At 34.6% G+C, this 72,089-nt stretch overlaps 1 long non-coding RNA gene across 4 annotated transcripts; it reads left to right on the forward strand.

Annotated features, from left to right (window-relative positions):
- Nucleotides 1-14,460: 14,460 nt before the first annotated feature.
- Nucleotides 14,461-47,362, forward strand: LOC145679803 (uncharacterized). 4 transcript variants are annotated; one of them, XR_014130557.1, is made up of 6 exons: nt 14,461-14,563; nt 21,054-21,126; nt 21,869-21,943; nt 22,762-22,840; nt 29,965-30,122; nt 45,555-47,362. It is a non-coding gene; the product is annotated as an uncharacterized LOC145679803 (long non-coding RNA). The 4 variants fall into 4 exon arrangements; XR_014130555.1 differs by having other exon boundaries at nt 29,988-30,122; XR_014130556.1 differs by lacking the exon at nt 29,965-30,122.
- Nucleotides 47,363-72,089: the final 24,727 nt, after the last annotated feature.

Here is a 72,089-nt window from a genome sequence, read left to right on the forward strand (position 1 = left end):
TAGTCGTACATTGTAACTGACATTTATATTCGAAAGTGCCGAAGAAGGCGTTTTAAAGATGGAGCAGACAATTGCTGATCAGTAGTTAATGACACGTTTAAGGAAAAAGAAATGAAATAACGGAAATGTCGTATATTGTTAGGCAATTTAAAATCAAAAGTGATTTTATTGAATAGGGCGAATTGGATGTTTAAAAACTCAAGATCCTTATATCTTACATTTTTAGGAATAAAATGAATTATCGGAATTGTTGTAATTTGTGAGATATTTACAATTGATAAGTGAGTCGCTTCGAATGTTCGGAATCTCTTGCAGACTCGTGGTGATCCTTTGTTGAAGACCTATGTTTGATTACAAAGGACTGAATTGTAAATAACCTGATATATACAAGTGAAATATTGCTTCATTTGCTAAGGCGAAAAGAACGTTTTGAAGATGAAGCAATTCTTGGTGATCGTTATTTGTGTTGGTCTTGATGGCTATTAGTTGAGTGTATATATATATATATATATATATATATATATATATATATATATATATATATATATATATATATATACATATATATATATAGGTAAAATGAAACATTGGAAATGACGTAATTTGTCACATATTAACAATTTTTAAGTGCCTCCATTTACTAACTCGAAAGAAAAGTCTGGAAGGTGAATAAAATAAAATAACAGAAATGTCGTAATTTGTAAGATATTATCAATCGAATTTCGATTAAAATATTTAACACCAAAGGAGTATTCGGTAGGCGAAATAGACTCTTGCTGACATTTAGAAATAAAATGAAAATCGGAATTGTCGTTAATTCACAGATATATATATATATATATATATATAGAGAGAGTTGGTAAGTGAGTGTATTGAGTAAGACGTAATGAGTGTTTGAGTGCTGATGCGGACTGTTGCAGACCTCTAGTTGATATATTTAAGAATAAAATGAATTAACGAAATTCTAGTAAATTGTCAGATGTTTATAATTGTTAAGTGAATCCATTTAATAAGAAGAAAGGGATGTTCGGAAGTTTCAGCAAGCTCTTGCTGATCGTTGGTTGACGACATATTTAAGAATGAGAAGAAAAAAACGGAAATGTAAATATTTGGATATTTAAATTGGAAATGTGTTATTCAGTAGAGAAAAAGGTTGGAAGACGATAAGGACTTTCATCATCTTTAGTTAATGAGATTTTAAGTATAAAGAAACAGAAGGGAATTATCGTAAATTGTCTGTCATTTACGGTCTAACAGTCATTCCATTCACAAGATTTGAAAAATAACAAATCAACTTGGCGAAAGAAGTATATAGATGATGAAGCAAATTCTCGCTGATCGTTAGTTAATTACATATTTAAGAAAAAATGAAAACGAAATTATCTTAATATGTGAGATATTTACAATTGAAATTTGAGCCTATTCAATAGAGCGAAAGGACTTTTTGGAAAGCTCTTGCTCCTATCGACATAAATAAGAAAGAAATGAAAGAACGGAATTGTCGTAAATTATCATATATTTAGTCTTGAATAGTGAATCCATTCTTTAAGGTGAAAGGAGCTTTGCAAGATTAACCAGACTCTTCCTGATCGATAGTTACTAACAAATTTCTCAATAAAATGAAAGAAAGGAATTATCGTAATCAGATATTTAAAACTAAAAGGTGACTTCATTCAGTAGAACGGAAGGAGTGTTTGGAAGATTTATAGGACTTGTTGATCCTTAGTTACGGACGTTATTAAGTTTAAAATTAGAGTATGGATTTCACGTACATTGTCAGATATTTACCTTTGAAAAGTACCATTTAGCACGCCGAAAGGAGTGTGTGGTAAATGAAGAAACCTCTCGCTGATCGTTAGGTAATTCCAGGTTAAAGAACCAATGAAAGAATGCAAATATCGTAATTATCGGATATTTACAATTGAAAAGTGTTTCCTTTTAGTAAAACGAAGGGAGTGTTTCGAAGAAGAATCACGCTCATGTTGAACGCTAGTTACTGACAGATTTGAGAAAATGAACCGAATTCTCAAAATTTGTCATATATTTGTAATTGAAGTGAGATTAAAATATATGAGGCCAGTGGAGCTTTTGGAATCTGAAGTAGGATCTTTCTGATATTAGGAATAAAATAAAACAACGAAATTTTTGTAAATTGTCATATCTACAATTGATGAGCCCATTTTGTAGAGCGTAAGGAGAGTTTGGAAGTTGATCAGCCTGTTGCCGAATCGTAGTTGATGTCATATTTATGAATAATTTGAGAGGACGAATTTATGTTTGAAATTCAATATTTAAATTTGAAAAGAGAGTCCATTTAGCAGGGGGAAAGGAGTGTCTGAGAGCTAATTCAGGGTTTTGCTGGTCGTTAGTAAATTATATGTTTAACAAGAAAATCAATGTACGCAATGTCTTAATTTGTCTGATATTTACAATTACAGGCTAGGCCATTCTGTATAGCGAATACAGTGTCCGTATTATACGCAGGGTTTAGCATATCTTTAGTTACTTATATATTTAACAATAAAATGAAAGAACGGATTTGTCATAAATTCTCTGATATATGCAAGTGAAAAATTAGTTCATTCGCTAGGGAGAAAAGAATGTATGAAGATGAAGCAAACTGTTGATGACCGTTATATGCCGACATGATGGAATAATTTAATTGTAATAGAGAGGCAGATATTTACAATTGAAAAGTAAATTGACTCAGCATGGCGAAAGGTGTGTTTGGAAGATGTAGAAGACTCTTCTGATCGGTAGTGATCTACATATTTAAGAATGAAATTAAACAACGGACTTGACGTAAGTTGAGGGATATTTGCAATTCAAAAGTGTGGGCATTCTGTCTGGCGATGAGTGTTTCAATTATAATGCAGTGTTGCTAATCGTAAGTATAAAAATTTAAAGAATAAAATATGTAAAATATGCGGAAGGAGTATCCCGATGATGAAGCATACTCTCGTTGATCGTTAGTTAATTACATATATAAGAATAAAATGAAAGAACGGAATTTTCGTAATGTGTCATATTTATTCAGTTGAGTAGTGTCTATTCAGTAGGGTGAAAGGAATGTTCTAAACATGAAATAGTTTCTTGGACATGATTACATACTGGCGTATATATGGATAAATTCAAAGAAAGGATTTGTCGTAAATTGTCAAATATTTACAATTGAAAACTTATACCAATTCGTAAGGCGAAAAAAGTACTTCGAAGCTGAAGTAAACTCTAGCTGATCAGTAGTTAACGACATATTTAAGAACGAAACAAAAAAAGAGAAATGAAATTGTCGTAAATTTTGAGATGTTTACTATATAAAAGTGAGGCAATTCTATACGGTGAAGGGTAATGTTTCAATGATGATTTTTAGTTACTGATCACTAATATATGTAGATTACTAAAATATGTAGATCACTAATTTTTAGTTACTGATATTATTAATAATAAAATGAAAGAACGGATTTCCAATTGAAAAGTGATTCCATTAAATAGGGTGAAAAGAGTGTTTGCTGGCCGATATTAACTCTTGCTGATCCTTTGTTACTGACTTATTTAAGATAAAATGCAAGAGTGGAAAAATCATACATTGTAATAAATTTAGTTTCAGAAATTGGTGTAGGGAGCGTTTCAATCATAAAGCAGAAACTTTGTGGTCCATAATTACTGACATATTTAAGATTTAAATAGAAGAGCGGAATTGTCGTACATAGTTATGTTCATTTTATCATTGAAAGGTGAGCATATATAGCAGGAAGAAAGGAGCGTTTGGAGTTGAAATAGACTTTACAAATCGTTAGTAGAACACATAATTAATAGAACTTAAACGATGGAATTATATTCAACAGTCAGATATATACATTTCTCACATAGTCAGTTCACATTTTCATTGAAAAGTGAGCATATTTAGCAGAATAAAAGGACTGTTTGGAGTTGAAGCAGTCTTTGCAGATCGTTAGTTGAACACATAATTAAGAGAAATTAAAGGATGGAATTACAGCAAACAGTCTGATGTTTAAAATTGAAAAATGAGTCCATTCAATAGAATGAATGGTGTGTTTAGAAGCTGAGATAGACTATTTCTGATCCTTAGTGGCCGACATATTTAAGAATAGAATTGCAGGCTCTTGATAGTTAGTTACTAACATATTTAAGAACAAAATAAAAATACTGAATTATCGTAATATGTGAAATATCCACAATTGATATGTGTGTCTATTCAGAAGGGGAAAAGGACTTTTGCAGATCGTTAGTTGAAGACATATTTAAGAAGAAAATTAAATATGGCAATTCGCGTAAGTTGAGAGATATTTACAATTAAAAACGAGTTTATTCAGTAAGGCAGAAAGAGTGTTATAAAGAGACGTAAGTTATTGTTGATCGTTGGTTGAGAACTGATAAAAGAACAAAATGAAAGAATGGAAATGCTTTAAATTGTGAGATATTCAACATAGAAATGTGAGTCCGTTCATTAGAGTGAAAAAAGTGTTTCGAAGATGAAGCAAGCTCTTGCTAATCGTTATTTGCCAAAATATTGAATAAAGAAATGGGTTAAAGGAATTGTCGTTATTTTCGGGTATCAACAATTAGTAATGGATTCCGTTCAGTAAGGCGAAAGTGGTGTTTGGAAGATGAAGGTTAGTTGCCCACAGATATAAGAATGAAATTGAGGAAAATTGTCACATATTTACAATTGAAAGTGAGTTTATACAGTAAGGTGAAAGGATTGTTGGATGAGTAAGGAAACTAATGCTAATCGTTTGCTTATGACATGTTTACGAATAAAAGGAAAGAACGCATTTGTCGTGAATTGTCATATAATTCCAACTGAAAAGTGAGTGTTTTCAGTATGGCAAAATAATTGTTTTGAACTTAAACCCATGTCTTGGTGATCGTTGGCTAGAGTCATATTTTTGATTAAATGAGAGAAAAAAATTCTTTTAAATTTTCAGATATTTAACATTGGAAAGTTACTCCTTTAATTAGCTTAAAAAGAGTGACTAGTAAATGAAGGGAACTATTAGTTAATATATACTTAAGAATAAATTTTGAGGACGGAATTGTCGTAAATTATCATATACTTACAATTCAATATTGAGGCCAATCAGTATGGTAAAGGGAAGGTTTCTATGATGAGGCAGACTCTACCTAATCGTTACTTACTAATATGTAGAATAAAGTGTAATAACGGAAAGCTTTTTTTAATATATTAAAGTAGGACGGCTATTTGAGATGGACGAAAGGTGTCTGCTAGTATATAAAGTCTCTTGATGTGCGTTAGTTACTGAACTGTTTTAAAATAAAATAAAATAATGATTTATCGAAAATTGACAGATATTTACATTTGAAAAATGGACTCACAGGAGTAGAAAGCTGTGTTTAGAAGTTGAGGCAGTCGATAGTAATTGACATTTAAGATACGATAAATGAATCCCGCCTGATTTCTGCGAAGTTTTGTGTAATTATTTCATTCGAATTTTGTAGCCAGCGTAATTTTGCCTGTTTTCTCTTCTCTGCTAGTTTTATGCATTCCTGGTCGAACCATGGTTTGTTCCTACGAATTTCAGCGTGTCCCACTTTTCGTTTTGCGGAAATTTTAATGCTATCTCTAATTTCAATCCAGGTATCCTCAACACTAGTTCACTCCGAATCTTGTAACCCCGAGAATCTATTAGACTACAATCTGGTATTTCTCTCTTACCTGGCTCTCTTCTAATTTCCTTAACTTGAATCTACCTTTATTCAACGATAACCTTTCTCGTTTTATCACTGCTACCAGGTAGTCGTCAGTGTCACAACTACCCCTCTAAACGACCTGACATCAATTATGCTAGACTAACTTCTTCTATATACTAAAACGTGATCAATTTCATTATGTGTTTTCTCGTCTGGTAATGTTCAAGTGTATTTATGAATGTCGCGAAGTGGGAATTTTGTACTCTTCACGATTAGATTTTTGGATGTTGCAAAGTTCACGAGTCTAATACGGTTGTCATTACTTTCCTTCGCATCGAAATCCCCTAATAGAATATTATATGGTATCGCGGGAGTTCGTCTAATATCCGTTCCACTTCTTCATAAAAAATGTCTTTTACATCGTCATCCTTATCTTCAGTGGGGGCATGTACGTTTAAAACAATAATATCACACCACCGTCTCTTAAGAGTAATAAAAGAAAGTCTGTCAGTAACAAATTCAACCGGCTTAATTGCTGGTAATATATGTTTATGATTTTTATTTCCTACCGCATAAAAGAACGTATAATATCCGGAATTCTCAGATCCATTTCCATCCTACCTAACTTCCCAAACTCCTAATACGTCCATCCTGTATTTCTCCAACTCACTCGTTACGGATTTTAAGGCGACTGCCCTATTCCATGTTCCAAATCTCATGTCTATTTTCTTTTGCTGAAGTCGTGCCAAGTAATCAGTCCTTGTCCGTTGGTTTTGTGGATATTTATGAACAAGTGCTTTTTTTTACAGGATGATGTTGTTAGCCCTACCCAAACCCCCAAGCTGGAGGACCACTCATAGTCGGCTGTCCGCGACTGTTTATTCAGTATATTCGCAGCTAACCTCTATATCTAGAGGCCTTCTCCTCGATCCGCAACCTGACAGGAAACCACGTTAACAAGGGTTTTGTTTTTTGATTTTCTTAAGTACGGTATTTACTAACGACCAGCAAGACTCTGATTAAGCTATCATACGATCCTTTAGCCTTGTTAATTGGACTCTCATTTCAATTGTACATATCGAACGACTTACTAAGATTTTGTTCTTTAATTTTATTCTTAAATACGTCTTCAACTAAGGATCGGCTACAGTCTTCATCATCATCCAAGCTATCCTTTAGCCCAAATGAATGGACTCCCTTATCCATTGCAGATATCTTACGATTTTCGTGAATTTCGTTCTTTGCACTTGAATTGGTAATATCATACAAATTAGCACAATTTTTTATCTTTTAAGTGCTTTATTATTATTATTTTAAAATAGAATATTTTTTATCTATGAATTGGAACATATTTTATATTTTTTTACAGACTCATAAACAGCAAATTCTGAACAGTTAGTTATAAAAGAAAAACTTCTTCTAATAAGTTTCCCGCAGGTAATGTACGTAAACTGGAAGCCACATTTCCTCGCTGAACTATGCTGATACGTTGTATCAAAAAAGTAGTAGCCCGCTTGTGAGCAGTAAGGGTGCAATACGTTGGCCTACTTCTTTGATGAAACTGAGCCCATCGAGGCCCTAAATGCCGCTCGATTTAATGGCTACAGGCACGAACATGCACCTATCGAGCAGATCTTTATAATTTCTTCTTTTCTCGCATTCTCTGCGGGCCGCAATAGCTACTTCTCGAGATGAAGAAAGAGTGAGATGGCGAAAGTATCAGAGCAGGTGAAATCCCAGAGAAGAATCCTTCCTCTCTTTCATGGTAACAGTGTCGTGCCATCTGGTCTTTTGCCATCACATCTGTTACACCCCACAGGTTCACGAACAGATGGAACTTCCGCCGATGTGAGTGCTTCCCAGATAATGTCATTCAGTTTCGAATGTTTCACATGTCTTCCGGAGTTACTTATACAAGATAGACCGTGTAGACCATTCTGCTTGACTGATATACCACATTTAGAGCAGTTGTGTGATTCACAGGTGTCTACTCCTAGGCGAAGTGCAACTGCAATACGAAAACTTTCGTTTGGAAGGTGCAGTCCTAGGGTGTGTGAAAGTAATGCCTGTAGCCAAACACCTGAAATTGCTGATGACGAGGCGAGAAGTCTAGCCTTATCCTCTTGAGTGCTTCTTGTAATAACACTGATTGATGTAATTTGATGATTGGCTTGTCCCAAATTGGTTGCGAACTTCTGCCAAATTCCCACAATTAATTCTTTCTTATTACATAGGGCTGTAATAATCAATCGACAAGCGCGTGCTTATCCAACAAACTCTCCTTTAGCTTTAATAAACAAAAACACTTGGCAAATGTAATTATCTGACAAATTATTACACTTCCTTTCTATTTTATTTTTAAATATGTAATTAAATATAGTTCAGCGAGAGTCTCCTGCATCCTCTAAATATTCCTTCCGGCTTACTATATTGGCTCATTTTTTATTGTAAATAACACAATATACGACAAAATCGTCCTTTGATTTTCATCTTAAATCTGTCAGTAAGTAACGACCAGTAGGAGTTTACTTTCGAATCCAAACACTCCTTTCACCCTACTGAATGCAGTCACTTTTCAATTGACAAATTACGACAATTCCATTCCTTGATTTCCTTCTTAAATGTGTCATTCACCAACGACCAGCAAATCCTTGATTCAGCTATCAGACACAATTTGCCCTGTTGAATTTACTCACATTTCATTTGCTAGTGAGGAAATTACATTGTGAGTTAGTTATTTAAACACACCTTTTATGCTATGGAATAGACTCAAATTTCAATTGTAAATATCTCAGAAATTCCATTTCCGTTCTTCCATTTTATTCTTAAATATGTAGTTAACTAACGATTAACGAAGGTCTTCATCCTCTAAACAATCCTTTCGACCTGCTAGATACACTCAGTTATCAAATGTACATATCTGGCAAAATATGACAAATCCATTTTCCCATTTTAAACAAATGTTTTTGTTACTAAGGATCAACAGGAGTCTGTTTTATTTCCAAAAGCTCCTTTCGTTTACTGAATTAATTCACTTTTCAATTGTAAATATCTGACCACGACAGCTCCGTTCCTTCATTTTATTTAAAAATATGTCAGTAACTAACGACTAGGAAGAGTCTGCTTCGTCTTTTGAAACTATATTCACTTTTTAGTTGTAACTAACTCACATTTTGCGACAGCTCAGTTGATATATTTTAAACTAAAATATGTCAGTAAATAACGATTAACCTGGTGGATCTACCAAAAATTCGTTTCGCCTTATTAAATGGCTTCACTTACCAATTGTTAATAAATGACAAATTACAATAATTCTCTTCTTTTATGGTATCTAAAATATGTTAATTACTATCGACTACCTCAGCTTCTAAACACTGCTTTCTGCTGCAATGAGTCCACTTTTCAAATGTAAATATCTGACAATTTTCGATAAATCAATATTTTATTTTATTCTAAAACAGTTCGGTAATTAACGAACTTCAAGAGACTGGTTATAAATTAGCAGACACCTTTCGTCCACTTCAATTAGCCGTCCTACTCTAAGATATCAAAAAAAACTTCCGTTCTTTCATTTTATTCTAAAAAATATCAGTAACTTACGATTAGGAAGAGTCTGCTTCATCATTGAAACCTTCTCTTTACCATACTGATTAGCCTCAATATTAAATTGTAAATATCTGATAATTTGCGACAATTCCGTTCTTACAATTGATTCATATATATATATAATTAACCTAACAGTTGCCTTCACCTACTAGACACTCTTTTCAAGCTAATTAAAGGAGTGACTTTTCAATGTTAAAAATCTGAAAATTTAAGAGAATTCCTTTCTTTCATTTAATCAAGAATATTACCCTAACCAACGATCACCAAGAGATGGGTTTAAGTTCCAAACTCTTCTTTTGACATACTGAATAGAATCACTTTACTGTTGTAAATATATGACAATTCACGACAAATGCGTTATCTCAGTTTATTCGTAAACATATAAGCAAAATATAAGCATTACTTTCCTTACTCTTGCACAATCCTTTCGCCTTACTGTATGGACTCAATTTCAAATGTAAATATTTGACAATTATCCTCAATTTAATTCTTTCATTTCATTCTTATATCTATAGGCAACTCACCTTCATCTTCCAAACTCTGCCTTCGCCTTACTGAACGGAATCTATGCTGGGTATCTCACAATTTACAGCATTTGCATTCTTTCATTTTAAGTTTTCAACCAACGATCAGCAATAACTTACTTCTGATTCTAAACACTCATTGCGCCTTAATGTATAAACTTGTTTCTTAATTGTAAGTATCTGACAATTTACGGGAATTGCTATCTTTAATCTACTTTTTAAGTATGTCTTCAACTAACGATCTGCAGAAGTCTACTATACTTCCCAAACCCTCCAACCACCGTGCTTAATAGACACACTATCTATACGTAAATTTTGACATTGTACGACAAATACGTTATTTCATTTGAAAGTTAGATATGTTGATAGCGAACGAAAGGCAACTGTCTGTTTCAGCTACCATACACTCCTTTCCCCCTACTTAACAGACATACATATCAATTGTGAATATTTCACATTTTACAATAATTCCGTATTTTTATTTTATTGTTAAATATGTTAGTAACTAGCTATCAAGAGCATTTTTCATCTTACAGAAACTAACCAATTGTAAATATATGACAGTTTACGACAATTCTATTCTTTATTTTATTCTTAAATATGTCTTAAACTAAGGATCAGCAATATTCCACTTCAGCTTCTAAACAAACCTTTCAATCTACTGAATGGACTCATTTTTGAAATTATATTTCTGACTGCTGAATATAATTCCATCGTTTAAGTTCTTTTAATTATGTGTTCCACTAACGATCTGCAAAGTCTGTTTCAACTCCAAACACTCCTTTCTTCCTGCCAAATATGCTCAATTTTTAATGAAAATATGAACATGACTATGTACGACAATACCGTTCAATTTAAAACTTAAATATGTCAGTAATTATGGACCACAAAGTTTCTGCTTTATGATCGATACGCTTCCTATACCAATTTTTGAAACTAAATTTATTACAATTAATGATTCTTCCACTCTTGCATTTTATCTTAAATATGTCAGTAACAAACGATCAGCAAGAGTTAATATCGGCCAGCAAAAACTAATTTCACCCTATTTAATGGAATCACTTTTCAATTGGAATTCCGTTCTTTCATTTTATTATTAATAATATCAGTAACTAAAAATTAGTGATCTACATATATTAACGATCAGTAACTAAAGATCATCATTGAAACATTCCCCTTCACCATATAGAATCGTCTCACTTTTATATAGTAAATATCTCAAAACTTACGACAATTTTATTTCTCTTTTTTTGTTTCGTTCTTAAATATGTTGTTAATTACTGATCAGCTAGAGTTTACTTCAGCTTCGAAGTACTTTTTTCGCCTTACGAATTGGTATAAGTTTTCAATTGTAAATATTTGACAATTTACGACAAATCCTTTCTTTGAATTTATCCATATATACGCCAGTATGTAATCATGTCCAAGAAACTATTTCATCTTTAGAACATTCCTTTCACCCTACTGAATAGACACTATTCAACTGAATAAATATGGCATATTACGAAAATTCCGTTCTTTCATTTTATTCTTATATATGTAATTAACTAACGATCAACGAGAGTATGTTTCATCATCGGGATACTCCGTCCGCATATTTTACATATTTTATTCTTTAAATTTTTATAACTACGATTAGCAACACTGCATTATAATTGAAACATTCATCGCCAGACAGAACGGCCACACTTTTGAATTGCAAATATCCCTCAACTTACGACAAGTCCATTGTTTAATTTCATTCTTAAATATGTAGATCACAGTAGGATTGTGCCCTTATGTCTGGAGATGCCAGTATGTCTGGAGAAGTTTTTTTATTCTTGGGATAGGTATACAGGTATATACGGGCTTACAATCCTTTTTATATGCTTAGAGGGACTTTTTTACCTGTTTGTGGACCGATAATGACGTAATTTTACCCATAATTCACCTGATTTTCATTAAATAAACACAATTTATTTTTTATTTTCCCTATTTATTTTAATTAGGCATTAGAAACCCCTATTTATTTTTGTTAGTCAACAGAAAACCCTGTTTATTTTTTTACCAGCCCTGTTATTTTTTATTAGTCAACAGAAAGTCCGGTTTGTTTTTTAACACTGATCCATGCTTATATTTATTACGCATTAGAGAGCTCTATTTAATTTTATTAAGCAATAAGAAGTCTTATTTATTTTTTAACAGTGCTCAGAAGCACTGACTGTTTTTTATTTAATTTATCACGTATGTGTGACCTTTGCGCTGGCGCCATTACCGTCGCGAGTTTTCACCAGCCCGCTTTGAATATTCGCCGCACGGCACCAGCACTGCACCGAACGGTAGCTTTTGATAGCGCCATTATTGTTTGACCGTGATGCGAGTTTTCTTTATACTTTCCGCCCATCCGCTTTCTATATTCGCCGAACGGCATCCACGCTGCACCGAACGTTACCTTTTGCTGGCACCATTACTGTTTGACCGTGGTGCGAGTTTTTTTATACTTTTCCGCCCATCTACTTTTTTGTATACCTGTTATTTATCATTTGCACAACAACGGACGCTAATGGTATTTTTCCCGCTTCGGTTAGCTTTAAGGACTATACGTAACGCACGTATGCTATTTGGAACTATGTATTGATTTACATTGACTTAATATTTGGATTGTCTTATTATTATTATTATTATTATTATTATTATTATTATTATTATTATTATTATTATTATTATTATTATTATTATTATTATTATTATTATTATTATTATTGGTAACGATCCTAGCATTAAATTATATAAAAATAACTTTTCGTTGTCATGGCTGCGTTTTGAAATCACAACCGCTGCATTACTGATCCATCTTCTTACCATTTAGCTGACGAATAAAACTGTTTCTTTGGCACCAGTGAAAGGACCTGTAACGCTATCTATTTGGTATGTCTGTGTATGCTTTACTATCACAGGTCCCTCTAACGGTAAAAGCTTGAACTACGTGGTCATTTGTTAAGTTTGAATAAACGAAATTTAGTTTTAATGGCCGTATATGATTTGATGTTATGAACTACAGAAAATGCACTTGCATTATTGATTGATGCCCCTTTGTTAAAAATTGAAGAGACCATACATTTTTATTTAAAGACAGCTAAGTTGAAATTTATAAACTCCCATATGATTTTGTGTATTATGTCTAGAAAATGCACACGAATTGGTATAACTTATAATTATTTCTAGATTATATGACACTGGACGTATTTTAAATTGATTACGTGATAACATTACGCATTAATGAATAATATTGAGGTATAATACTAATATTGTGGAGGGCATATGGCATTCAGTATTGTCATGTTTTATGATATTACTAGTTAAGATTTAGATTTGGCTTTGTGGACCATGGCAAGCACACTATTACGGGAAGGGAAAAAGTAAGAGACATATAATTTAGGTACTATACAGACATTTGTCTGGAACAAGAAAAATTTATTTAGGACATAAAAGTGTTTTACATTTTGACCGAGTGCCCCACCGGGAATCCAACCCAGGACCACTTGCACCGAAGGCAAAAAACGTTAGCGAGTATCCTTCACAGTGATTAAATTATACGTCCCACTATAAAATATTTGAGCAGTTGTCCATTTGGAAAATTGAACATTATTTTTAAATAAATTAGATTACTTGAAACCCCTCGGACTGGACTTGAGCTGTGCTTATTTGAGTTTAAACAAAGACTCTATATAAGACATAGACCTATTGTAAACTTTGTGACGTAGGCTAGCGGTTAAGTTTGAATTGGATTTGAGTTTAGCGTCCAGTTGCCACCAATGCTATATGAGACGCGGACCTGGGGATTAACATAGAATATGAACTATAGGAGCTCCCGCAGGGAATCGAATTTGGGTTTCCACATTAAAGATGTATATGATTGTGAATTTAGAGCTTCTTTTAGCACCGATGCTATTTGAGACATAAACCTACAGCTTAATGTAGGCCCCGAACCATATGACCCGCAACGGGAATTGATTTCGAATCACCCATGCCAAAGGGGTGTAAGCTAATTGCTTACCAATGGAGAAGTTTGAATAGTATTGAGAATATTTTAACATTGTGACTTACAGAGAACCACATATGTTTTCACAAGGTGTACGTTTTTATCGAAAAAGATTAAATATATTTTAGTGATTGAATTATAACAATATTGAAAATTGAATTATAAACTTGGGCTATTAAAGAAGAAAATATTGTTTTATTTATTGGATATCTCCATTGAAACCAATGTTTCAAGATGAAAAGCACTCGATAACTTCGTGGACAACAGATGAAATCATATAGACTAAGAGTCACGAGTTAAAGGAAGTGAAACCAACGCTAGAGCATGTCTATTTTTATTTATGTAAATTATACTTTACTCGCTCAGACACGGAGGAAATTTTCCATTGCATACGGAAAACAAGTGAATGACCTCAGCTGTGTTGCCAATTTGCCATTTAATTGTTTGGTTTTGATGAGTGAAGACCGTAGCCTACTTAGGATGAGTAAGAAGATAGAGCTCAATAAAATATTTTATTTGGCAACGCTTGTCCACTTGATAATGAAAAAAAACATGACTGCATCATCTTCTCCCCCTCTTTGAGGGAGGGCATAATATGTATAAACTATAGTACAACGATATTCAGCCCCCTTTTGAATTAAGATTTCGTTCAGGTAACATCGGAAAAATATTTTTGCAGATTTGTAGTGTGAATAGTGGATATTGTTAATATTTTGCACGCTGATTTACGATCGTCTTGGTAAGTTTAATTTGATTTTTATTTTATATTTGAAAATATATTTAAACAATTTTGCTGCATTATTGAAATTATACGTTTTATTTGGAGTAAATTTGAATGATAATAAAATAGACGCACACATTATTTTATCTTGAACAATTATGATATTTCAATTTAGATTTTATTCATACATATTGTTGAGTGTATTGTGTTTAATAGGAAGCGGACGTTACTATTTCATACAGAGTTTAAGTTGAATTTCAGTTTAATGTACTGTTTAACATTGAGGTTCGTGAACCTTTTGCTTAACATTAAATGTGGGAAGATAGAAGTTCGCGTTGTGAATGGAACTAGGGGCAGTAAAGATGACTATAATATAATTGATTGTGAATTTAGAGCTTTTTTCACCACCAATGCTATTTGAGACATGAACTTATAGATTAATGTAGGCCTTGAACCACATAAACTGGGGGAATTGAACAGGGCCTTTCACACCACCGCCTATCCATGGAAGAGCTTTAACTAATAAGAAAATAAAATTTTAACGGTAGCTTTAGTGATATGGATTTAGATTTTAGGCTTTCCTTTTTAATTGGAAGAAAGCGGCCTAAGCCTTGACATTTGTTTGTTGTAAAAACGATGAAAACTGTGGTTAGGGTTATACACTTTTTTCAACAGGAATTGAACACGTAGCTTATAGATGACGTGTACGTATTTCAGGCAGAGTGGGGAAATATATTTACTTTTGGGCACTTTTATGAATAATATTACATATTTTATTGTTTCCTTGAGTATTAAGAGAAGAAAGCTTATTATTGAGCGGGTTACAACACAAAATGAACCACTAGTCTTAATTAAAAATGAATTTGCTTGATGAGAATGAACAATGTTTTACTGTAGATTGATTTAATACGGATAGCTTGGGAAGGCAGAATTAAAGAAAATCCATTCTTGTGATGCTACCTTATTTAAAAATGTGAAGCTATTAAATTATTGGAATACACTAGGATTTATGCAGAAATTATATTATTATGTTCATTATGTTCATTAGTATTAATTTGTGGCTATGAAACAAAACACTATTATAATTGTGAAGGAAGTTTTGGGGACATTATTTTGACTTACATAGTTAGAACAGTTAGACAAAACATGGGTCGTGAAGAACACGTTTACCGCCATCTATTAACCAAAGTAAGAACTAAGTGTAGAAAGCAGTTACATGACCTCCGTAAATTTTTTTTTAATTCAGAGATACTTACGAAACCATAAAGGATTTTACATTGTACATAGAGTGTAGTGGTAGGATTTAGTTTAAATTAATACGTTCTATTGTAATATTGCGGACAGAGCGATGGCTAATTAAATCAATTACTTTAGCAAAAAATAGGTTTCTGTGATTTTTTTTGCTAGCTATAATTTGCTTGGGTGTTCAACTCCTATGACTTTACAGATTTCAAGAACAATTTGAATTTGAGTTTTAAGTGATGATAGGCGTAGATTTGTTTTAGGAAATTTCAATTTTTATAGAATTTTGGTGAATGAAAGCATTTGTAGGATAACTTGTTTTGCTAGTTTCAGAAAATTGCTGTATATTGGACCCCGCATGTGGACAATTTTCTTTAAATGCTAGAGGAATGCGGATCATTTTTTAGTTTAATAAAAATATCAACCCGTGAACATGCTTTGCTGAATATTGCTTTTGCTTGCGAAAAACTGAGCAAGAGAGATAAGATTTTAACCTATTGTGACAATTTTATTTTGAGTTTAACGATTTGTATTAGTAGAGAACTTCTTATTAGTTAATTAATTTGTACCTTTTGTGCTTTAGTTCATTCCAAGAGCCTACTAATTATTTTCAGAAACAAAATTTCATAAGAATTGTTAAAAGTTTGATGAAATGAAAATGTGGGTGGGGAGAATGCATGGAGAAGCCTAGCTTCTTAGAGAAACTAGTAATTATTTCATGAACTGTGGAACCTCAGATTATATTTAACGAAGAATGTTTGGTATTAAGTTATAATTTTGAGAAATAAGGGAATAAAGAATGCGGTGGAAACACACTTTAAAAAGCTTGCTTCGATGTAATGAATAATAAGATGAATGGCATATTCATGGACTAAGACTTAAATTATTGCTTTAAAACAAAACCTACAGGGTTCTACAGTTTTGTATAGGATTAATGTTTATTTGTTACAGTACTTTTGTCCGTAAGAACAATTTGAACTGTTTTAGGAGCCACTTAGATTTGAAATTGTCCTAGCATTATAGTGGTTAGGATAACTTGTTTATTGGAATGCAATTGTAGGGGAGCTCCACTGGTGAACGCTTCGCCCTGCCCTAAAGTATAAATTTGAACTTTCCGTGGTAAAACCGCGAATAATACACGCTATTTTAGTATTTAATACTTTTTTTTGTAATAGTCCTGATCAATTTTACAGAACATAGGTTTTGAATGTTCGTTGAGATACCTGCTTTGAAGATGGGATTTCATTGCTAAGATCTTAACTTCCTTCTAATAAACTACTTGAACAAATACTGTTTTATTACAGGTACTTGTACAAATTATGGTTTTACTCAATTATTTGAGCACAATGAACGAACAAAATATATTTTGCCATTGCATGTTGGTAGACATTTTGTACAAATAAATAAAACTAGGTGCAAACACACTTAATATTTCTTCTATACATTGTAAAAATTAGTTGGAACGGTAAAATTATTTCTTGTTTGTCATAGAAATCAAATGTACTACCATATTGAAAGCAAAAATATAATTCGCCTAGTATACTGAAACAATTCTAAATACGGAACTTGGATACAAACACGTGCCACCTCGGAAAGCGTTAGATTGAGATCGCGTCGTCTCGTAGCATAGTAAGTAAAGCGTCGGACTCATGCACTAAGGGTCTTGCGTTCAATTTTCGGTCAGGCTGTGATAAGAATTTTTTTCTTTTTTACTTTTGTTTGCTTGCGTTATTTATAACACTTGTTAAATTTTGTATTATATATATATTATTCCGTGGATAAATAATTTCAAAGATTGAAAAAATGAGTTGATTAGGTTAGGAGATTGTAAGTTTTTTTTACGGAAGACACGAGAAAACTTATGACAGAAGTAAATCACAAGGAATTTCGGAAGAAAGTTTGCAAGATTCATAAACTTAATTGAGAATGGAATAACATAGTAAACAAACACTGTGGTTATGAGAGTGGGATTGTAGGTTATGAACGTTGAAAAAAACATGAGGGGAGTGCATCCACACTGTACGTTTGGAGCCTATAGGTATATTTCTCAAAATTACGAGAGTAGGGACTGTTTAAAGAACAGTGCTGCTAATAAGAAAAAGCAATTTACTATTGCGTTTAAAATAAATGCAAAACTTGCATACGTTGATACAATTAGGCGGAACACATTTGACTCACCACCCCTCCCTCCAGAGTAAAATCCCCATAATTAGGTGTAGTAAGTAAGACGTTTGCCTCATACACTTGCGGTCCCCCGGTTCAATCCTGAACTAAGCAATTTTACGTGCTACGCTTGTTTTCATATTCTCCTTTTCTATGAAAAGTCGTAAATTATTTATTGAATCCTATCTTTTAATCCGTCATATGTATAACGTGTTCGAACAGCGTATGTGAACACATTTTTTCATTTTTTGCGCTTCATTAGAAGCTTCGTGTTAAAATAGACTGTGAACCTACAAATAATTCCGTGACAGGGACAGCGCAAGATAAGAAAGAAAGAGTGGTGGGACGGTTTACTGAAAATGGGGTTGTGACTTGGCACTGGTTTGTTGTAAATTAGTTAAGCGAGTACAGTTACATGGATACTACACAGTACGTGGGAGGATGGCTTATAAGTATATTTGTTAAGAATATAGGAACTGTCCAACGGATTTATCCCATGAGGTTAGGCAGTAAGGTGCGACACTGTCGTAGTGTTGGAATGCATACCATTAGGGAACTAAAGGGCAATTCTTATTGCAATTGGCAAAAAAAAATTCTATATGTGTTCTTGTGTGTGTGTGTGTGTGTGTGTGTGTGTGTGTAACTGAGTGAGTGGGTGAGTTAATGAGTGAGTAAGTGAGTGAGTGAGTGAGTAACTGAGTGTGTGTGTGTGTGTAAATGAGTGACTGAGTGTGTGTGTGTGTGTGTGTGTGTGTGTGTGTGTATGTAACTGAGTGAGTGAATGAAAATTAAAAATGAAATCTTTAAGTTTTACGTCCCACGGGTATGCTGATTAGGCTAAAGGAGACGGTGATGATGAGAAATTAATGAAAATGGTGAAATGAAGAAAGTGGGAGGAAACGGGAGAACCCCGAGGAAACCCACGCATTGGTGTTTGTCCATCACATAGTTTACTTGGCAAGTGCAGGGCTCTAACCCGAGATCTCTTGCACCAGAGGTGTACGCTCTACCACTGAGCCAACGTGCCCATGAGTGAGTGAATGAGTGAGTGAGTGAGTGTATGTATGTGCGTGTGTGTGTGTGTCTGTGTGTAAGTAACTGAGTTAGTGAATTATAAAAATACTAAATAAAATTAACAGATACAAAATACATGTTTTAGACTTAGAATACAGAATAAAATAAGTTTCTTTGATTTAATCCTCATGCCACGATGTTTTGTTTATGCACAAGTTTTAACATTTTGATGCTTTTCCTAACCTTGTATAGCTTAGCTTCAGTTGACCCGTACCCTTTTATACACATTAGGCTACCCCTTCTAAACCAATATTTCTTTTATCATGGTTCCCTTATTGTTTGTTTCAGAGACTTTTTTATTGCTATTCCTTGAACTATTGGTTTTGACTTCTTATTTTATCTTACATTTTTAATACCTGATAGAATATGAAAAAATTAAGCTTTCCTTTATTGGTATTATCATTTCGCTTTTTCCACCTAGTACCATTCACACAACTATTCTTTTTCTCAGTCTTTCCTCTACTCTGTGTCCCTTTCTCTCTCTTTTCTCTCTCCTTGTTTTTCCTCTGTTTCTCCGCCTACTTTGTTTCTCTTTCTTTTCACCTACTGCCATCCACACAACTATACCTTTTCTCTCTCTCTCCCTCTCTCTCTCTCTCCCGGTTCTTCCTCTGTCTCTCTCCGCCAACTTTGTTTCTCTCTCTCTCTTTCCACCTACTGCCATCTACATAACTGTATCCTCTTTCCTCTTTCTTTCTCCCTCTTTGACAAATTAATTATGTGTCTTTTGTTTTCCTCTATTTATTTGTTTTATTACCTTCTCAACCTAACGTAACCTAACCATAGTTTACTTTGTATTTTCTATTTATCTCTTGCTTTTCTGTTTGCTTTTTTCCTTTCTTTGGATGGTAGTATTTGTTTCTCTTTGCTCTTCCTCTATTTGATTCATTAACTTCTGAATCTAAACTAACTTTGCTATGTTTTCTGCTATTTATTTTCTTCCTTTTTTACCATGTGGCTTTTTGCTCTTGTTCCTTCTCCACTGGTTGTAGTATTATTTCTTTTACTCTGTAACTATTCTCGTTTGCATTATTTATTTTTTCTCTTCATTGCTTTTTACCTCAGCCATAACAAATACCTTTTTTTCTATTTTCATAGCTGTCTTTCTCCCTGGCTGTTTGTTCTGTTTGCTATGTACGTTTTTTAATTATCTTTTGCTTTTTAACTTTTCCTTTCCCGTGGAAAGTCGTTTTTATTTGTATTCTCTTAACATTTTGTTGGCTCCCTTACTAAGCAATTTTAGTTGTTACGCTGAATCTAACTCAAGCTAGCCTTACTTTGTATTTCTATGTTTCATGTTAGTTGGAGTCTCTGTTTCGTTTTGCTTTTCCTTGGCTTTTTTTATGTAGTCCTACAAGGTTTCTATGCCTTTGTACTAAGACATCATGTTCCTGTTTGGCTGTACATATATTTTTCAGCTTGCTTCTACGAAACAACACATATTATATTAGTCCTATAATCAAACCTCCTCCTAAGGCCATTCATACTAGTCCTGGATATTTACCTATGGCTTTTACTAGACTTGTCGCTACATGTCCATACTTTAGCATACTGCTTGAAAAATTTGTATTTTATAAATAATAGATTTAATATAAGTAATTGATATGATCTTTAACACGAGAATCATCTTAATGCAGGAAAATAAATTTGTTTGAACTAATATTATCTAAGGTCAATATAAATATATACATGCTATATTCATATAAGGTAATCTATACTATATAGTGGAAGCATATATGAATCTATACTAGATATATACTTAGTGTATACATATAAGACTTTATAGTACATATTATATACATATAAGAATCTATAGTAGATACTATATTCATATAAGGTAATCTATACTATATAGTGGAAGCATATAAGATATTCTATAGTAAATACATATACATAAAAGAATCTATAGTAGATACATACATACTGCGTATATACATATAAGATTCTATAGTAGATATATACATACTGTATGCGTATAAAAACAATCTAGAGTGTTAACGAATCTAATACTAATTATGACATGTTTTAGGTTATCCATTGGTGTGGTCGATTCAAGAACGTACTACCAGAAGTATCAGAGGTTCTGAGGATTACTACCAAAGGTATTTTTTCTGGACCAGTTCGTAACAAATTACTCAAATAGAGCAACCTTGTTGCAATGTAGTAAATAATTCGTATTATTTACAATAATACTTTTAGAACTGATCCGTTGTGAACATAGTATAATTCATTTGCATTTTTTAATGGTACGCTTCAACAGAAGCTAGATGTTAATTATCTGTGTGAAAGTTTTGAAAAATCGTTGTTAACTTCAGTTGGATCGTATCTTTTATTTTTCGTTTTCATTTCTTAATGGCTTCTTTCCTCTGGAAACTCATTGAACACTGTGTGTGAAAAGATAAAGAGTTCCGAATTAATGAAAAAGCTTACTGTTAAATATGTAAATGTATTAAAATATTTATTCTCTCACATGTATAATATGTTCGAACAATATGTGAGTGTACTAAAAAGATCTCTGTTAAATTGGAAACTCTGAACAAATTTATTTGTGAACTTTCAAAAAAATTCGTTTTATTAGAAGCTAGGTGTTAGTTATTTGTTTCGAACTTGCAAAATAAATCGTTAATTTTTTATTTTTGTTCAATCAATTCAATAGCAGTTCCGTGTTAAAATTAGGAAGTTGTAAGAGCAACTACGCTGTGATAATTTTATTCGTTCCTTTGTTTCACAAACTCTGAATAATCTTTGATTGTGAATGAATAATTTTCTTTTACATTTCGTTTGTTAAAACAAACTCCTAAGGAACTTTGTTTGAAGTAGTGAAAGATTGTCTTTTTGTTTTAGGATACTCCAGCAGATCAATTGTACTTCTCTCTTTGGGATCTGAAGAAATTGGAATTAAAAACCTGGAGATATCCTGTAAGTATACAACCAATATTAATTCCACTACATATCCTGTTTCATAATACAATTTCTTGAAATAATCTTTAATTTGTTTACCAACTTATTTTATATTTTCCTTTTCTATGAAAAGTCGTTAATTATTTATTGAACCGTTTGCTGTGCAAACTCGTTGTTAAAATAGAGTGTGAACTTATAAATAATTCGTTCGTGTTATTTATAACACTCATAGTTAAAATACTTTGTGATCATATTAAAACTCCTTTGGAAACTGAACAAATTTATTTGTGATTATTTTATTCGTTTGTGTTATTTTATTTAATTGGTTCATGTGCTTATTCTGTTCAATCACTTCATTAGGAGTTCCGTGTTAATTATTTGTTTGGAAAATACTAAGTAAGCTCGTTCCTAATATTGGAAAGTTGTTGTTTGCTGTGCAAACTCGGTGTTAAAATTGATTATGAACTTACAAACATTTCTCATAGGGAGTCGTTGTTATTTTAAATTGGATCCTATCTTTTAATTGTTCGTTTTGCATCACAAACTTTGAACAAATTTATTTGTGAACTATTAAGTAATTCGTTTCCTTGGAAACTCGTTGTTAAAATAAATTGTGAACTATTAAATAATTCGTTTCCTTGGAAACTCGTTAAAATAAATTGCGATTCTATGGAGAATGTGAGTGTACTAAAAAAAATTAATGTTAAATAATTGCTCTCAAAACTGAGATTTGAGAAAAAATGATTAATAAATAGCTTACTGTGCAATAAACTTGTAACAAAATGATAAATATAAAACTGAAATTGTATACTAATAAATGTTTTTTGTTATTTCAGTGTTGACAGAGGCATACAAGTGCACCGAAAAATTAATACAACGTGTCCTGTTAAATCTGTTTGCATCTAACCAGCGGTGGTAAGTGTTAATATAAACTGTATTTGGCAAACTTTAAAATGTTTAGTTCAAAGAGTATATAAATAAAATTTTATTAACATTAAAAAATTAAAAATAATTTTAATTAATGAAACTATAATATAAAATTATATATAATTAGAGACATACCGACAAATAATTTTGACTAAACTAACTTTACATGTGTTTAAGTGCGTAATTTAATTAATGAACATATAAAATTATATTTTCGTTTGCAACTCATTTAATTTTTTAAATTACATTTTGCATTAATATTTTTATTTTGCAATAAAAGAGTTTCATGTAAACATATGATGAATTTCATTTTGCAATAAAAGTTTCATGTAAACATGTGAAAATTACATTTACACTTTTGCAATATTATTTTTATTTTGTAATCAGAGTTTCATGTAAACATAAGAAAATCGCATTTACGCTTTTACATTTTTTAATTTACACTTTGTATTTTTACGTTTGCATTTTACAATAAAATTTCATGTAATGAAACGAACATATAAAGAATTGCATTGCAAGAGTATAATGTCATTTGAAAAAAAAACATTAACGTTTACAGTTAGAATATATTTGTCAAAGTAGAAAAATAAAATTAACTGAACTTTCATTAGTAGTGCATTTTAAAAATAGTTACAACAAAACAAAATTTACAAATTGACTAATAGAAAGTCACAATAATATTTATTAAATATATTAGTTTTTTTGCTGATACACTCCATTGAATACTGTAGATCAACTCTCATATTAATTATTTTAATTGTTCTTATTTTGTTTAATTTAATATGCTTTTTCTAACTAAACGTCTTTTAAATCTAGTATTTGATTTTTTAAATAAGTATGCTTTTCCTAACCTGATTTAATTATATTAATTTTTTTGCTATTCCTATTTAATAAATTTTCTATGGTGATTGATGTTTAACTATAGTTTGTAAGTAATCGAACTTTCATTCTAACCATACGTGATTTTTAATTATAATTTGTAACTAATAGAGCTTTCATTTTAACCATACGTAATTTTTCTTAACTCTAATTGGTAACAATTAAGTATCTAAATGCTATTTTGAATAAACTGTGATAATTAAGTATCTTTTAAAATTTGATACTATTACTTTTTTAATATTTTGGTGAATTTAATTTGGTTTTGCTAACCTATTTGGCTTAATTCACTATATTCTTTTAATCCTTGATATAATGTTCGTCTAATAAAGTTCTGATGCTGTGAGTCAGAAACTGTTCTAAACCCTTTTTTTCTAACATTTTTTTTATTTTTCTTGCTTGTTTATTTGTTGCTATATTATTTAATCATTGTTGTTTACTATGCTATTTTTTCATTAAATTGTGTTTACTACAATTTTGTTGTTCGTATTGCTAATGTTATTTTTAAAAGATTATGATTTTTATTCTTTAAAATGATTGCATAATAGGTGTTCTCTTTCAAATATGAAAATATTAATGTCCGTGAAAATTAAACATTCGTCTAAGATCGGAAAACTTCGAGAATGTCACATGACTTTAAATTATACATGTTGTAAAGGAGTAGTAATACTTTAGAAAATATTTTCGTGATTGAATACCTCTGGGTTTGAGGTTTTCCTTGTTTAATGCACCTGGGTACAAGATTACATTTTTCGGAAAGTATAAATAGCACGTAATAAACTGCGTAAATTCACTTTAGAAGAAGTACTGCTAGAGTAAAGACGATTCTACTTGTACTTTTCGGGACATTGTTATCGGAAACTATAATTAGATTTGCTGGTCCCGAACTATTGTAGAATAAACACTGAATTATATTTCGGTAAACACATAATGCATTATACCATAAAGCCATAGTTACCTTCGGAGAACTTCGCACAGAATTCTGGGAATTTTCCATATCTGCGTCTATACAAGAACGGGAAAAGTGCGCGGCGGTCAGTATAGCAAAATAATTTGTACGGTGAAGACTTCTTTTCGTGTTGTCATTTAGTTAACGGAAAGTGTTGTTAATTAATAAAGTTAAACAGTATCTTTGAGAAAATACTTAGGAAATTATAAGCCGTTGGAGAAGTTCGTGTGGAATTCTGGGAATTTATATTATCTGCGTGTATATAAGAAGCTCACAATCGTTAATTGGTCATTGTACAGGAAGCAGTTCCACCGTGCGGACGTGTCTTCGTGTTCTTTTGGATACAAAATAAATAAACGGGTGCGGATCCTGAAAAGTATAAATAGAGTTCATAGGACAAGTGGAAATCATTTCGATATAATTACTGGTGGAGGTAAAATCGCTCCATTGATTCTAAGTTAGAAGATTCTTGGAAGTGGCCGTGATCAAAGAAATAGTGTTTATAAGATCCTACGTGAAAACATAGTTCAGTTTGTTTTTGTACTTCGAGTCTTTTTGGAAGTTACCGCAATTAAAGTTTACACATAAAAGTAAATTAAAATATCCGAACGATATAAATTAGTGTATACTGTATTTGATAATAAGGTGAAATAACTAATTAATTGTTTGTTTAAATTAGATTCAACGATGGCATACGAGGGCACCAACACAATTAAAACCATGTTGAAAATGCTGGAAAATCGAGGATATGATGATGGAGGAGAAGTTTTCTTTGCGTGGGAGGTGCTGACGCAATGTCACGCATTAGGGGTGCGTGTGTATAACGAGCAATACGCTCGTTTACTACGTGCAATATTGGCGCATTTTGGTCATGACCCGGTTGTTATTTTGACAAGTTGTAAGTCCGCAAATGATATTGTTGATTTATATCGTGTGGGCTTCTTCCGTTAAGATAACATCCAGGTATTTGCGCGTGAAAAATTTAGAGATTTTGTATCTGCAGGGAAGACTTCTGGCTTAACTGCAGATGACTCTGTTGAGTTCATGGGTGAACCTTTAAATTTGCCAGGTCCTAGTTCTGCACCAGAAAATCAAATGTATGGTGCTGGAACAAATGATAATTTTTCCATCATTGGTAGTAAACCCAAACATTATCCATACTTTGGCTTGCAAGGAATGGAAGTTACTATAAAACGCATGCGCAACATAGGAATCGAAAACCCGGTTGATGTGCAAAAACTCTTTGAGTATGTACAACAGCATGCATTAAAGACGTTGAAGATAACATGTATGTTCGTATGGTTACCGAGAGCTCTGCCTTGACGATAAACAAGCCAGTATACATGACGTGGCGTCCTAAGAAGGAATTGAACACGGAGGCCTTTTTTTAGATCTGTAGAAAACGTACTTAATAGTAACGAGCACTTTCTTTTCGGGGATTCAGTAATCTTTAGGATACACACTGTAAATCCTCGCAAGGCAAGAGGTCGAACACGTGGCACTAATAAGTACGTTGATCTTACCACACATCATGAACAAAGTACCATCCCGTTAAACAAGGATATATACTGCCTTCCCAAGAGCATCATCCTTGGGATGGCAAAGGCCGAGCATAATCGTAAGCCGGTATATGAATTAAAAAATCACCGGAAACGTCTACTCAAGTAAGCCAAGGATTTGTGTGATGATGCTGATGTTACCATTGAACATCAAAATGGTTGTACTATTGATGATGTGAAAAAGTTTCAACAATATTTGGCACCCAACTACCAAATCGTGGTATATGAAAGGAACTCCATGAACCGGGAGTACAATGTAATTTATCCAGAAGTAAAAGCAGAAAAACAAATCCTTATTCATTACAAAAAAGGTCATTATGAGTTAATTACATGTATTACCTCTCTGCTAGGTATGAAAGGATATTGTAAGCATTGTTTACAGGGATATAATCATGCACAATACCATAAATGCACAATACCGAAAATCAAAATTATGTAGGTAAGATTCCGGATCTTAAGTTTTTTGATCCTGACAGTATGTGTTTTTCCGATCAACAGCAATTAATCACCTGGCACCAAGAACGTGCTTTGAGTGGTGAGCAGTATTATCTGCACAAGGAGATTGTAATGTACTGCCGCAACGATGTTAAAATCCTCGCTGAAGCGGTTATCAAGTTTTCAAACTTGATCGAGGAAAAAACTCACGGTATTCAATGTTTTATTTCTTCGTCCACTATTGCAAGTTTGACAATACTAACGTATCGGTCTACATACTTACCTGAAGAGACGATTCCAGTTATTCCTCCTCTCGGGTTCGATCACCGTGACCAACAGAGCTTAAAATAATCTATTGGTTACGGTATTTGTAACGTACCGAAGGAAAAAGTATTCATCATTCTGGGAATGGACTGGAACGATCTTTTGTTAAATAGAAGGTCAATGGGTTTGATAACCTGACAAAAACTGTATACGAATTTAACGGGTGTTACTTCCACGGGTGCCCAAAGTGTTATACAACGCTTCAGGATCAGCCCCTTGACAGTTCCTAGAGTCATGCTACATCAATGCAAGAACGGTATGAAAATACGATCACGAAAACCGCATTCTTAGAAAAATTAAATCTCAATGTTTTTGAGATATGGGAATGTGAATGGGACAGCATGGTGAAAAACGACAAAAAGTTGCAAGAGTTTATCAAAACTCAGTGTGAGGACCTTGTCAATCATCTTGCACCTAAAGAAGGTTTTCATGGTGGTGCTACTGAATGCTTTAATGCATTGTACGAATGTAGCAATGACGAAACGATTCAGTATCTGGATGTAACATCGTTATATCCGTATGTGATGGCTCGTAAGTCGATGCCACTAGGGAAGCCTAAAATACACAAGGGGCCGGACTTTCCAGAAGTGGAAAGTATTCATGGGTTGGTTAAATGCACCATCTTGCCCCCCAAAAATCTCTTTTTTCCGGTGTTGCCGTATACGTGTAACGGTAGACTTATGTTTGGTTTATGTCGCACGTGTATGGAAGAAAGTAATGTCAACAATTGCAGACATAGTGAAGCCGAACGTGCCTTAACACACACTTATTGTACCACTAAGCTGCATAGAGCACTACAAAATGATTATAAAATTTTGCAAATTAATGAGATCTGAGAATTCGAACTACTCGGTTCTGAGGAGGGAAATTCGGATAGTCTTTTCCATGACTATGTGAATTCCTTCATGAAATTAAAGCAGGAAGCCTCTGGTTTTCCTGCTTGGTGCAAAATCAAAGGAGACCAAAATAAATATATTGCAGAATATTATGTCCACGAAGGCACAAAGTTAGATGAAAAAATATTGAATTGAACCCTGGCTTGAGGTACATAGCCAAGCTTTTCCTCAATTCGCTCTATGGGAAATGGGGACAAAGAACGGATTTGTCACAATCAGTAGTTGTTGACACACCGGAAAATCTTTACGGCTACATATGGGCACCGCAGTACAAAGTACAAAGCGTACTAGTCATTGGGGAAAAACATGCTGTTGTCACATATATAAACGTTGAAAACGAAAATAAGCCGTTAAAGTTTTCATACGTTGTACTTGCTGCGTTCATTACATCATGGGCGCGGCTAAAGCTTTACGATTTGTTGACGACCGTAGAACCAAAAGACACACTATACTGTGACACCGACAGTATAATGTTTATTCAACGGCGCAATCAAGAACCTAAGCTTGCGTTGGGTTCCTACCTGGGAGAGCTAACAGACGATATTCCGGAAAGGTGGGAAATTAACGCGTTTATAGGTTTGGGACCAAAAAATTATAGCTACCGTATGAAAGAAATTGGGACGGGTGAAGTAAAGTATGTATATAAGATACGGGGAATCACTTTAGACTATCGTGCATTACATGAAATAAATTTCGATCATTTCTATAAATTAGTTCGCGAAAAAATTGAAAAGAAAGTGTTAAACATCCTTGGGAGGATTGTTCGTAAGAAAGGGTTTATCATTGTGTCCAGACCTTAGACAAAGACTCACCAAAAAGTTGGCAACAAAAGACGTCGACTTAACAATGACAGTGAGACGGACTATAGGACATTACCGTATGGTTATTGTGGGTAAATTTTAGTCGTGTTTATGGTTCGTAAAGAGCGTACATGTGAGTGTGTGAATGGGTTGTAAATATTACTCAAATAAAATATAGATTTAAAATGTAAATAGTTCAATGAGTGAATGTGGAAGGAAACATTATGATAATCCTACATGCTGTCCTTAAACATGCTATAGCTGAATTTATTCCCGGTTAAGTTACATGAAGAACTTCTCCCAAACTTTTCAACGCCTGCCAGAACACCAATAAGTACGTAGACTTCGCACCGCTACAAAGTCACACCTTCCTTTTGTAAATAATATATAAGTTTTGTAAATAGATATTTTTCATATATTATATAAATTTTTAAAACACAATTTTCATATATATATATATATATATATATATATATAAATTTTGTAAATAAATTTTTCCATATATTATATAAATTTTGTAAATACACTTTCATATAGTAAATAGTTTTTTTCATATATTATATAAATTTTTTAAATAGATATTTCATATTGTAAATAGTCTTTATATATTGTAAATAGATTTTTCATATAACGTGAATAGCATATTTCATATATTAAATTATTTTTATTAATCAAGTACAAACAATAGAAATATCATTAGAACATTGTATATACCATTATATTCAAACAGTTATATTTTACAATTTTTATTTCTATTATTTATCTACATTTCTGTTTTTATTATATGCACTCAATATTTTAATTTTTGTTATATACATTCAATTTTTAATTTTTGTTATATATTTTACATTTTTATTATATACAGACATTTTTATATACATATTTTATTATTTTTTATTATTATATATAATTTTTTATCATTATTTTTACAATAATTTCTTTTAAATGATATCCATGCCTTTAATTTCTACATCCTATACAACTAGAAAGGAACTTAATACAAAAGTATGTGTATTCCGTATAAGGTAAAGAAAGAATACATATGCTTCATATACTATTATATAAACTTATTTACGTATATTATACTAAAGTATGTGTATTCTGTATAAGATAAAGGAAGAATACATATGCTTCATATGTATAAAAATAGAATATTAATAAAGGCACAATATTTATACTTTTCACAAAATTACAATATCAAATTCATATATTCACTCAATTAATTATTATTTTAATTAATTCAATATTAATCTGAATCAAAATGTCAACCGAGGTTACGAATCTATCCTGCAACAGGAAATTACAAAATGCGGTATCGCAATATTTGTTTGTTGGCCCAACAAGCTCTTCTACGTCATAAAGAAGATTGTCAACATCAATGAAGCAGTGGCAGCAACCAGGAAATAAATAACAGCGGCGGTGATATCAAACGTAAGTGAACTTTGTCTTCTTACTTAAGTTAAAGTATTGGATAAATATACAAAGTGCGCCGAAAAATACCGTTAGCGTCTGCGACTGTCGGGCGGCGGTTATACAAAGCGGGCTGGTGAAAACTCCCGTCGGTAATGGCGCCAGCGCAAAGGCCACACATACGTGATAAATAAAAAACAGTCAGTGCTTCTAAGCACTGTTAAAAAAATAAATAAAACTTCCTATTGCTTAATAAAATTAAATACAGGTTTCTAATGCGTAATAAATATAAGCATGGATCAGTGTTAAGAAATAAACAGGAGTTTTTGTTGACTAATAAAAAATAACAGGGCTGTTAAAAAATAAACAGGGCTTTCTGTTGACTGATAAAAATGAATAGGGGTTTCTAATGCCTAATAAATATAAATAGGGGAAATAAAAAATAAATTGTGTTTATTTAATGAAAATCAGGTGAACTATGGGTAAAATTACGTCATTATCGGTTCACAAACAGGTAAGAAAGTCCCTCTAAGCATATAAAAAGTATCGTAAGCCCGTATATACCTGTATACCTATCCCAAGAATAAAAAAAAACTTCTCCAGACATACTGGCACCTCCAGACATAATTGCACAATCCTACTGATCACTACCAGACAGAAGTCTTCTACATCTTCCAAACACACCTTTCGCCTGCTGAGTCTATTAACTTTTCAATTGTAAATATCTGCCTGTATAATATAATTGAATTTGTCCATCATGTCGGCAAATAACGGTCATCAACAGTTTGCTTCATCTTCAAAACATTCTTTTCTCCCTAGCGAATGAACTAATTTTTCACTTCTATATATTAGACAATTTATGACAATTCTGTTTTATCATATTATTGTTAAATATATGAGTAACTAAAGATGTACTAAACCCTGCTATATTACAGACACTTTCTTCGCTTTACATTTACTAAGGTGAAAGGAGTGTTTGGTAATTAAGCGGACTCTTGCGGACTCTTGCTTTACATTTACTAAGGAGAAAGGAGTGTTTGGTAATTAAGCGGACTCTTGCTGATCCTTAGTTACAGATATATATTAGAATAAATTGCCAGTATTTTCAACTCAAAAATTTGGCCATTTGATAGGTCGGAAAATGTGTTTTCCTTTATAAAGCAGACTGTTTTAGATGAAATGAGATATAGAGATTATAAAAAATTGTCGGATATTTACAATTGAGAACTGAGTAAACAGCTGGTTTAAAATAGTGTTCGGAAACTGAATTCGAGTCTTGCTGGTCATTAGTAATAGACATATTTACCAATAAAATGAAAGTACAGAATACTCGAAATTTGTTATATATTTACAATTTGTGAGTCTATTCATAAGAGGAAAGGCGTGTTTAGAAGTTGAAGCTTGGTCTTCATCGCTAGTTCCTGATATAATTAATTAAAATGAAATGACGGAATTCTCATAATTTGTAAAAAATGTTAGTCCTTTAGATAGAACGAAAGTAGTGTCCTGTTGATCCTTACTTACCGAATTTTCGTCTATTCTCAGATATTTACATTTAAAATTGAGTCTATTTAGCAGGGTGTAAGGCGTGTTTCGAGAATGAAGACCCTCGCTTATCGTTACTTAATTTTAAAAATAACGGTAAAATGAAAGAACGGAAATGACGCATTTTGTCAGATATTTACAATTTGTAAGTGACTCCACTTAGTAATTCGCAAGAAAATTCTTGAAGTTGAAGCTGTTTCTTGATTGTTGGTAACTGACATATTTATGATTAAAATGAAATAACGAAATTTTTGTACATTGTACGATATTTACATTTGAAAAACGGGTCTATATGGTAGGGCGAAAGGAGTATTTAGAAGATGAAACACACTCTGGCTAATCGGTAGTTAAATACATAAAATGAAAGAACGGAATTGTAGTAATTTGTCACATTTTTACAATTGGTAAGTGAATCCAGTCAGTAAGGTTGTCTCTAGAAGACGAAGTAGGCTCTTGATAATTTGTTACTAATATATTTAAGAATAAAATGAAATAATGTAATTGTCCTAAGACATAAGATACATACAATTGAAATGTGAGTCTATCCACAAGGGCGCAAGGCGAATTTATAAGTTGAACTAGACCCTTGCTGCTTGTTAGTTACTGATATATTTGTGAATAAAATGATGGAAAGGAATTGGGTTGAGATAGCTACAGTTGAAATCGAGTCTGTTCAGTAGATCGAGAGGAGTGACTGGAAGCCATATTTAAGAGTAAATTGAAATAATAGAATGTCTTAAATTTTCAGATATTCAGCATCGAAAAGTGAGTCCATTCATTAGGGTGAAAGGAGAATTTAGAAGATTAAGACTCTTGTTCACGTTATTTGCTACATATCTAAGAATAATATGAAGTAACAAAATTATTGTAATTATAATATTTATAATTAAACTTCAGCCTATTCAATATGTCGAAAGGAGTGTTTGAAAGCATAACGAGACTTGCTGATCGGTAGTTTTCGACATAAATAAGAATGGAATTAAGGAACGACAATGTCATAAATTATGAAAGATTTAGTCTTGAATAGTGAGTCCATTTACTAAGGTGAAACGAGCGTTTGGAAGATTAAGCAGACTCTTGCTTATTGGTACTTACTGATATTTTCGAGAGAAGGGTCAGACGTAAATTGTCGGACACTTATAATTGAAAGGTTAGGCCATTTGCGCAGGGCGAAAGGTGTGTTTTGGTATATAGACATAGTTTCGTAGTCAGATATTTACAATTGAAAAGTGAATCCATTCAGAAGGCGAAAGGAGTGTCTCTAGGGGGAAGCACGCTCTTCTTCCACGCTAGTTACTGACATAATAAACAAGAAAAGAAAATAGCAGGATTCACGTAATTCACCAGGTATTGGCAATTGAATTCCGATTAAGTGTGAAACAGATTATGTTTGTTTCCCAAATGTTCACTAATAACATTAAACAACGTAATTGTCATAAATTGTCAGAATTCTACAACTCAAAACAAGCCTATTCAACATGGCAAAGGAAGTGTTTGGAAGCTCAAGCAGTATGTATGTGATCGTTATTTGAGGACATATATAAAAAATAAACTGAAAGAATGGAATGTAAATTGAAGGATATTTAACTGAAAAGTGAGTCCATTATTTTAGCGTGTAAGGAGTGTCTCAAAGACAAAGCAAACTCTCGCTCATATTTAATTGCCGTCTTATCTGAGAAAAAATTTAAATAATGGGGTCATCGTAAATTGTCATTATTTTAACAATTGAAAATTGAGACGTTTCAACAGGCCGACAGGAGTGTTTGAAAGTTAAAGCAGAGTCATGGTGATCCTTGGGTGAAGACATATTTAAGAATAAAATCAAAGAACGGAATTGTAAATGGTACATTTTAAAATAGTTTTATTCCTTAGAGCACAAAAGAGATAGGAAGATGAAAAGAACTTTAGTTACTAACGTAAAGTATAAAGTGATAGAACGAATAGTCATTTACAATTTAAAAGTGATTCCGTTTACAACGACGATAGGAGTGATTGGAATATGTAGCAGACACTTGCTTATCGTTAATAGCCGACATATATAAGAATAAAATGAAAGAACACATTTCTCGAGCAATCTGGCAAAAGTTATGTCCCTTTTTGTACTTTTTCAGAAAAGCGTTGAGAAAGGAGTGTTTGATAGCCAAAAATAACTCTTTATGATTCTTAGTTACAGACATATATAAGAATAAAATGAACGCAAGCAATAGCCGTACATTAAAAATATTTAAATTTAGAAAGTGGCGAAAAGAGTGTTTCAAAAATGGAGCGAACACTTGTTCGTCGTTAATTATTGTCATACTTAAGTTTGAAATGAAAGAACGGAATTGTTAGTACAAAGTCAGATTTTTTCATTAGAAAAATGACTCTATTTAGAAGGACCAAAGGAGGGTTTTTCAGATGAAGGATGTAACATCACGTCCTTCTGAGTTCTTGGAAGAAGAAGTATGGATGTGTACAAGGAGGAAAAATTGTATATTCTACTAATATTTTTATTTATATTAATATTGTTAAGATTTTTCATTGGTTAAAACGATTAGTCAAATTTTGTAAAGGTTTTCTTTTTAAAAAAGAAGAAAAGAAAAAAAACTACTTAAAAATTTAAAAGGAATATGTAAGGAGGAATTGACTTTAAAAGCTTATACTGTGGCGACTGGAGAGAAAAAAAGAGCTTTGCGCGCGATCGTTCGAGGAGCGTGGCTTGTCTCGCCGATTCTACCTGGCTCGGTGACGCCTTGTTACGTTATCTAGTTTCTTGTGGTGAGCCGGAGATGGTGGAGTTGTTGGCTGTTACGTGTTCTCGGCTTAGATTGTATGTGGAATAGGACAAGTGGTTGAATACGTCTACGTGGGCAAATCAGAGTTCCTTGCCGGAGATGTTAATATTGCTATATATTCTTTTTGAATTAAGTGAGTTATTATATTACGTATTGTGGAACAAGTTCACAGTGATTCAGGAAGAAATTGGAAAGGAAAAAAGGTTGCTTTAGTGTATGTGGAAAGTTGCAGAGTTCGAGAGGGAAAGTGAGCATTGAAAGTAAACCCTCAATTTGCTCTATTATTCGAGTTCAGAGAGTGAATTTGATATATATTTTGTGTCTGTTTCCTCACTCCTTTCTTTCTGGAATATTTATTTTTTCCATATTTCTTTTTTCAAAAAAGAAATTTATAAAGGAGAGAAAACTTATAATGCTGGGCAAACCTTGTTTGATTCTAAAGTGATTGCTGGTTTAGACCTCGTTTCTTCCAGCAATCCGAAAGAATTGTCCAATGGTGATTTATCATTTTTAAAAGTCAAGTTTTTGTGAGAAAATTAACTGTTTACTATTGATTCTTTGATTAATATATTTGAGAGTTGAATTTAGAAGAATATTTGATATTAATATTAAAGTTGAATTTTTGGAAAGTACTCGAAATTAACGGATTGAGAAAATAGTTGTTATGATAGTTATTTATTGCACGTCAAATCTGAGTGTATATGCGCTATCCTAACGATTTAGTACATATACACCACCCAACATTGTCAATAAAATTATTTCAAACTGAAACATTCTGTTTGTGTTTATTCTGTTTGTGTTTGATGTGTTTGTCTCTTCCTTAAAAGAGAAATATTGAATCTGCGATTCTTGCCTGTACTTTCGGAGTAGATTACGCGATACGGCTCGACTCCGCGCTCCCAAGCCCTCTCTGCCAGGCTTTGTTGCCTGAGCCCTGATTGACAGTTTGTTTAATTTTTATTTCTCCTTTTTTTAATAAACTCTCAATTTGGTTTCGATCAGGCGAGGCTTGGTGGAAGGGGGCGTTACAATTCACAAGAAACTAGATCACGTCCTTAAGTCATTACGTCTTTTTCGTCTTACAAGGCAGTATGTTATGATATTGTTATATTTAGTTAATATTTTCTACATTTTCATTCCACTAAGGATTGTAAAAATATAAAAATAGTAAATATAATTGATTTAGATAATATTAAATTAGAATTTGAAAAATTATCTTTAACTTTAGCATTCTTGATGAAGATATTGTTGAATATTCAGTTTCCTCCGACTTTATCATTTCACTTAAATTATTATTATTGAATCTAAGGATAATGTTGTAAATGTTTTGGAGTTTTTAATGCTTTAAATTGAATTTGTTATTAGGTTTTCACCTTTTAAAGTGTTGGTTAGTACTTTCCTCCAACATTCTCATTCAACAAATTTGTAATATTGTCAGAACATATTGAATATTAGTGATGTATATTTATTTAGAATTGAACTTTGTAAATAATTTGCCCTATTTAAGTTTAGTTAGTTTTTTCCTCCTACATTCTAATTCCACCAAACAAAATTTTTGTGTTTTTGTAGAAAATTAAGAATGTTGTTCAATTATTTAAGGATTAATTTGAAAGACTTTCAATTTCCTGTCATCTCAAATATATTTAAAATCTTTACAATATCAAGCAATTAGATTCTGATTACGTTCTTCTACAAAGACAATTCTTCTCAGAGTATAAACACCTCATCCAGTTCCTTGCCAGGTGGTAAAGTGCCAAGGACCGACGAGACGTTACCACGTTGGATAGAAACGGATATGCGCTGTATTAGATAAGTTGTGGAGCGAACTTCGCCGGAAACACAAGAAATGCGTCTTCCTACCTCCCTAATGAATTCTAGACTTCTTGCACCCCAAGCACCACTTGTTTCAATAGCGATTGGAGTGAAAACAAACTTTTCGAGAAGGTTGTTGTATTATCTTTGCTTTTCAGCTTCTCTGCGATTAGCAACAGCTCCAGCGTTCATTACTGACAGAGGGAGACTTGAATGAGCGTATGTATCAGCGCATGTGAAGTCCCACAATAAACATTTACCTCTCATCCATGGAATCAGTGTCATCCCATCCGGTCGCTTTCCATCCGAACGACAGCAACCAGAAGGTTCCCGTATTGAAGGAAATCCAGCTGTGTTGAGGGCTCGTAGTATTATATCATTTACCGAGGAATGTCGGGCGAATCTACCAGCGCTCTTCATGCATGAAAGGCCATGCAGGCCACGTTGGTTAACCTCATCCCCACAAGCTGGACAGCGATGAGGCTCACAAACTGCTAAGCCTAAACGTAAGGCTGCAGGAATTCGAAAGCTTTCATTTGACAAATGAAGGCCTAAAGGCGGAGAAGGTATCGCCATCAACCATGCACCCGCTTCGGGAGACGAGGCAGCAAGAAGCCTGGCTTTATCTTCTGGAACAAGAACAGATTGTAACAAATGATTATGTAATTGACATGCAATTGGTGTATACCAAGATGACTGATAACACTTTTTGTTAATCTCCGGAAGGCTTGTATCTGCTAAGTTTGCCCACTTATTAGAACCTTCTTGAACTGAACCATCTGGGTCCAAACAATAACCCTGTGGAAGGAGAGCTTCGATTAAACGCAGAGATCCGTGGTATGACGCTAAGAATGTAGGAATCGCCATATCCACAGCTCGTCGAATACCAAGACCGCCCAAACCAACAGGTAAACATGCTTGTATCCAAGAGTTGTCATTTAAGGAGCAGTTCAGAATTGATTCAAGGCCAGTTTTTAGGACAGTATCATATTTTTGCAGCAAAGAACTCTCATGCCAAGATGGAAAGCATCGTAAAAAATAGGTTAGGCGAGGGATTGATAAAGATGCTCGTAAAAGGAAAAAGGCTGAATGGGCTGAAATCGAGGGAAGTCGAGACAAGAACAATTCTAAAGTAGATATTTTATTCAATAGCACGTTAGTGAGTGCTTCCGACGTGAGAGCAGCACCTAGAAGACATGCATTCTGGATTGTTAGAAGGCGTATGCCTGGTGCAGCCTCATTAAATCTTCTAAAGATTTCGTCGAATGCGGTTTCATCTGTTCCAAGAAAACCCACCTCGCATTTAGAAAAGTTAAGACGCAAGCCAAGAAGTGATGCCTTCTTATTTATTTCTATTAAAGATGAAAGAACTATCTCGGGGTCACCACCAATTGTTCCATCGTCTAAGTACCAAATGTTTAATTCGGTATTCAGTGATTTAACTAAAGAGTGAATGGTTATAGCGAAAAGTGCTGGGCCCAGGGGATCACCATGTTGTACACCTCTCTGAGAAGAAATAGTGTTTCCGTTGAAAAACATCGCTTGGTTGAGCATAACATTGATAAACATATGGATAAATTGAAGGAAAATTATTCATCACTGCGGCAAGCATAGTATCCCGGCGAAGCTCATTAAATGCGTTACGAAAATCCAATTTTACAATCGCCTTAGTAGCACTGTGAGTAGAAGAGAAATAAACTCGGGCTGCGTGAACAGCTGCCTCGGCACCATTAGGAACACAAACACCAAGCTGATGGGGGGATAAAAAGTTCTTAACTGGCTCACGTATTCTAAAGCATACAATTTTTGCCGATATTCTGCGCCAAACATTCCCAACCGCTATGGGCCGAATACCACCATCCTTTTTTCTTAGCGCTGTAAGTTTGGCGCCGAAGAACAGTGGGCGAACTTCCGTTGGTACTTTTCCAGAAATGATCAAATTAAATAGATCACATAAGGATTTTAGCAGCTTTTCCTTCGATTCCAGTATTTGACAAGAAAGAAGGTCTTTAAGAATTGAAGGACGAAGCCCATCTAGACCTCCCGCGCTGCCTGACAGAATGGAGTTAATTGCTTTTTGAACCTCCATAATCGAAACTCCTTGAAAAGTGTGTTGACCATCAGGAAGATCCGGCGCAATGAAATTGCCAGGGTGGGCAGGATGTTTTTCCAACAGGGACTCCAGCACAGAGGTATCCGGAGTCCCAACCGTGTCATCAGAAATTAAAAGACGTGCTGCTCCACGGATGTCACCATCGGCAAGTTTATTCTCTACAACCTTCAAATTAGAAAATTTGTGGTTTAATCGAGGTTTGTTCACCTTAGTTGAAGGCCAGGTTAAGGCGTCATGGCCAATATTACACCAGAGGCGAACTCGCTGCTTCACCCAAGTAGTTAGATTCTTAACTTTATCTGATTGTTTGGGAGCACTTAAAGCAACAAATGGAAACAGGCAAAGGTTGATCCAGTCTTTTGCATCATTTGAAGTTGTTATATGGTTTAACAGCTCTGCGAGTGCGTCAGCCAGCGTTGCACGAGCACCTCTTGGAACACGTCTTAATATGTGTGTCGAGCACCTTAGTGATAGTAATATCTTGCCCAGGTTAGAAATCGTCAAATCTTTCGTGTTAATACTGCTGTTAGTGTCGGCAGCATTTGCAGTTTTACTCTGAAGGCAGGCATTAAAAGTGACATCAGAGCAAACATCATCATCACGCACAACCCGATGTTTCTTACCAATATGTATAGATAAACCTCTGGCACTCACATAATGCTTTCCGCAATGAGGACAAGGCAATACATTAGCACTTTTAGAAGCATCAAAGGAACAGCTACAATTGTTAGCACTTGACACTGAATCACTGATTGTAAAAGCTGGTGTCTTTCCAGCTTGTGAAGCACATCCGTCACTTGATGATTCCATTAATTTAATTTATTACATAAATTTGTTTCAATTATATAAATTTTAATTAACTTATAATGGCAATGTTTTAAAAATTCAACCGTTAGTTTTGTATTCATTGTTGGACGATGCATAAGTTTGCTTCTGTTCTTAAAACCAAATCAGTTTTTGGTAATTTTAGCACTATTTCCGAACCGATTTGAAAACGGATTTCACCGCTTTCTTCTCCCAAGCTTCATGTTCACATTGCACACAGATATCTTTCACTATCACAAGTTTATCTATTGCTCCACACCGTAAAACCCTCAGAGCTCGTCAACGGCTTAATGAACGATTTCAACAATACAACAACTTTCAATTTTGTTTAGTTAAATGTTCAATTTGACATTTTCCTCCAACATAGTCATTCTACTTAGTGTTCATAATCATATCTAATTTACATAAATTGAATGATTTTGAATTCTTTAATGTTTTTGAATATAAATTCAAATATTTTGAGGATTATTTTTTGAATATTTATAAAAAATATATCGCAACTCCGCTATAAATTATTTCAAATCTCTTCCAGGATTTTCGTATCAATTTCTAGTTTATGTCCTTAGTAGTATTAGTAGTTTAGTGTCTTTATATGATTATTCATAAGTATTATTTATATATTGTGCTGTTTTGCTTTATTTATAATTGTAATATGGAGAACATTCGAAGTGAACGTGACTACGTCAGCATAGATATACCAGACTCTGAATTTGTTACTATTGATGCAACTGGTCAACCTAGTTTAAATTCAAATTTCGGCTCATTAAGTATGAGTTTAACGCCACCAATGCAAAATAATACAGGTGTTAGGTTTTTTCCTACACCAGGTAGGAATAATTTGGATACATCAGTAAATAGTTCAGCGGGGACTTATGGTTTTAGTCGGATAGCCAATCCTCCTAGCATGAATTTTTCGAGACCTGATCATAGGGTTACATTTAATGATCCGCCTTTAAGAAGAGAGATGGGGATTTCTCCTCCTAATTTAAATTTTTCAGATGACGTTACATCTCGGAATAGATACCTAGAATTGGAAATTATTATAGTAGAGTTTCCAATATACTCAGTTCGACTCCAAGAGTGGGTATAAATAATATCCATACTGGTAATACCAATTTCGGTCCAAGTGTTAGAAATCTAGATGGTAGAAACATTGATAGGGGAGTGCAATCTAATTTGAATTTAGATGATCATCGTTCAGAAGTGAATTCTGAACGTAAGTTAATGTTAAAATATTCCCATGCGAGATCATTAACATATTTGGAAAATAGTTTTATGAGTATTAAGAACGTAAATGGAAATGATAGCTTACAAATTTTTGAACTATTGTTCAAGACAGAAGAAATTTTATTGGAAAGCAGCTATTCATTTAATATGACTTTATCAGTTCTCATTCCAAAATATGATGGGGTTGTATTAAGAATTGTTACATCGGCGTTACATGATCATTTAGATTGGAATGTTTTTAAGAATAACTTGTTATCTAGAGTTGTTACTCCAACCATTGTTCATTCTTTAATGAGTGATAGAGTATATAGGAAGCAAAAGTTATCGGAATTAATGAATGAATATGTAAAATCAGTATTGATCTCAATGAATGTTCTAGGTTTAAACATGGAAGAATGCGAATTGGTTAGAATAATTTTAATGGGAATGAACCCGAATCAGAGAAATAGGATGCTAGGAAGTTACTTTCCTAACAATAGATTAGAGTTATTAGACATAGCCGAAAGATTTGGTATGAGTACCCGGGAACAAATCGAATATAATAGAGCAATGGGATTGAAAAGTAAAAATCAAATGGTTCTGTCAAATAGTAAGTCAAAAGTGGGTGAATATAATCAGAAACATCATAATTTTTTCTCTAATAATAATGTGAAATCGAATCGATTGAATGGAAGTTCTGAGGTCTCGATACCTTCAGGATTCTCGAAGTATAATAGTAATAGAGATCGTTCTGAAGTAATTGGAAAGAAAGTTAACCAGAAAATTCCGTCGGAGATGGATGGGTTAGTAGCGACTTTCGTGATTGGCAAGATAAATAATATCTTAACCAGTGTTTGTTTGGACGGTGGTTCTAGTTTTAATCTTGTCACAAGATCTTTGGTTCGTCGAAGTGGTGCCGAACAGTATATACATGCTGTGGATGAAAAAACAGTTAATGCCCCTTCGGGATTACATTTCTCTACAGGAGAAGAAATAACTTTGAACGTCAACTTATCCGGATATTTCCAAATTGTGAATTTTCGAGTGGTAGAGCAACTCTCATGTGAATGTTTATTGGGAATGCCATTCCATAGATCAACATCTGCTGTTTTGGACTATGAGAACCATGTCTTATTTTTGAACGGAGGAAGGAAGAGAGTGCGATTAACCTTCCAGAAGAACTTGTTTAAAAGTGGATTCAGATCTTTGGATCCTCAAGACCAGCGACAATTCGTAAGTAGATCGGCGGGAAAGATAACAGTAAATCAGAATTCAGCGAGTGCCTCTTCGATCTTTATTAGAGCGGATTACAATTCTTATGGATATTGTGATAGGGGAATTCAATGTGAAATAGAACTGCACAACTTAGAAGATCAGATGCTTACCATTGATGTTCCTAATTCATCACAATTATTAGAGCTGAAGAAATGGATAGAATGTGATCTGTTAAGAACTTCTAACATCAAGGAAACTTCGGTGAATACAGTGAGTGATAATTTAAGATCTCCTAGTGTGAATAGTGAAGAACTGGAACTAGAAAGATTACCAACCACCCAATCTGAGGAAATTCCTAGTAAATTAACCTGTGTCGACATGGCTATGATTTCGACTGATGGAAATGTTGGAGAATTTGTAAAAACTCAACCAAATGAATCTGAACAGCAGATATCCATAAAGGAAAACAACGAAGTTGAAGAGCTGAGCGGCATGGTTGATCAATCCTCGAGTTGTTCGAAAACGAAAGGTTCTTCAAAGAAGTCTAGGAAGAGGAAGATAAAGAAGAAGAATACAGATCGTGTGAATAAGGATGATAGAGATCCAAGGTTGATAACACCATTGGAAATTTTCCTTCTGCATCTAAGATAAGGGCAGGACAAGATCAAAGTTCATCTGAGGCATCAGATGTGGATATTGAACAAGCGGAAAATTTCCATAAACTTGTCAATAAGAATAAAAAGTATATTAATAAGGATACTCCACAGGGGAAAACCACATGTAAACGATCTCCACAGGTGAAAAACCCGTTGAACACACAGGGGGAAAACCGAATCAAGGAGACTGGAGATATCGTGATCAGGAAGTTCTCTCATTCATAGATTCGATTAATAATGAATATTCAGATGTTATCACAGAACGAGTAGGGTGCATTAAAGACTTTACTGGTCACATTTATCTAACAGAAAATAAACCCTTTAAACAGAATCCGTTTCCTATCCCTAAAGGAAAAGAAAAGATTTTTGATGAACAGATTCGAGAATTGGTAGATCATGGAATTTTAGAGGAAGTGGACCATTCCAACTACGCAATTAGTTGCTTCCTAGTCCAGAATAAGAATAATACTTATATAATTGTCGGTAATTACGTTAAGGCTAATTCTTTAGTTGTTAACGATCCTTTTCCTGCTCCAAACCTGGAGGAATGTCTTACAGGGTTATCAGGGAAGAAACTTTGTTCACGGATAGATTTACGCCGTGCGTACAATCAAATTAAACTGGATGATAACTCAAGAGACATAACAACTATAGTTACTCCAAAAGGTTTATATCATTATACACGAGTGCCAGTTGGTATTAAAACTGGAAGTAACTTGTTAACTCGTGTTATGAAGAAAATGTTGGGAGATTTGGAAAAGGATGGCGTAAAAAGGTATTTCGATGATGTAATAATATTTTCAGATACTATCGAGGAACACAAAGATACAATAAGAAAGGTTTCTGATAGGTTTAGAGAATACAATGTAACGGTCGCGCCTGATAAATATTTGTTTTTTTATACTAAGATTAATTACTTAGGTTATGTCGTATCAGGGGACTAAATGGAAATTGATCCGAAAAGGTTATCGGCAATCAAGAATATTCCTCCACCAATGAATCGTAGAGGTCTTGTGAAAATTCTCGGGCTTTTTAGTTAATATTCTAAATTAGCGCCTGAAATGCAAGAACTAATGGGACCCTCAAGTGAACTTAAGTCTGTCAATAAGAAATTTGAATGGAACTTAGAACATCAAAAGGTTCTTGACAACATGAGTGTTTATTGGTGGAGAATGTTGTTTTGAAAACTCCTGACCTTAACACGCGTTTTAGAGTTAATGTAGATGGTTCAGGAAAAAGTATTGCTGGGTGTTTGCAACAAGAGAACAGCAAGAGGGAATTTCAACCCGTCGCGTTCTTCAGTAAAAACCTGTCTAAAGCTGATAAACACCGCTGCATTTATGAAATTGAGTTTATTAGTTTAGTCAAAACGATTGCTCGATTCCGACATTACTTGGTTAAGGAATTTGATGTACTAACGGACAATAAGGTTCTAACATGAATTCCTAGTAATTCAAAGAGACTAATGAAAAATGGGCCATTAGTTGAGACCCTTTGTCAATTTGATTTTCGCATTAAGCATGTCAGATCTTACAATAACTTAGTGACTGACACATTGACAAGGGTATACGATCCCTTTGAATTTCGCATTATAGATGGGCCTATGGGAAAAGCTGCCTTTAACGAAAATTTAAGGTTAGCTCATATTTTGAGACTTCCATTAATAAAAAAACCTATCGATGAATTGCAAAGAGAAGACTCTGAGCTTAAAAATATTATTGAGATTTTGAAGGGTGAATCAGTTTCAGGCTAGATTCTGAATAAGAAAATTTTGATGAAGAAGACGAACTCAGTAAACAACCCTTATAAGATTGTTATTCCCAAGAATTTGAGGCATGTGCTGATTGAGTATTATCATAATGATAAACTGGTTGGCGGCCATTCTGGCATTTTTCGAACTTTAAAGAAACTGTCTAAGAGATTTACTTGGGAAAATATGAAACAAGAAGTTACAGAGTTGGTTCGATGCTGTCATCGATGTCAATTGACGAAAGAGGAAAATAAAAAGCAAATGGGGCACTTAATCTCCGAATATAATAAGAGAATAGGCTATCACTGGATGATTGACATAATAGGAGTATTACCCACCTCTATAGGCTTTAAATATATACTCATTGGAGTAGATAATGCTAGTAGGTTTATGGTGTTGGAGAAATTAAGAACTTTGACTTCAGCATCAAGCACCGAAAAGTTAATGTATATGTTTAGTAGGATGGGTTTTCCTGAGGCTATATCTACGGATAATGCTTCAGTGTTTATTTCTGAGCATTTCAGGAAGTTTATGTTTGGACTTGGTATAAAGCATATAAAGTTAAGTCCATATCATCCAGAAGGAAATATTTCTGAGCGTTTTATTAAAACCTTGAAGGCCTCAATTCGTCCTTAGTTTTCAGATAAGCAGCACTTTTGGTCAAATCTTATTCACGATTTGCAATATACATTAAATATAAGCGAGCTTTCTGGCTTAAAGATGGCTCCAATCGAAATATTTTACAGACGTCTTACTAACACCCCTTTGGAGAATCGATGGGACATCACAGAGTCAGATATACGGGGGAAATAAACCTATGAGCTCTGGTTAAATGCCATGCAGAACATGGAGAAATCGTGGAATAAAAGAAAGAACTTAATGTCTCAGAGAAGAAGGGATCCTTCTCATTATCTCCGATCTTTCGGAATCGGAGATAAGGTATTAATCCGTTCCCACGTAAAATCATCTTTGAAGGATAAAATTGCTAAGTCTCTTAGTGATAAATGGCTTGGTCCATTTGTAGTACGTCGGTTCCTAATCCCAAGTACTGTCTTAGTTTCGGATGAAAATAATGATTTAAATTCATTTCGAAGAAGTCACGTTTCGGAATTAAAGGTATATCGGGAACCTAGACTATTGAATTAATAGTAAGAGAAAATGGAAGAGATCTGAAATTGGTTAAAATTTGGTAAGGAAGTTATTGAGTGAAAACACTATTAGTCATTTATTTTGTTATTGTTATTTAATCTTGTATGTATTATGTATATAGCCTTTATTCTTATTATATCTGATATTTACTTCGAGATTACTTTCATGGCCATGAAATTTTCAAAAATGGTAATTATATAGCTAGAGATCTCTAATCTTTGAAATAGGTTGTAAATATTAATTTGTTCTTCAGACAAAAAATTTGAGAATTGGAATTAAACTAATTGTATATAGGTATTTATTTATTCTAATTGTAAAAATGTTGCTGACTAATAGTATGTTTTTTCTATTTCGTAGATTTCCTGCAGCAAAAAAATATGTCTTGTTGTATATCTTTTTTATTTTAAGGAGAGGCGGTTGTAACATCACATCCTTCTGAGTTCTGGGAAGAAGAAATATGGATGTGTACAAGGAGGAAAAATTTTATATTCTATTAATATTTTTATTTATATTAATATTGTTAAGATTTTTCATTGGTTAAAACGATTAGTCAAATTTTGTAAAGGTTTTCTTTTTAAAAATGAAGAAAAGAAAAAAGTACTTAAAAATTTAAAAGGAATATGTAAGGAGGAATTAACTTTAAAAGCTTATACTGTGGCGACTGGAGAGAAAAAAAAAAGAGCTTTGCGCGCGATCGTTCGAGGGGCGTGGCTTGTCTCGCCGATTCTACCTGGCTCGGTGACGCCTTGTTACGTTATCTAGTTTCTTGTGGTCAGCCGGAGATGGTGGAGTTGTTGGCTGTTACGTATTCTCGGCTTAGATTGTGTGTGGAATAGGACAAGTGGTTGAATACGTCTACGTGGGCAAATCAGAGTTCCGTGCCGGAGATGTTAATATTGCTATATATTCTTTTTGAATTAAGTGAGTTATTATATTACGTATTGTGGAACAAGTTCACAGTGATTCAAGAAGAAATTGGAAAGGAAAAAGGTTGCTATAGTGTATGTGGAAAGTTGCAGAGTTGGAGAGGGAAAGTGAGCATTGAAAGTAAGCCCTCAATTTCCTCTATTATTCGAGTTCAGAGAGTGAATTTGATATATATTTTGTGTCTGTTTCCTCACTCCTTTCTTTCTGGAATATTTCTTCAAAAAAAGAAATTTATAAAGGAGAGAAAACTTATAGTGCTGGGCAAATTTTGTTTGAGTCTGAAGTGATTTCTGGTTTAGACCTCGTTTCTTCCAGCAATCCGAAAGAATTGTCCAATGGTGAAACTCTGTAATAACGTGATCTGATGTTCGAATTGGTCAGAATCACGAAAGATTTAAGAGCAAAAATTCTGGCACAGAACAAAGAATTGCTAACGTGGTTAGTCCTTCATTTAGTCAAAGAGGCCAAGTTTCCGAGAGGAAGGAAGTACGTAGGTAAACCTTTAAGTATTCTGATAAAGGGTGAGTTGCAACTTTAATTCATATCTAAAGTAGTTGTGTTTCGTTAAAAATTTGGATTGTGCGGCTGTGTGTAGTTCTGTCTACAAGGGGATTAAACTCGCGGACCTTTGCTTTCCACTAGTAAGAAAATTCCTCCCAGATTTAAGTGGCGATATTTATTTTATACTTTGGTCGGAAACATCGAATTGAAACTCGAACCACCTGCGGATCCAGTATTTTTGTTAATTAAGTATTTTCTTTACAGCTTTGGCTATATATTTGATAGGGTACGAAAATAGCTATTTTTCTCGAAAATACGAATATGCTCGATTTTTCTCGAAAGTTGTCATCAGCCTAAAAATTAACTATTTTGATCAAGAAAATTATAGTTTGGTAAATTTTGAATTAATAACCCTTAGAAATTGCAGAAAGTATTATCAGAAAACTTGTTCAGAGAAAATTTCAATTTATGAATGAAATTGGATTTGAGTAGTCGATATTCATAAAAGTGAACAAGAGATTTATCATTTTTAAAAGTCAAGTTTTTGTGAGAAAATTAACTGTTAACTATTGATTCTTTGCTTAATATATTTGAGACTTGAATTTAGAAGAAGATTTGATATTAATATTAAAGTTAAAGTTGAATTTTTGGAAAGTACTCGAAATTAACGGATTGAGAAAATAGTTGTTATGATAGTTATTTATTGCACGTCAAATCTGAGTGTATATGCGCTATCCTAACGATTTAGTACATATACACCACCCAACATTGTCAATAAAATTGTTATTTCAAACTGAAACATTCTGTTTGTGTTTATTCTGTTTGTGTTTGATGTGTTTGTCTCTTCCTGAAAAGAGAAATATTGGATCTGCGATTCCTGCCTGTACTTTCGGAGTAGATTACGCGATACGGCTCGACTCCGCGCTACCAAGCCCTATCTGCCAGGCTTTGTTGCCTGAGCCCAGATTGACAGTTTGTTTAATTTTTATTTTTTTAAAATAAACTCTCAATTTGGTTTCCACTAGGCGAGGCTAGGTGGAAGGGGGCGTTACAAGGAGACTCTCGGTAATTTTTAGTTAATTATATTTTTAAAAATCAAATGAAACATTGAAAATGTCCTAAATTATCAGATATTTAGAATTGCGAAGAGTTTCCGTTCACTAGAGCGAAACAATTGATTGTATGGTAATGCACTCTCTTCTTCATTGCGAGTTACTGACATATTTAAGAATAAATTTAAAAAGCATAATTGTAATTAGTCAGAAATTGCAATTGAATTGCGATTAAAACATATATAAGGCCAAAAGAGTTTTTGGAAGCTAAGGTGGACTCTTGCAGATATTTAGTACTGACATATTTAGGAATGAAATGAAACATCAGAAATGTAGTAAATTTTTAGATATATACAATTTGTAAATGTGTCCATTCAGTAAGCTTAAGGAGTGTCTGGAAGATGATGCACACTCCTTTGTTACTATCATATTTTAGAATAAAACGAAATAACGGAATTCTCTTTATATATAATATATTTACGATATAAATATGAAACTTTTCAGTAGTGCGAAAGCAGTGTTTCGTAGGTGAAGGAGACTTGCTGATCGGTAGTTCTCGACCTATATAATGTTATGTTTGACAGAGTCAAATGATTGACCGGGTGTCTTTTCCCCTTCACCAAGTTTTATTATAAAATATAATGTAACAATAAACACAAGTGTATCTAATTCTATGTCTCTTCCTCAATGACCAATTGAAGGAATACTAAGTGTTTTGCCGGGTGCCACTTCCACTCACGGCATATTCCAGAACACTTTGGCAGGTTGTTGGTTAGGCTTGGATTACAAGTTAAGATGGATCTCTAGCCCAGTGTGACATAGGATAGGCAAGAGATGTTCCTAGTCCAAACTGACATAGGAAGGTAAAGATCAGTTGGTCGACTGATGCTGGGTCTCTCGGTGGTCCTTTTTTATTTGTCCTCCTCAGGTTCTTCCGTGAGATCCGTCTGCTTTCGGTGCTCCTCGGTGTCTTCCGGGTTGGCCTGTTGTCTGCTAGGTTGTTTGTAATCATTAGCACGTGTTCAACTCTCACGTGCATCTGTTGTGATGTGGGACTTTTGTTTTCTGTCCAGGTCGGGATTGACTTCAAAGAGCTCTTTATTAAAAAGTGTTTTTGTGTACTTTAAACGTTCTTCCGTTTCCTGTTCTGTCTTAAATTGATATCCTTTTCCAAAAAAATCTGGTTCTTCTAGGGCATGGACAGAAATTTCGAGCCCCTCCTCAAGAGCCGCAACTGGCGTGTTCCTCTTTATAGTTACGTTTTTGGATTTGAAATTAAAATTATCATTTTGCTTGTTTCTATCTTTTGATTTAGGGCATTTAACCTATATTTCTCGCGTAATCCAGGAAGCAGTGATACATATAGAAATTCTCTGTCAGCTATTTTTTTCTTTCCTGCTACTTGTACAGCGGGGGACACTTCTAAATGGTACAGCTATATCGAGATTTACGGCTAAGGTGCTTCAGCAACTAAATCCGAAGCATTTGCCGGGGAGTATGCAACCAAATTAGCTGTAAAAGAAGGCGCGTGGCATAATCGCCAGGCACTGAAAATTCCCGTACACTTGAGCGAAATTCCCACTACCATCTACAGCATCATTTCTCCCAAATGAAATAAATCTTAGACGTGTAGTTCTTATGGCAAACATATTACTTGATATTTGCCCTATTTGTGAAGATAAATTGAAACAAAAAAAATAATAAAAAATAAAATAAAGTCCAATCCTGTTGTTGTTGGAATGAACACTCCTTCATTCGATTGTCTGAAATAACTTTGCAGAGTCTGAATTAATATTCTGTCACTTCAAGAGGGTAGGAAGAGCGGATACCCCCTCCCTCCATGAGTGTGAAAACACATACATTTAATCAAATGCTTAGTGAGAGTGAGCCCGTTGGTATAGCATTTTTATGATTTCAAGTTTTGTTCCAAAGTCATCTTATGTCATAGCTGATGACAATGGAGAACGAGAGATGCAAATATGATGAAAGAGAGAGGTAGTCACATGCGCAAATTTAGAATTTGAGACAAAATGATCGGATAGCATCCATATTTTGTCGAAAATTTCGATTTTGTAAGTAGACATGTAAAAGCTCACCCGAACCTGAGACCATCCCACTACCAATTGTTGAATTCAAGTGGAGAACTCAGTTGAGAGTATCAGATGATTACAGAGGGGAAGAAACATTATCAGATATGGGAAACAAACAATGAAAAAAATGAACCTGCCTGAGCAGGACTTTAACCATCAACCTCACTATTACGAAGCAACGACTCAACTCACTCACCCACGGAGCCACACAGAAAGGTAGGCAGTCACAAGTCAGACACAGAACGTTTGTTACTTACGAAACGTTTATTTCTAAGGGGGAAAGCTAAGTAAATTCCCCGTGTCTAGTTTTTCTTTTCCTGACTAACTTAATTACTGTTGTTCCAGCCTGGGAAGAATATTTTCCACCCCTTCCTAAATTTTCCTAACAATTTTCATACATTTACATATAGCAGCACAAAACATTTATCTATGTCTGTTCTGCACAATTATACTTACACAAAACAATTTCCCCCAATTCTATTAATTCCAGTGCCAATAAACAGAAATACTGGACGTGAAATTCTATATCTGCCAATAGTCTTGCAGAAAATATCCAAATTCATTTTTTCCATTTGGAACAGGGGGACCATACACGCAAGTTGCGCCCATGAGATTTGTTTTGCGGAGGAGGGGACAGAAATTTACATTGAAAATGGCAAAATCGCACGTTTAATTATAACATAATTTTATTTTTAAGAACGCCAAATGCGAAGGAGAACGTATGTATTCTCTTTGGCTTGAAAGAATAAAATTACGGCTGAAGGCGGAAGTGAACGCAGACTGATGATGTTTACGAAGAATGCATGCTATCAAGCAGTGGCGTAGCCAGAAGGTCTAGAACCTCTGACATTTGCACAAGTTTTTAAAATAAGGCCCAAGGGTAGAAACATATCGAAGAGACCTCGCGATCGAGGTCGAGGTTTAAGTCGAGGAATCACCCTCGATACTGGCACAAAACATGGATTCAAATGGGTTGAGTTAAGTTGATTTTAGTTTAGCGTCTTTTTCAGCAGCGAGGCTATATGAGACGTTTACCTACTGATTAATGTGGAATCCGAACCACATGAGCTCCTGCCGGGAATCGAACCCGGGTCTCCCACGCCAAAGGTGGATCCAAATGGGTATGCTCATGCGGAATATGTACGCTACATCACGACCTAGAGGTCGACCGCGAGGATGAATCAGTGGTCGCGATTATAAACAACCGAGTAGGTTTTTACATCGATGTTCAGCGGAAGCATCGCTATGGCTCATGTTCTCTTTGGTTCTTCCTGAAGCGCTGCACGGAATAAAATCTTCATTTGTTTAAAATTTCGTCTGGAGAGGATTCTGTATGTCTATACTCGAAAGACCCTCAACCCAAATTCAGAAGCTAGTGAACAATGTCCTTGACTCCTAGACTTCACGACTACCGAGGGTCTCATTTAACTAGTTTTTTAGTATTCAAATACAAACCGCCTATGTTTCATATTTACATACAGAGTTGTTATAATATTAATAATAATAATAATAATAATAATAATAATAATAATAATAATAATAATAATAATAATAATAATAATAATAATAATAATAATAAGTTGTAGTAATAGTAGTGTCATTGATAATAATTATACTGTCTATGTAATATACTTGAAGAATGTACTCCAAACTACACACCGGATTTGGCTCGACTCGACTCGAAACTCGACCCCAATTCGAATGGAATTGGAGGAAATTGTTCGAGTCTAGTTATCGGTTCGAGCTCAAAGATGTCTGTTTCTAGTCGAATCGAGTTTCAAAGAAATTTCGCTCGAACTCACTTGTGTCCATCCCTATGAGTAACAACACAGTACGGCATTTTAACATTGTTACATTATATAAAAATGTTCATATATCGGTAAAATGTTACCGAAGGGACCTCGTGATCGAGGTCGAGGTATAGGTAGCGGTCGCACCCTCGATACTGGCACAAACACAGTGCCTCGATACTGGCACTGTTCACTGGAACAAACACCCATGTGAATTTGAAACACATAGATTCAAATGGGTATGCTCATGCCGAAGATGTACGCTACATCGCGATCTAGAGGTCGACCGCGAGGGTGAATTAGTGGTCACGATGATAAACAACCGAGTATGTTTTTACATCGATGTTCAGCGATAGCATCGCTGTGGCTCATGTTCTCTTTGGTTCTCCCTGAAGCGCTGCACGGAATAAAATCTTCATTTGTTTAAAATTTCGTCTGGAGAGGATTCTGTATGTCTATACTCGAGAGGTCTTGCTGCACTGTTAAATTTGATTATGAAAGACATATTAATAGAACTAGTGAGGAATCCAGCAATATTGTAAAAGAAACACAAACAACATCATAACAAGAACGTTTTAAATAGAGAATTAAAGAAAATAGCAACTGAAATGTGAATGGCAGATAAGTTATTCATATTTATTTGAGAATTATACTGTAGGTTATTATTATATAAGGCAGTGCCGGTCAAAGGGAGGGGGCTTTTGGGCTGAAGTCCGTAAATTGTGGAATTTCTAAAGAAAGAAAGAAGCTACTGCTAATTATATCTATGTTTAAAAATTCCACTCCTCTCCCCCAATTCCGAGATTAATAAAAAAGGTTTCTTCTAAAACTGTAAAGACATGCACATATCCATAGGGAAAAAATGTCGGATAATGGAATTGCAGTGACGAAACTTCATTTGCTACATTTAATACCGCCTCCAAACCGAAACCTGAAGACATAACTGTTTTTTTCAAGCACCTGGACGGATGGCCACCCCTAAACCCAGAAGGGAAGCCGCAATTTTTAAGGTGTCAATAGCTAGCCAAGAGTATAAGTATTTCCCCTCCTGAAAATCAGTAAACAAAACATTGGTTACTACTGTGAGTTTTATTTGGAAGAACCGTCTGCTAACAACTATTACTAAATAATCAGACTTAAAGCTTAGCTAATATTCAGAAATGTTCGAAACCTGTGATATTTGTGTAACATGAGAAAGAGAGAGAGAGAGAGAGAGAGAGAGAGAAAGGGAGAGGATTAGACCTGCAATAATAGTGTCCCTCGGTTATAATTTTAAACAAAGGAACACTTTCCGTTACGTTTCTTAGATGAGTGACTAGCGTACTGGACTTTTACATATAGGATCACGAATTCTGGTCCACGCAAAGGACATTGTTTTTTTAGTAACATTTATTCTGATCATTCTACAAGTTCTGTTAAGACTTATATGTAGCCCAGGCAGTTTGAGCCGAATTTATTGTCAATGAGACTTCTTATTATGTTTTTCTTTTACTTCCAATATTGCAAATTTGATTTCAAAACTTACAACGTTAATTTCACTCAGTGTCCTCCGTCAGATTATGATGAAATTTTGCACAGCGACAGCAGTCTGGTGGTACTATAATATTTGATTCCTACTATGATATTTGGTCTAGGAATTAATTCGTGCGGTTGGTACGCACACATTGAAGCTGTAATACAAACACAAAATACATAAATACCTTAAGAAAAATATTGTCCATCGCTAGCCACCACTTTCGCCCATCAGTCAGGCAATGTACGGATTCCGTGGCAAAAGAAGTCCTCATCCTTGGAAGCGATCCAGTCAGAGACCCATGTTTCGATATCTTCTGAAGAAGTAAACCGCTGTCCAATCAAATCGTTGTTCATGCAATCGAACAAGTAGTAGTCCGAAGGAGCAACGTCTGGTGAATACGGCGGGTGGGGTAAAACTTCCCATCCGACATTTTCTAAATAGGCTTTGACCGGTTTTGCGACATGTGGGCGAGCGTATCATGTTGAACAATAAGTTTATCATGTCTGTTCTCCCATTCTGGTCGTGTTCTGGCCAGAGCTTGCTTCAAACGCATTAATTGTCGTCGATAACGTTCTCCATTCATAGTTTCACACGGTTGCAGCAGCTCATAGTACACCACACCTTTCATATCCCACCATATGCACAGCATAACCTTTGCACAGTGAATATCTCGTTTTGGTTGTGATGGACCTGGTTCACCTGGTTTCACCCAGGCCTTTTTTCGTTTAGGGTTCTCGTAATGGATCCACTTCTCATCACCCGTAATAATTCGATGCAGAAACCCCTTTCTGCTCTGTCGTTGAAGCAGCAATTCGCAAATGGTTTTTCGTCTTTCAACGTCTCTGTCTTTCAATTCATGTGGAACCCAATGTGACATCTTTTGAATCATTCCCATGGCTTTCAAGCGTTTGGAGACTGTTGTTTGATCAACGCCTAATGCTGCTGCAAGTTGTTCCTGCGTTTGACACGAATCCTGCTCGAGCAATGCTGTCAATTCTTCGTCTTGAAATTTTTTTTGGCTGTCCAGCTCGCTCTTGGTCTGCCAAGCCTGTAATCACCACTTCTAAACCGTGCAAACCACTTCTGACACGTTCGCTCAGCTAGAGCATGGTCACCATACACTTCCACCAAAATACGATGACTTTCAGTTGCACTTTTCTGCATGTTAAAGTAATGCAGCAAAACACCCCGCAAAAACACTTTATCAGGCACAAATTGCGCCATGTTCACTTAACTACAAACTGGTGTTGTTGACGCTTTAATCCACTGCCCTATACTACGAACGATACGCGATGACAGGGGTTTGCAACACATGTGTGGATACACGGAACTGTGGGACGCTCCGTTCGTTGCGCCATCTCTTGTCCACCCGCACGAATTAATTCCTAGACCAAATACGTTTAATTATAGTGCGGAAACGTAACTAAGAAAAAAAGTTTGTTAGCTCGTACGATGCACCATAGACCCCTGGAGGAATATCATACAAATTTAGCATAAGTATATATTACCAAGGAAATATTTACTGAAGTGGTAAAACACTAAAAGCATCTCTGGGAGCAGGGGATAACGAGGGGAAGGGTTCGGGGTGTGTGGACCTCAAACTTTGTAAAAATATTTATAAGATTTGAGGTAAGGTTTTGTTGCACTTTCTGTCTTGAGAATAGTTCCGAGACAAATGGATTAAAAATCCACAAATTCCGAGGGAGCACGTTTATAACAAATACCTCAAAATGCCAAAATGATATTGAATTAATATTATAATCAATAATAAGAATCTGTGAAGCAACAACACTTGAATAGCTTAGGGCTGCCTACGGAATTAGCATAAACAAAGGGGAAAAAGTGGGACCATGGCTTCCCATAACGGGGGTCGAAGTTGCCCCCACTCTGGATTTGCAAACCAATTTCAGTTCTTTCTAGATACGTGTCATAACACATTAGATTTACTTAAATACTATAGTATTGAACGTATTCACTGTAGTTATGCAATGTGCTTAAATAATAGCTTTTTCACATTAAGTATTGCGGGCCGCTATGGCAGAATGATAGAGCGATCATCTCTTTTAAGTGGGGTTTTTAGTTCGGTCCCATCTCGCGCCAAGTGGTCTCTGTAGTAGGCACACACGGTGTGGTGGGTTTTCTTGGGTTCTTCCGTTTCCTCTCCCTCCTTTGATTTCATCATTTCATTATTTTCATCAACACTGTCTCCCTTAGCCTACACGGCGTGAGACGTAAACCTGCATGATTTCATTTTACATTAAGTATTATGTGATTCAAGGTCTGTGTATTCGCTACTTAGGATACGTCACGTTTCTCAAAAATGCACTTTCAGTGACCGTATTTCCTAATTCATGCCTCCATTGAATTTCATGAGAGAGATATGTGCATCACAGTAAAACCAAGTGAAATTTCACCACTCAATTGCAAAAAGGATAAAATAAGAGAAACTCGAACATGGGACTGCTGTGTGGAAAGCAAGGAGTTTTCCAATATGCCATTACGACACTCCGCGACACATTTAATTTATATTTGTTATAATTTGTTAAAAATAGCGTACTACTTTTCCACAAACATAATCACATGACTTGTTGCCTCCAAATTGAAATTCACGTGTAAACGTATAATATTTTTTCCCCACAAACATGAACAATGTCAGAAATGATTAGAAAAAGAAACCGGAAAGATCCACACCCAAAATAGAACCTAGCACCTTGGTAATTTAAAACAGCCACTCTAACCACACGACTACGAAACAACTACTTCGTAGCGCCCTTATTCAATTATTTCTAGCAACTATTTCGAACCACAAAATTATCTATTACACGTAACAAACAGCGAGGGATCATTTTACAATCACCTTGTTAGCGATTTTATCATACTATACACGCGTTCTGTTAGAACACTCTGAATTCTGCTGCGAGAGAAAAGTACGAAACAGTAGTAAAGAAACAGAATTGTCATCAATCTGGGCAAAAATAAGGGAGAAAAACCGTCTTCAAAAGTTTTCTACTTGCCATATATACTGTTCGACGCGCAAGTATGCCAAAGGACGGCGTGGCAGACTGAGTAAAGTGTGCAACTTGTATGCAAAGCCACCCGGTTTCGATTCCCGTTGGAGTGAATCCTTCTTTGTTTTTTACTTCAACTAATAAAGTAACCGTTTGTAACTATAAATAGAATCTTAAGTCACCATATGTTTATAATGAATAAAACAATAGAAATTTTAAAATCACTTGTAAAATCTTACGATGTTCCATGTAAACTAGCAAGAAAATTTAACCTATTCCGTAAATATACCGATGTCACGATTGTATTATGGTTACGATAGTCAACGGCGCCGATTTCTCTGTAAATTTTTTTTGGGGGGAGGGCATTTATAAAAAAATACATACAACAATACATGTAACAATAAAAAATACATATGAAAATACATATTCATAAAAATACATGGGACCCAGATGAGCTTGGGGGGAATTCCCCCCATTATCGGCGCCCGTGACGACAGTCGTTGTGTAATAAATGTTCTTGACGCATCGTGTGTACATCTGTTGACAGTGTGCGATTTACAAGGAAGTTGGGGGGGGATCCCCTTTGCTAATACTGGATGCTGCTATAACCAACGCAGATTTCCCCCTCATTCCCCTTGTAATTCTCACACTGTCAACAGATGTAGACACGAAGCTTCAAGAACATTTTTTACACAACGACTGCAGTAACAATAATATTCACGGAAGAGATTAAATTTTGTTCCTAGTGAAAATGGAACATCAAAAGAATTTACAAGTGATTGAAAATTTCTATTGTTTTATTCATTATAAACATATGTTGAATTAATATTTTACTTTTAGTAACAAATGCCTGTTACTTTATTGGTTGAAGCAAAAAAAGTTTGACCCGAACGAGAATCGATCCCGTAACTCTTTGCACTCGAGTCATTGATTTTTCTCACTCTGCCACGCCGTCGTTTGATAATTTTGCGCGTCGTACGACGACTCGCTCGGAAGAGTAATAATCCCAGAAGTACGTTTTTTCGCGCGCTACTCTAGCCAGCTGTTTTACGCGCTATACTAGTCAGTGGTCACAAAATTTATATCATGGAGTACAAGGGGAACAAAACGAGCCCTGCGGGCCTTCTAACCCGTTCCTATTACTACTATTACTTATCTGCACAAAAGTATGTAAATCACTTTTTTCACTATTATTTTCATATTATTTTAATTTAAAAAGTGTTATAAAAATGTAAAAAAATGTAATAAAAAAACTTTACTCCGGCCGGGTTTGAACTCACGCCAAAAGATACTTTTATTACTAATATATAGCGCTAGTCCACTCGGCCACAAAGACCTACAACCACAGTTCTTTGATTTCTGCTACTTGAATGCAACGTGGCAAGAAATGGATAACGCCAACCAATCAGAACTGCATTTTTCGTTCCTACTTCCGGGAGCATTGCTCTCCTGAGCTAGTCCTGTCGTACGATATATGCGTCGGAGTAGAAAACTTTGAGACGGTTTTTCTACGTCATTTTTGCTCATTGCGCTCTCCCAGTTTGTAATATTAACTCTTTAAATGTGCACTACCACCTCGCAAAAAATAGTTCTGAAGTTCACTTACCAAAATGTGCCTTCTCCTTTTGAGTGAGCTATTACTGGCCTCCTGTCCAGTTACCTCACTAATAAAGTGAAAATGACATAAAATGAGCGGAGGCAAACAGTACTTTCACGTCATTTATTTGTCCATGGTTTCTTTGTAGAAAAGTTATTGGGTAGTTGGCTGTAAACAATATTATCCACATAGTTTGAAATAATTTGATCAGTCCGTCATTGTAGTAAAGGGCCTAGCGGTATAAGCATGTGAAACCTGCCCGCCAGCATATCTAAACCAAATTTACAGTATCGATTAACATTTACGAGAAACTCAGTTTCCAAAATTTTCAGCCTCTAAAGCGCTCTTGGAGGGGTGTTAGGAGGTGGGAAGGAAAATTGAAATATTTTTTCTCCTGAACTGCTCAACCGATTTTCATGAAAAAAAAAATTCTCTTTCAACAAGAGAAAAGTCGGAAAATATTTTTTTGAAATAATTTGGGGGTTGAAAATTGAAGTCAAAAAAATGTTTGTAAATTTTCACAAAAAAAAAAAAAAAAAAAATTAGTGGAAGACTAACTGGGACACCCACAATTTTATGCCAGTTTTGTCTTGAGAGAGCCCCTAACAACATATATGGTTTTCATTTTGTTTGCAAGTGTACATCTCTTGAGCTCATCCGTGGCTAAGCGGTTAGCGTACGCGCCTTTGGCGTGGGAGACCCGGGTTCGATTTCCGGCGGGAGCTCCTGTGGTTCGGATTCCACGTTAATCAGTAGGTCAACGTCTCATATAGCCTCGCTGCTGAACGGGACATTAAACTCAACTCAAGTGTACCTTATAGTGAAAAAAGACAAATGTATCGTTGCCGACATAAATCTTTGACCACGTAATGGTGACTACTTTTGCAACAAATGCAGAGTATAAGAATTAAATCTGCCATATCTCTAGTTTCGTGTGGAGAAGAAACAAACTTGTGAACCAAAAGTTTAAGAACAACTCATGTTATTAATATAAACTTTACTGAAGATCATTATCTTATATCATTATAAAAGAAATACGAGAGGTTTTTTGAAAGGAAGAAAAATAACATACAACTTTGCAAGCAGAGGCAAAGAAGGCAAGGTTCTAGATTACTGGTCCCCCTTCCCATTGAGCAGTAATAAAGGCAGAAAACAAGGTGCCCTGCGGGGCTCTAACCTGTCTTCACTCGCTAACGCTCGCTCGGCAATACTGTGTAAATTAAATGTATAAACTTTAGTACAGAAAGAAACCAACCCAGCTACTAACCTACATGGGGGACCAGTAATCTAGAACCTTCCCGGCAAAGAAACCTAAAGTAACCAGACTAAAGACAACTCATTTCCACTGTAATGATCGTGGTTCAGTGGGCAAGGCCCTTGACCAGTAATCTGGAACAGTTCTTGGATTGAATCCACGTCGGGCATTTTTTTAATTTTCGTAAGCAATTTTGATGGTGATTGATCAGCAATGACACACGTTTTATTATATTCAGATATTTGAATACTCGGATGTTTCAGTACTTAAACCATCAAATCTTCAGGAATAATAATAGTAATAATAATAATAATTATCTCGTAGAATATTAAAAATTAGAAACTTATTATCGCTCAGTTCATACCATTACAAACAGAAACGTGTTATTAGGCAAAATATTTCGGTTTAGTTTAATGTTGCCCATGAGAAGAGGAATTTCTCATCTAGATTCTAAAACAAACCAAACAAAATCTGGATAAGACTTAACATTTTACTTTCGAGACGGGACAAGGCTAACTCAAATTATCGTCTCGCTTTGGAGATGAGAATCGAGACGGGGCGAAAAGTATCGTAAATATTTCTCATCTCGATTCTCGAAATAGTGTATACCACTCTTTCAGTAACAATTGCTCTGTAGACTTAATCTTATACGTTATTTTGTTACTTTGTATTTCAGAGCTCACCGAATTACAGTCTGTGTATATATTGTTGTAGCAAAGTTTTTATAATTTCATCTGCATATTCTACAAGTTAGTTTATTATTAATTTTAAACTTTTAATACCGTTATTAATATCCATAATAATAATAATAATAATAATAATAATAATAATAATAATAATAATAATAATAATTATTATTATTATTATTATTATTATTATTATTATTATTATTATTATTATTATTATTATTGGTGTCTCACTTCTTGGCCGAGATATGAAATATTCATCACTTTCTTCATGCCACTAAATCAATTTCTTCACTGTTTTCTTGTCACAGCCCATACCCCTAGCTATCTGAATGGCAGTTGGTCCCATAGTTACTCGACCTATAATTTCCCCTCGCATAGTAACAGATAGTTATCTACAGCCTTTAGAAATTTGCATTGCGATTCGTATTAGCAATGACAGTAAAGTGGATCTTTCTGTTTCTACTGTGCATCAACAGCATCATTATATCAGAAGTATTCCACTATTACCACCACTTTCAGAAGTATTCCACTTACCGCGGCTGATAAGCTGCCATGCTCCACGATCTTCTGTTAACCTTTGCATCTTCACATATGATTTTTCTGTTTTGATATCGCCAGTAGTCTAATTATGTGTATATATAGTCTAATTTGACGCCTCCCTATCTTTTCTGCCACCATACCCTCTAGCACATCCCTCATTATACAGTTCCTTCTTAACCAATATCCCAACCATTTTCTCTTCCTCTTCTTAATAATATTTTTCTCCTTCCATTTCTAACACCCTCTCATTCGTTTTCCTCTCGACCCAGCTCTTCATTCTTCTCCACGCACATATTTCGAAAGCCTTAATTTGTTTCTCATCATTTTTGTGTAATGGCCATGTTTCTGCCCTATAAATATAGTAAAATACAGTACACGAAGAATTTTATGAGTCTTTTTTTTTAATTCTATTCAAGGTCCCATAAAATAGTATTTTCTTCATCCTAAAGGCTTTTTTCGCCATTTCTTGCTTTTATTTCACGTTTGCATGTCGTATCATCACTAGTAATATTACTCAGATTTCGCTAACTAGTCAATTGTTGTTTTCTCCCGCTTCTACTTCTATATTTGACACCGATCGCTTTGTTTCAATCACCATGGATTTTGTCTTTCTAACATTTATTTTCATCCCATATTCTTCACAAAGCCTTTTCCAAGTTTTCTACATCTTATTAATTTATTTTATAGATTCTGCAACAACAACCATATCAACCCCAAACCGTATACACCTCATCATTTTATCTAGTACCGAAATTCCATCTTCATTATGTAGACTCATTTTCGCTATCTCTTCTACATAGCTATTAAATAATGTCGGCGAAATACATAATCTCTCTTGAACTCACCTTCCAATTACACTCTGTATACTGTGCATGCACCAGTAAATTTCCATGAAAGATCATGAATAATCCTGATACTTTATATAATATTTTTGGACGAACACTTAATACAACCTATATGAATAGCATATATCATTCCTTAAAGTAACGAATAAGGTAAACAAAAAACATCAATAGACATAATTATTACATCAGGGCGAAATAAGCAAAAGCTTCAGACACTTCAAACTACATTTCACTCGCTCTTAACGCTGGCCAAGTGGCTAGCACGAGTGCGTTTGATGTACGGCGTCCCGGGTTCGATTCCTGGTAGAAGAATTTTAGTTGTTGTAGATGTTTTTGCATTCGTGTTCCTGGCGTTCAAACTTAAAGGAAATTATTGTAAAACGTGTATAATCGAGCAGAAAATAGACAAGTTACTCTGATACGTTCAGTGAATCAGTTAACTGAAAGAAAAGAAAGAAAGTGTCTAAAGCACTTGTCAGTAAATTGTAAAGAACTCTTAAAGCTTAGTTCCAGTCTCACCAAAGTAACATTTTTTTTACCTGTTCTCGAAGTTTCTCTTTGTAATTCTATCGGATTCGAATAAATAGAACTTCGAGTAGAGACCAAGTTCATTTATTGAGTAAGCCTGAAATTATTGTAAGATATGGCTATGATTTTATAATAATAATAATAATAATAATAATAATAATAATAATAATAATAATAATAATAATAATAATAATAATAATAATAATTATTATTATTATTATTATTATTATTATTATTATTACTATTATTATTATTATTAGTAGTAGTAGTAGTAGTAGTAGCAGTAGTAGTAGTAGTAGTAGTAGTTAAAGTACAAAGTATCAAATTAGACGATGCAATATTTATGTAAACTAAATGATAATTTATTTGATAATATTCACTAGCCCACTATAAATTTGCGAGGTTTTGCTTTGGGAAATCAAGTGTATACGACATTGAACAGTAAAAATATTACAACAAAAATATATTGTTAAAAATATTGATTACGTAAATAGAATTAAACATGCTTTCCAGTATGAATTATATATAGAGAGAATTTACTTTAAAGTGCGATGCAAACGAATATTCTAGTTTTAATCCGATTAGAAATCGATAACTTACACAATAATATTTACTTCATTAGTTCTATAAGTCTTTATGCTTATCGTATTATAATTATCTTTAAAATTATGATTTTGCCATTTCAAAACGTAGAACTAGAAATAAATGTAATATTCTACCTAGGTATTTGTTAAGGATACCTTTCAAACACTGACGATTTCAGGACATGACCTGTGGGAGAATTTGAGACCCTGTCGACATAAATTTCCCCCTTCGTGGTCATATCTTCGATCATGCTCAAAGTGGACTAAAAATGTTTTATCAATTTTCTCTCATTCATATATTGACCATTACCCGGGGAGAATCTTCTGAAATCATCAATGCTTATAATTAGTTTTTCATTACAAATCAAAGGATAATAATGAAATATTGAACATTCTTAATATTTTGTTTTCAGCTGTGGATTTTAGATTTGCAATTCATACAATGTTCCCTTCTAATCGAATTTGAGAGAAAGTTTGTTGCCTAATATTTATTCAAAGAAATGTTCTCAGTCCTCTGATGAAAATAGGAACAGACCTTTAAGAAAAAAAAATGCATACGAATACTTCCTACAGGGTTTGAACACAAACTTCTGTTTGATGGACCATTGACCCAAACCACTCGACCAGTTCGCACGTCTAAATTGAGCTTTTTTTAGACATGTATAAAGTGCTTTCCTGCACCACACTTTTTTTTTTTTTCGATACGACTATAAGTTTGTGGTGAATATTTGGGCGTTACAGGTCTTGCAATGCATAAAAGTCTTTTTCGTATAAACTACACTATATACATGTTGACTTGAGACGCGGGAAGTTTCGTTGCTATATTATAAACTTACGAAGCTTTTTCATTGTGATTTGTATATTGTGATTTCTGACAATTCTGTTTCTTTACTACAGTTTCGTTTTTTTTTTTCTCTCGTAGCACAATTCAAAGTGTTTTAACAGAACGCGTGTATAGTATGATAAAATAGCTAACATAAAATTGCTAACAAGGTAATTACATTACATGCATAATAAACAAAATGATCCCTCGCTTTTGTTACGTGTAATAGATAATTTTGTGGTTGGAAATAGTTGCTGGAAATAATTGAATAAGGCTACAAAGTAGTTGTTTCGTAGTCGTGTGGTTAGAGTGGCTTTCCCCCCGATCCCGAGGTGCTATGTTTGATTCTGGGTATGTGTTTTTCTGCTTTTTTTCATAATCGTCAGACGTTTCTGATGATGTTCATGTTCGTGAGAAAAGATATTATACGTTTCCACGTGAATTGCAATTTGGAGGCAACAAGTCGTGTGATGTTTGTGCGAAAGTAGTACGCTATTTTTATCAAATTAAAACGAATATAAATTAAATGTATCACAGAGTGTCGTAACGGCGTATTGGAAAACTCTTTGCTTTCCACGCAGCAGTCCCACGTTCGAGTTTCTTTCTATTATTTTATCATTTTGCAAGTGAGTGGTGAAATTTCACTTGGTTTTACTGTGATGCACATTTCTGCCACGTGAAACTCAATGGAGGGATGAATTAGGAAGCATGGTCACTGAAAGTGGTCTTTAAGAAACTTGACGTAACCTAAGTTGCGATTACACAGACCTTGAATCACATAATACTTGATGTAAAATGAAATCTTGCAGGTTTTCGTCCCATGATTATGCCGAGTAGGCTAAGCAAGACAGTAATGATGAAAATAATGAAATGGTGGAATCAAAAGGGTGGGAAGAAACGGGAGAACCCTAAGAAAACCCACCATACCGTGTTTGTCTACTACAGATACCACTTGGCGCGAGATGGAATCAAACTAGCGACCTCAGCTATTATTTACGCACATTGCATAACTACAGTAAATACTTCAATACTAGTATAGAATGTAAGTAAATCTAATGAATTTTGACATGTATCTGGAAAGAACCGAAATTGTTTTGAAAATCCAGAGTGGGGGCAACTTCAACCACTTGCCCCCGCTGTAAGAAGCCATGGTCCCACTTTTTTCCCCTTCATTTACACTAATTCCGTAGGCAGGTCTAAGCTATTCAAGTGTTGTTGCTTCACAGATTCTTATTATTGATTATAATATTAATTCAATACCAATTTGGCATTTTGAGGTGTTTGTTATAAACGTGCTCCCTCGGAATTTGTGGAACTATTTGTCTCAGAACTATTATCAGGACAGAAAGTGCAACAAAACACTACATCAATTCTTATAAATATTTTTACAAAGTTTGAGGTCCACACTCCCCGAACCCTTCGCCTGGTTATCCCCTGCTCCAAGAGAATTTTAGTGTGTTACCCCTGCAGTAATTTTTTTCATACGTATGCTAAATTTGTATGAAATTCCTCCAGGGGTCTATGGTGTATCGTACGAGCTAACAAAGTTTTTTTCTTAGTTACGTTTCCGCACTATATTTAAACGTATCACAGTAAGAATCAACTATTATAGTACCACTCGACTGCCGTCGCTGTACAAAATTTCATCATAATCTGACGTAGAACAATGAGTGAAATTAAAGTTACAAGTTTTGAAATCAAATTGGCATTATTGGAAGTAAAAGAAAAACATATAATAAGAAGTCTCATATTTGAAAATAAATTCTGCTCAAACTCCCTGATAAGTCGTAACAGTACTTGTGGAATGCGCAGAATAAATGTTGCTAAAAAGTAATGTCCTTTGCGTGGACCCGAACCCCTGACTCTCTCTGTGTAGAATTTCAGTACGCTAACCACTCATCCAAGAAAACTACCGGAAAGTGTTCCTTTGTTTAAAATTATAACCGAAGGGCACTATTATGTGCAGGTCTAATTCTCCCCCTTTCTCTCTCTTACGTTTCACACCTATCACATGTTTCGGACATTTTTGAATATTAGCTATGCTTTATGTCTGATTATTTGGTAGTAGTTTTAAAGACACGGTTCTTCCAAATGAAACTTAACTAACACAGTAGTAACCAATGTTTTGTTTACTGATTTTCTGGAGGGGAAAGAACTTAGACTCTTGGCTAGCTGTTTGGCAACTTAAAAATTGAAGCTCCCTTCCTGGGCCAGGGGTGACCATCCCTCCAGGTACTTGGGCGAACTTTCTCTCAAATTTATCATTTTCCTTTCCCCACCAGAAAAAGAGTGCCTAAATTGTTAACGAGATTCCTCCCCTCCTCTAATGAATTCCACACTGATTTGCATGTCTCATACATGGAAGGATTTAATTTCGGGGGATTGCTGGTTAAACGTTCATTTGGGGGGAGTCCGGGGTTCAGCCCCGGATAAATTTTGAATAAAACCGCAATCTTAGGCTGAAGACATACCTTGCGATCGAGGTCGAGGTTTAAGTAGTGGTCGCTACCTCGATGTCTAGGTCCAGATAAGTGCTGTCCAAATAGAGGCCCGCGGGCCACTTGCGGCCCCCCAAATCATTTTCTGCAGCCCACAAAGCTCTCAAGATTTACGATTGTTATTACTGATACTATTTTCATTTATATTTATTCATTCTTTTAATGTTCCACTCTCCTTTCGAAATAAGGCATCTACTTAGCGATGCTATATAACAAAAAGGCGCGGGAATCCACGGCAACACCTTCCCCTAAATCTTCGAATTTGGTCGGAAAAGAGGTCAGCGTTTAATAGTACTTATTTGTGTGAAAGTGCATTTCCACCATGAAAATTGTGAAGAATCGCTTCGGAAGCTGCCTTGGAGATTCTTCTCTTTTACATCTTCTGCAGCTCACAACAACACAGGAATGGATGTAGATATCCCAGCCCTTGTTAACATTCCTAGTTACTTTCATTTGTCACGTTGAATATGTATATAAGAGTACAAATACATTTTTTAAATATTTTTTCTGGCGTAATAATAATAATAATAATAATAATAATAATAATAATAATAATAATAATAATAATAATAATAATAATAATAATAATAATAATAATAATATTTATTATTATTATTATTATTATTATTATTATTATTATTATTATTATTATTATTATTATTATTATTATTATTATTAGCTACGGCCCTCCACTTTACTAGTAAAGACGGTTATGGCCCTCAGGCTCATTATAATTGGACACCAGTGGTCTGGATGGATGTAGGGCGCACATAACGAGGAGGTCACACCCCCGGTGTAAGTCCTCAGTTTGAGGAGAAACATTAGGCCTACTTTAACACGTCTGAAATTATTTGCATAAAAATCACTGCAAAATAACATTTTGAAATTGAAAGGACCAAGCAGTTTATACATAGGATGGACGCGAGACGAGACATGTGAAATGCTAAAGTCTCCTCTCTTGTTTCGCAAAAATATTTGAGTCTGATCTCTTGTCCATCTTCATCAATAAATCAAAGACTTTAAATTTTTTCAATTTTCTGTGAAGAAATGCCTTCATTCAGCACTCAGGCGGGAAATCATTTCCCAGTAAAATAAATAAATAAATAAATAAAACAGGTACCGTATATCTTCAGGTTTCGGTTTGGAGGCGGTATTAACTGCAGCAAATGAAGTTTCGTCACTGCAATTCCATTATCCGACATTTTCTCCCTATGGATATGTGCATGTCTTTACAGTTTTAGAAGAAACCTTTTTTATTAATCTCGGAATTGGGGGAGAGGAGTGGAATTTTTAAACATAGATATAATTAGCAGTAGCTTCTTTCTTTCTTTAGAAATTCCACAATTTACGGACTTCAGCCCAAAAGCCCCCTCCCTTTGACCGGCACTGCCTTATATAATAATAACCTACAGTATAATTCTCAAATAAATATGAATAACTTATCTGCCATTCACATTTCAGTTGCTATTTTCTTTCATTCTCTATTTAAAACGTTCTTGTTATGATGTTGTTTGTGTTTCTTTTACAATATTGCTAGATTCCTCACTAGTTCTATTAATATGTCTTTCATAATCAAATTTAACAGTGCAGCAAGACCTCTCGAGTATAGACATACAGAATCCTCTCCAGACGAAATTTTAAACAAATGAAGATTTTATTCCGTGCAGCGCTTCAGGGAGAACCAAAGAGAACATGAGCCACAGCGATGCTATCGCTGAACATCGATGTAAAAACATACTCGGTTGTTTATCATCGTGACCACTAATTCACCCTCGCGGTCGACCTCTAGATCGCGATGTAGCGTACATCTTCGGCATGAGCATACCCATTTGAATCTATGTGTTTCAAATTCACATGGGTGTTTGTTCCAGTGAACAGTGCCAGTATCGAGGCACTGTGTTTGTGCCAGTATCGAGGGTGCGACCGCTACCTATACCTCGACCTCGACCTCGATCACGAGGTCTCTTCGGTAACATTTTACCGATATATGAACATTTTTATATAATGTAACAATGTTAAAATGCCGTACTGTGTTGTTACTCATAGGGATGGACACAAGTGAGTTCGAGCGAAATTTCTTTGAAACTCGATTCGACTAGAAACAGACATCTTTGAGCTCGAACCGAGAACTAGGCTCGAACAATTTCCTCCAATTCGATTCGAATTGGGGTCGAGTTTCGAGTCGAGTCGAGCCAAATCCGGTGTGTAGTTTGGAGTACATTCTTCAAGTATATTACATAGACAGTATAATTATTATCAATGACACTACTATTACTACAACTTATTATTATTATTATTATTATTATTATTATTATTATTATTATTATTATTATTACTATTATTATTATTATTAATATTATAACAACTCTGTATGTAAATATGAAAGATAGGCGGTTTGTATTTGAATACTAAAAAACTAGTTAAATGAGACCCTCGGTAGTCGTGAAGTCTAGGAGTCAAGGACATTGTTCACTAGCTTCTGAATTCGGGTTGAGGGTCTAGGTTGAATATTTGGCCTCGAGCCAACACTGTTAAAAGTTATAGGGCACTGGCCTAATGTCTTCAAAACTGCTCGGTCCGGGTTTAGAATTGTCACCGACTCGACCAGCTCGGCTCACAGCTCATTCACTATCGACCCGAACCGAGGTGAGTCGAGCCAACAAGTCACCCAACAACTCGGCTCAGTTGAGCCGAACCGAGGTGATGGTTCATGCCTACCAAGCCAGCTCGAGCTGATGGTTCACCCCAAGTGAGCCGGCTCGAGCCATCTTCTCAGTTGAGCCGAGCCGAGCTGAGCTTGTTATGAAAAATTCTTGTTGTTTCGCTATCGAGACGAGACGAGATGCGAGCAGTGTCCCCTCTCGTGAGCAACACTAAAAATATTCCATATTACTGTTTAGCTTTCATTTCTCATGGCTTTCTTTTTCCAGTATAATCAGGCCATGATTTCAAGACGAGTTAAAACGAACGAACCATTTATCAAACTCGACGCGAAAAACTGAATCGGCTCGGAACTCGACTCGAGGTTGTTACCTTTACTCGAAACTCATTTTGAATTCGAGTCGAGTAGAGTTTTAGCTTGACTCCTGCTCATCCCTATGCGTTAGAAAAAATGGTTGCTTGTTATTATTCTGCTAAACTAATTATATAATAATAACAATGTTGTTATGTAAAATTATAAATACAAAATATAGAGAAACATTACATTACAACTAATAAAATGAGAACACATGAACTGGGAGTGAATCAAAACTTGCCAGTAACTCTAAAATCGATACATGCTTTTTAAAGCTAATTTCAAACTCTATAATCAACGGGACTCTAGGATAAGCAAACTGATCTGAAAGAACTCCAATATTACATACCATCAGCAAACTATTTTCTAGTAATAAAGTAGACCTGCTCATCAGAACACAGTTTATTCATATTAACCCCTTACTATAAATCGTTAATTAGGCACCCTAGTTGTTGATAAATAGTTTCCGCCGGGGCAGTTCAGACTGTTCACTTTTAAATTCTGTCCGCCATCATCCTCAGCTCTTAAGAAAAAAGGATTCTTTCAAATGTTCGAACGGTAAAATATTTTCGTTCTCCATCTTTATAAAAACAACACCAATCAAAGTAAAATAGACTACCAGTGTCATTGCACTCCTAATTCACTCACTGAATGTATTGATTTGGAGCTGTCAAAATCTACGACAAAATCTTCCTGGTGCTTGCAATCAGTACACGTGATTTCCCTAAGGCTGTCCTCATCTTCCAAATACAGCAAGTGGCACTACGAGCTTTATAACCAATGCCCTCAATTTCCTTCGTGCAGTTGAAACCGATTTTCCTGCGAGCTGTTACACAACGACAATTAGTCTAGTTGTCTACGTGTCGAACTGCTGAGCCAAAGGACGAGGGACATAACGTGTTTCGTTGCTGGAGTGTGTGGACGTGTGCTTCACGCTCTCTGCGATTGACTCACTTCCTAGTTCTTGGTTGTCAAATACCTCGCTTTACACGTGTGAGTGTTTGTTTTCGCCTTGTTTCATATAGTGACGTTTGTATTTATTGCTTTTCAAGTGCTTTTTTTTTTAAAAAAAAAAAAGTTTTTGTTTTTTTTTTTCCTGTTGAATACTGTGATCCATTTGAAGATGTCAACTCTAAAATGAGTAAACACTCTGAAGTTTGATTTTGGCCCTGTCTCTGAGCGACCTACGTCTCTTGTAATTCATGAGTGGTTGCATAACACCTTCGCCTTTACTGTTGATCAGGTATTGAGTATCGAAATGGACATGTATCGTAAATGTATTTTTGTCAAATTGGTCTCTTTACATTTATGTGAGAAAATACTTCGTGATACGAATGGTACTGTAAAGTTTCGCGATTCACAAAGTTCATATGACATAAAAGTAACTTGGACAAATGTTAGCATTCTAACAGTGAAATTGCATGTTACTCCCTTGGAGTTGTCACATAATGAAGTGAGGGATGTTTTTGAGAAATACGGTAAGATATATAGTATACAGGACGAACTGTATTCAGCCGACCATGTCTACCCTATACGAACTGGTACTAAGTTGATCAAAATGGAACTGAAACATGCCATCCCTTCGTTCATAAGTATTCAGAACAGTCGATATTGTGTTACCTATCCCGGTCAACAAAAAACATGCTTCCGCTGCAATTCTCTCCAACATCTTCACTCGGCTTGTCCACTCCGTCCTCCCCCACTGTCTGTTTCTGGTACCTTGAGTTATGCTGGGGGAGGGGGTAGATTGAGGGGGGAGGGGGTAGATTGCACTCATCTGCTGTAAGTAGTAACTACTGCTGTTAACCATAGCTTTCTTTAATTTTTCATTTACACATCCTATCAGGCACGTAGCCAGGATTTGGTTAACAGCAGTAGTTACTACTTACAGCAGATGAGTGCAATCTACCCCCTCCCAGGGTCCCAGATGAGTGCCAGGATTTGGTTAACAACACGGGGGTCCGTGACATGAAATACTGTGGTCACACCAGGGGCTCGATCATTCTAAACTATTTTACCGGAACACATACTGGTTCGTTTAGCCAGGATTTCGCAAAGGGGGGGGGGGGAGAGACGTGACATACACTGAAGGCCCGATCAATCTAAACTACTTTACAATCAACATATATTGCTTTGTTAGGACAATAAAATGAGGATATGTTACTAAGTATTTTAATAACAAACTACGAAGAAATCTCGAGTAAAATAATAAAAAAATGTATTGAAAATGATTTTACAATATTTACGTTCTTCCTCTGAACATTCAAATATAACAATTTTCCTTTCATTTGGATCTCAACTATTATAAAAAGTACATATTCACTATTATAAAAAGTACACTCATGTCCAAAATGATTGTCGCATATCTATGACTGTCTTCTTGTAAGAATATAATTTGATAATGATTTTGCAGGGTACTTTTAATATTGATACCATGTGTATAATCGGGAAATGTATAGACCCTATTTGTGGTAAATTTGATAGAAAAAGAATTCTAAATACGAAAATTATGTGAGTAAAATGAAATGTTGCTAAATGAATAGGAAAGTTTTATTGTTTTTATTGTTCTTATTTACTGATCTTTTGACAAAATTTGTCATTTACATGTCTTTGCCGATAATACACATACTAACATTGTAAAAATACAGGGCGAATTCGTTATCAAATTATACTCCTACAACAACATATTTATAGACTTGCGACAATAATTTAGAACATGAGTGTACAAACTCAATAATGTCTTGTAAAATATTTTCAATATCTGCGTTCCTTTCTCTGTTGAATCAAATGTTAACAGAACTTTCTTTTTACATAATTTTTTGTTTTTATTATTCCTTCAACTATTGTCTGTTCCAAATGACAGGTTAAAGGAGTAGTAGAAAATGTTTTTGAAATAACATGTTTGATACTGCAAGGATGCGATGACGAAAAATTATTATCAAAAATGTCCACGCTGTTACACAACCGGCATTATGCTTTCAGAAGCTTGAAATCTCCCTGACTAGTAGCAGAAATTCTAAGAATTGCGTAACTTCCGGAAATTTCAGATTCCATGACTCTTCCAGGATCTCCCACTCACCTCGCCACCATGTATTGGAAGTAATACAAATTTCTTCATAAGAAAGAGAACCAAAAGCTTTCTGTAGTTTTTTTTTTTAATTTTTAACGCCGATTCTTCTTTTCTCATTTCATTTCGTTTTATTCTTTCTTAATTTCTTTCATTTCTGGTCTCGAAGGGGGGGGTCCGGACCCCCCCGGACCTCCCCCCCTTGGCTACGTGCCTGATCCTATCCTCTTTCAAGTTCAGTTCCATATGCCATTCCATTTACTTTCATATATTCTGTTCGATACACATTCCTCAATCCCTTATAATATGTCCAAATTAACAAAACGGTTCTCTTGCTTTCTTTCTAATAATGATGATTTAGATTTCAAGAAAGTTAATTTTAAATAAACATGCAACCAATTTGTTAATTCCTACGAGCATTGTGTGTTAATATATATTCTTCAGTGTTTACATTCTAATAAATATTTATGCCAAACTTAGATATAATTGCAGTATACGAAGGTTAAGTGGGTAATAAACCAGTTCAAGCCAATATCTTACTTCAATCTCTATCGTAGATTACAATTATCGTTAAAAGAAATTGAATACTCGTATTCAAAATTGATTTTATCTAGGTC

Source organism: Thermobia domestica, chromosome 2, assembly GCF_964235325.1.
Source record: "Thermobia domestica chromosome 2, izTheDome1.hap1.1, whole genome shotgun sequence".
Classification (NCBI taxonomy): Eukaryota; Metazoa; Arthropoda; class Insecta; order Zygentoma; family Lepismatidae; genus Thermobia; species Thermobia domestica.